A 72089-nucleotide genomic window follows, 5' to 3' on the forward strand; every position below is an offset into this window, starting at 1 on the left:
TTTCCTTGCATAGCCCAAGGATGAGTGCCAGTCGCCTTAGCTAGCCAGCTAGCCCCATCCGAAGAAAACACAGATACTCGCCGACTCCATTGTCGAGAAGAGATTCTATATCAGGCAATTTCTTCTCATGATCACTCTCTTAGGAAGATGAGATGGAGAGAAAACTCCAGGAGATGCAGCATTGGATTGATGTACTACAGAACCAAGCCCCACGACAGCAGGATATGGAGCTCGACTTCAACACCGACCCTCTATTTACTCAGAGGATTATGGAGGAACTATTACCACCTCGGTTCAAAATGCCTCAACTAAAGCCTTATGATGAGACCGTCGATTCTGTTGATCACTTAAAGAGCCTTAAAACTCTGATGCTTCGTTATGGAGTGACTGATGCAATTATTTGCCGGCCATTTCCTTCAACCCTAAGGAAGGCTGCCTGCCACTGGTATTCGAGTCTTCAGTCGAACATGATCAGTTCCTTCAATCAGGTTGGTCAGATATTTGTTGCGTACTTCATCAGCAGTCGTCGATAGTGTTGGATTCAAATTTTCTTGTCAATATTAAGCAACGAGAAAATGAGTCTCTTCGAAACTATATCAATTGCTTTAATGCAGTGACCTTGGAGGTGCGGAACTTAGATTAATCAGTGGCTATGATTGCACTCAAGGCTCGGCTCCTCCAAAATGATCTATTTTTCTCATTTGAAAAGAAATATCCAAAAGACTTCATCGAGATGCTTGAACGAGCTGAGAAGTATGCCCATGCAGAAGAGGCCTAGGACCAATATGACAGATCATAAGCAATGAATGATCAAGGAAGAAGAAAAGATTACCAACGGATTGGATGATGCATTGAGCAAGGGTCCCATCGATCTCGAACTCCACCTTAGAAAGATTGAGCCGGATCCCCTCCTAGGCGATGTCGATCTAGGATCCCACCACAGAGGTTTCATAATTTCACTCCACAGGCATAGATATTAATGGAGATAGAACATTAGAAAGAACTCCCAAGGCTGAAGAAGATGATTATGCCGACATGTGTGAGAGATACAAGAAAGTATTGTAGGTACCATTGGGACCATGGCCACGACACAGAGGAGTATTGGCAGCTTAAGAAAAAAATAAAGACACTCATTCGGTGGGGACGACTGTGATGTTATGTTGATGCCTAATCAAATTGAGAAGAGGCCCCAGATGAGCCACCACATTGTGAAGGCCCCCAGAGGGATCAATCGATAGTAGAAGAAATCTACACCATCTCTAGTGGGCAGTTCGACCACACTTTCTCTGGACCAAGCTGAGCAGAAGAAGAGGGGCCAAAGAAAAGAAAGGTCGAAGATAAGATTATCTTCTCTGAAGCCAATCTAGAAGGAATAAAATATCCACACGATAATCCTATTGTTGTGATTTTAAATATTTTAGATTATGATGTACACCAAGTTTTGGTTGATAATGAAAGTTTGGTAGATATTTTGTTTTACGATGTTTTTGTGTGGATGGGCTTAATTCCTGAGTAGCTAGCAAAAAAAACTCTCCTCTAGTCCGGTTCTTCGGCAATATGGTGCTTGCAAAGGGAGCTATTTCTCTCCCTGTGATGGCATGATGAGCTTCGAAGCAGTCTGCCATCGAAGTGAATTTTTTGATTGTAAAACTTTCATCTACCTATAATGCTATCGGCCCGGGCTGAAATCTCTTTGAGCCATGATGTCAACCTATTATCTAATGGTGAAATTTCCAACTCCTCACAGGATTGACGAGCTCTGAGGGGCCCAACAGCTGATCAGGAAATGCTATATAGAAACTTTATAAGGAGAAATACTTGAAGAGCACCAACGTACAAATGAAGTCGATATTCAAGACAAGCTAACAGAGCAATGAGGTTAGCCAATAGAGGACCTCATTTCCATACCAGTGGATGAGGTTGATCCAACCAAGATCATCAAGGTTGGCTCCAACTTGTGTGAAGAGGACCATCAGCACCTTGCCTCATTCCTCCGATCCAATGCAGATGTGTTTGCTTGGTTGGCCTTTGATATGTTGGACATAGATTCAGAGGTTATTGTTCATCACCTAAATGTGGACTTGAAGCATCATTCGGTTAGGCAGAAGAAGTGAAGTTTTACCTCCAAGCGATAAAAGGCCATACAAAAAGTCGACAAGCTCCTGAAGGTCAAGTTCATTGGAGAAGTTTATTAGCTTGAGTAGTTGGCCAATATAGTGCTAGTAAGGCAAATGGGAAGTGGCGCATGCATCGATTGCATCAACCTCAATAAGGTATGCCCTAAGGATAGCTATCCTCTACTTTGAATCACCAACTAATGGATGCAACCTTAGGCCATCAACTCTTTTCTTTTGTAGGCACCTTCTCTGGCTACAACCAAATTTACATAGGCTCCGAGGACAAGGAGAAAACATCTTTTATTACTGACCAAGATCTTTTTTGCTGTAGGATCATGCCGTTCATCTTAAGAAATATAGGAGTAACTTACCAAAGACTCATCGACAAGATCTTTGAGTAGATCAGAAGGAATATAGAGGTGTACATGGATGACATATTTGTTTAAAAAAGTAGGGTTGTGGAGCACCATATCATCAATCTTGAGGAGACTTTTGCAACATTGCGATGCTTTCATATGAAGCTCAACCCCAGTAAATATACTTTTGGAGTAACATCTAGCAAGTTTCTCAACTTCATGGTATTGTAACATGGGATTGAGTCCAACCTCAAGAAGATTTGAGCACTTTAGGAGATGAAGCCCTCAAAGACTGTTAAAGATGTACAACATCTGATGAGAAGGATTACTACCCTCAGTAGGTTTCTCTCAAGGTTGGCTAAGAAAAGCCTCTCATTTTTTAAGGCTCTTTAGCAGACAAAAAACTTTCAGTGGACAAAGGAATGTTAGACTGCATTCGACGAACAGAAGAAGTACCTCGACTTGCCGCCCCTTCTAAGCAAGCCAGAACTTAAAGAGGTTCTATACCTATATCTCATAGTCTCCCTCCTAGCAATTAGCTCAGTCATCGTTCGACAAGAGGCCAATGTGTAGAAGTCTGTCTACTATATAGGCCGAGTTCTCAATAATGCTGAGGTCAGATGCATGAAGTTGGAAAAGATAGTTTATGCCCTCATAATATCTTCGAAGAGACTACACCCATATTTCTGGACGCATACTATCATCGTCCTTATTGACTAGCCAATTAGGTCGGTACTATACTGACCCAAAATTTTTGATTGACTAGACATGTGGGCCATTAAGCTAGAGGAGTTTAACATAAAATACCCCTCCAAACTATCTATCAAAGCTCAAGCGCTGGTCGATTTTGTTTTAGAATGCGTAATCTCAAAAGAAGGGCTGAACAATAAATCAGAAGTTGAAGTACCCAAGGAATGTTGGGTCCTCCATATAGACGGCTCATCCAATATGGCAGGCTCAGGAGCTGGGCTGATCTTAACCAGCCTGGATGGAGTGGACGTTGAGTACGCCTTGCGTTTTGAATTTCAAGCTTCAAATAAGAAGACCAAGTATGAAACCTTGTTCATCAGCTTCAAAATAGCAATGAAAATAAGAGTTCAGCCCCTGAGGGTTCATAATGACCCCTAGCTTGTGGTTGGTCAGGTGCAAGGTGAGTACAAAGCATGGGAGCCTCATATGATAAAGTACCTATAGAAAGTAAAAGACCTCACTTTTAGCTTCGCCATACTAAATTTTCAGCAAGTTTTGAGTTTCGAAAACACGAGGGCAGACCTCTTGTTAAAGCTTGCCACCCTTGGAGTCGCCAACCTGAGGAGAAGCTCATATGTGTAGACCTTAGAGTGCCCAAGCATTGAGGAGGCCCCGGTGATGCAAACAGATCCAGAGCAAGCTGGATGGATCCAATTGTCTAGTTTCTGCAAGACAGAGTGCTACCTACCAATCGAGAGGAAGTCAGAAAACTGAGGCACCTTGTGTTAGGATTCACTATCACATGGTGATAGATATGCATACAGAAATTTCAAAAATTCAAATACAACAGAAGAAAAATTTTAAAATAATTTTAAAACAATCAACATCATTCTAGAACAATCAGCAACATAACATTTCACCATTATGTCAGGACAATCTTGTGTCAGAATGATGTTCATTAGATCTAATCTAATCAAGAATACATAAAGATCATATCTCAGTTAAATTCAGGAATCATCATAACATACAAGACTAAAATTTATGCTAAAGTAGAGATCTGATTTTTACCTTTGTGCGGATAGATCTTCATCGTGATCTGATGATCTGTAGATATCTTCAAGATCCATTGAAATCATAATTCGATGATCTACAAATATCTCCAAGATCTATTGAAGCTGCACAAGCATCCAACTTCTACAGATATCCACATGAGGTAGATCTGATAAAGAGATCCCGATCTCACTGGAATGCTAGCTCTTTTGCAGAGATCGCTGCCTGGATTGTCGAATCAATTCCTCTTTTGATTCTCTTCTTAAGAGAACCAAATATATCTATTGTAGGAGAAAGAAATGGATCTAATCTGATTTTTTCTTCCCTATTTCTCTTCTCAAAAGAAACAGAAGAAGATCTAGCAAAGGAGGAATATGAGAGATCAAATCTCTTTTCTTTCCTTTCATCCAACTCTTGGATTAATCTGAAGCAGAAGAAGATGGAGAAGACTTCCAACTCTTGGATCAAGAGAAAAAGAGGCAAGGTGTCCATCATATGGATATTGAAAGAGCAAAAAGGAAAAAGAACAAGGCCTCCATCCCATGGAGGTTAGGAAGAAGAATAGATGAAGGGGGAGGCGTACAACCCTTGGAGCGCCCCTTCCTCCTTTTGCCCCTTCAAACCTTTCTCACATCCCCTCTTTTTCTTTTGTTTCTCACACCAAAAATTAGATAGGAGGTGTCCCTTATTTCTTATCTTATACCTAGGATAGATAAGATTAGATAAGAGTCTATACTTGCTTGGACTCCTTAAGTTAATCCCATGCTTCATCACATGAGGCGCCCATTTATTTCTCCATGCAAAAACAAAACACTGTAGCTCCTTTTGTACGTGAGACCTTGAGTGTGAGATCTGGAAAGAGTCCTTCTGTTAGTTAAAAATCTCTTACATTTAAAATCCCAGTTTAGCTTGAATCCAAATCCAAATTAGTTTAGGTTTCACAATAAATCAAGTACTTATTGAGTTAGTCTAAACCCTTTAGATCGATGAAATTCAATTTGATTTAAACTCAAATTAAATTTAAATTTAATTTGACTAAGACTCAACCCTATTATTTGATCAAATCAAATAATTAGCAACAATTACAATTAAGTCCTCTTATAACTCACTAATTCTTAGCAAGTCCTCCATATAACTTTTACATATAAGTCCAATCATCAATCAAATGATAATTGAATCCCTTTTACAATTCAAAATCATTATTTGACAATCTGATCAATCAGGACTTCTTTTATGTATGATCCCATAGATTTTATTCTATCTGGTAGTGAGATATATTTTGATCTCCATTAAAATATCATTGAAATTTTTTTCAATGGATTGGAATAATTCTAACTCACTCATCGAGAATTATTAATCATCAAAATAATTCTCGTTGGTTCTATAATCTATCAGTGACGTCTAGCAGTATGTAGTGATAATTCAGCAAAATAGAATGAATGAACCTTTACGTATAGTTACTGTATAATTCAATTCTTCTATCATGAGTCTCGACAAGATGGAGATTATAGAGAACTCATCAAATTTCTTTGTCTGTCATATATAAGATTTATTCGACTCGAGTTCATTTATGAAATCTCATAAAAATTTCATTCTATAATTCACTCTGCTTTGATCAAGATCTTCTGAACTTAGTCTCATAAATCACATAAAACTTTTCTTATCTACTAAGATCGATAGATCCCATCTAGGTGCACACCCCATTCCAACAATGAATCTACTGCAGCTAACATACATCTTAAGACTTTATATGGCTAGGAGATCAAGTTATGGTGTAGTCAAACTATAACAACCTTATTATGAACAGCCGAGACACTATAGGTCAAAAAACTACTTATACTACTACAACATCTAGAATGTCATTGACGAGTGAGCAGATATCCAAGTAACTTCTCGTATTGATTATGCTTAGTATCTTTATTCTTTAATAAATACCTGCACTCTCTCTTCAATATCTCCATACTGTAGACTCGAGACTCATCCACTCCTAAGAAAAGTAATCCGTGCACCAATCTATCTGGATCATTCATCATCCCCATGATGATCTTACGATCAGAAGTAATTTAAAAATTAATCATCAATGATATTTATCTCAAATTCTCAACTCTTGAGAATATATATTATCATCTTATTAATTTTTTAAATAATTCATGGATACATATCCTACATGAATGAAAATTAACTATCCTAATAATTAGGTCAAGTATGAAATTATATCCTAGAAAGAATTAATATGTCAATCTGATTGACTTCTAGGACATATATCTAACAATCTTCCACTTACACTGAAATCAATCTGCCATATACCTAAGCCCCATCTTCTCAAGATGTACTTTTGGTTCTTTGCTGGCAAGATGTCTAGTCAATAGGCCTGCCATATTTTCATGGGATCTACCTCTTGAGATAGTCATGAATAATTATCACTCTTATCTACTAGAAATTCTGGTGAGACCTAGGCTCCCTAGCTGAAACAATAGTGCCTATATTGTCGTAGTACAGTGTTATGGCATCTCATGATATTACATCCAATTCTACAACAAATCTTTTTTAATCAAAAAGCTTCCTTAGTTACCTTATAAGCAGTGACATTCTTTAGCTTCTGTAAAATCTACAATAATCGGTTCTTTGAAAACTTTTCAATTTATCGAATCGTCATTGCATAAGGAAACATCTTTTTAGATGTAGACTCTCTATCATCAATATTAGACATAAAGGCTGATATAGTGTATCCTTCTACCCTCAACTTTGATTCTTCTTAAAGATCTAGAAAAAATCTTTAGTCTTTCTCAAGTAGCTTAGGATGTTCTTCATAGCTATCCAATGATCTTAGTCTGGACTGAACCAATATTTGCTCGTGACACACACAACAAAGATATATCAGCTCATGTACATAGTATAGCATACATGAGGCTCTCATTAGCTGAAGCATAAAGGATCTAGCTTACTTTCTATATCTCCATAGATATAACCTACAGATTTTCTTAGAGAGATTAATCCAAAATTTCTTTTGGATTTTTCATACTGAACCTCTTCAGCACATTCTCTATATATATTTTTGTGAAGCTAGCATCCTGTTTAGATCTATCTCATAGACCTATATAAGATATTTCCTAAAGGTCTCTTATAGAGAATTTCTTTAGACAACTATATTCTAACCAAAAGTAGTATGGGAATAACATTCCCAATCAGAAGAATGTCACTACATACAATACAATGATAATAACAATACTCTTACTGACTTTCTTATAAACATATATTTTCTCCTCTTCCTTGATGATATCAAATGATTTGATACATCAAGTGTTTCAATTCTGAGATGTTTGCTTTAAAGATCTCTATCTTTACATTTCTTCTTTTTGTAAATTCATTTGAATCCATAGATACTATACCTATTGGTGGATCCACTAAGGTTCAGACTTGGATAGAATGCATCGAGTCAACTTTTGACTCCATTGCATTTAATCATTTCTTGAAATTGATATCTAATATTACCTCATTTTAAGTTTGGGATCATCTCCATATTTTCTATCTCCTATGAGGCACATTTCCTCAAAATCCTCTATTAGTATACACAAGTATCTATCAAAGGATGGGACACTCCATGAGGTGAAAGAGGAACTACATGTATTGACTTAATATGAATAGGTTCTATGACTCATTGCTCTTCATAGACTTTCTCTTTGAGCTCAATTTTTCTCTTACTATTTTTATCTTGGGTAAACTATTTGTCCAAGAACATAGCATATTGGGTTATAATCACATTGTGATCCTCTAGAAAGTAAAAGTAGTATTCCTAAACTCTTTAGGATACCTTAGAAATGAGCTTTCATAGACCTATCCTTTAATCTGTCTGCTTGCTATCGCTTGACAGGGGCCGAACATTCTCATCATGCCACATCTCATACGGCATGATAAGATAAACTTAGAGGAAACTATTCAGTATGTAAATTATAAAAGTTAAGCTTATCCCCAAAGAAATAAGGGAAGACTCAGTGATGCTCATAATGGATTGGACCATATCAAATAGGATCTCTTTCCTTCTCTCTGACATCTCATTGAATTGAGGTACATCAAGAAGATTCTATTATGAAACTATATCATTTTTCTTGAAATGGGTTAGAAACTCACACTAAGGTATACACCTCCTCGATCTCATCGAAGAACCTTAAAGATTTTCTAGTTCACTTCTTTACCTCCTATCTGAATTCTTTGAACTTTTCAAAGATTTTGGATTTGTGTCTTACACATATACCTATACCAAGAATAATTATCGATAAAAATAATAAAGTAAAGGTAACCACCTCTGGTTTGCACATCAAATGTGCTACACACATTATTGTATACCAGGATAAGTATCTCAGTGGTCTTCATCCCGTATCCTACAAAGAATAGTTTAGCCATTTTTTCTTGAAGGCAGAATCTACAAATCAAAAATGACTCGAGAGTTGATGAGTCTAAAAGCTTATATTATTTCAATTTGTTTATTCTGTTCTCTCCAATATGATCAAACCTGATGTAGCACATATACTTTAATTTTATATCATTTCTGAATCTCTCAAATCCTACAGCACTCACTATTTGCTGAGATATCAATATCGAGCAGACCCAACATACCTTATAAAGGCATGTTCTCTTTCTTTTCTTTAGGTTCACCAGGTATACAGGAAGTTCTTCTTAATGGCTGTCAATATTACAAAAGTCACCAGTCTTCTTAGGAGCTTCCTTTTTGAATTGCTCTCGGACTTATATTTCTTCACGGACTTCTACTTCTTTCAAGTAGACCTTCTCTTGAAAGTAGAAGCATGCTCCATAGTGAAAACCTTATCCCTTGAACTTTTTAAGGTTCCATCGGTAGTCACCAATATGTTCAACAATTTAACCAAGATGCAATCAATTTAATTCATGTAGTAGTTTATTATAAACTATCCATATAAATTAATAAGAGATTGTAGGATCAAATTCATTCACAATTTCTTATGCATGGTCAAGCTTCTCAAGCTCATCCAAGTCCTTTATCATTGTCAAACAATGATCATGAACTGATTGCTCTTTGATCAATTGTTGAATGATTTGGTAACATACATGTATCCTAGTCGTGAATTAGCTTCACCTTTCAGAACCTAAAATTATTTTAGATTCTTGAGTCAGTCTTTATAAGTTGTTCGGTTAGTCAATTGGTTTCTAATATATGAGCTAAAAAATTTGAAGCTAATTTTTATTATATTAAAGAGCAGATATTCTAGTTAGATATTTATACTTGATTGATAAATTTATTCTAGGATCTTTAAAAATAAATTTATCTTTCACTATTTTATTGAATCTCTTATACTCTTCAGATAGAGAAATGGAAGCCCTTCGCGACTAGAGTTTCAAATGGATACTGCGATCCCATTGATATACGTGCACCTTATCTGATAGATAGTGAGCCCAACCCCATCTCTATCTCGGAGTAATCATTTACTAATAGAGTGATTGCATGTTTCTGGTACAACTGAACCACTATGACTAATCGAGAATAATCAATACTAGTAGCACGCCCGCACATCTATAATGGTGGAAGACCATTAGACTTAATATTATGTGAGAAAATTTTAATTTAGATCTCATCGATCTAATTGTCTATGTGCATCCAATGTAAATCCACTATTACCATGGATCTACTCGAGAGATCTTGACTTGGTTCACCCTAAGATCCAAATCAAGATATAATTGCAACATGTGTAGTGAACTCACCACTAGGCATCCAAAAAAAATTTAATCGACTAAGTTGGCCGGTAAGTTCAAGATTGATGGAGGGCTCTCCGTGTATAAGCAATAGTCCTAATTAAATAACCACCAATCTATCACTTGTCTTAGACACGAATCGATCAATTGGTTTCAAATTGGTTCAGTCCATTGGTTTCCAATACCATAAATTATAAAATTGCAAGTCAATTCAGTGTGTATTTATGATATAATTCTACACTAAGGGTTTGTAGTGATTCATGGTAATCACTATATATATTCATGAAAAATATACCCATGACTATCGTATAGTCCTTATGTTCATGCTAGATGTCTTATGATTTTTACATCATCAATCTCTTTTCATCCTAGGACAATCTTGCAACATAAGGGCTTTCATCCTTATGTCAAGACAACCTTATTTCAGGATAATCTAAGATTGACATATAAAATTTTATTTTATGTTCAATCAAATTTTTAAAATTTGAAAAGTATCCATACATCATTGATTACATCAAGATTAATCTCTATCTATTAATATCATCTCATGCATAAGTATATAATAAAGATAAAATTCAGATCTAATTAAATTCAGATCACATAAAAATTAGATATAAAATTTTAGATGCATGAACATAAGAAATCAGATTTTTTAGATCTAAAAATAAAATTTCAAATCTTGAAAATCATCGCATGAATATCAACCAATCTGAAATTCAGATCTGAAAATAGATTTTCAGATCACAAAATTCATCACATGGATTTCAACTATTCAGATTTTCAGATTTGAAAATAGATTTTCAGATCTTGAAATTTATTTTCTTTTCATAATCATCCATAATTTCAGATCTAAAATAAATTTTTAGATCTGAAATCTTTTTCCTGAATGATTAAAATTTAAATTTTTCAGATTCAAAAATAATTTTCAGATCTAAAATCTAGATCTTAATCTTGCAATTATGAGATGACTCTGATACCACTGTTAGAATTCATTATCACATGACGACAGATATGCATGTAAAAATTTTAAAAACTAAAATACAGTAGAAGAAAAATTTTAAAATAATTTTAAAACAATCAACATCATTCTAAGACAATCATGCAACATAATGTTTCACCATTATACCAAGACAATCTTATGTTAAAATGATATTCATTAGATTTAATATAATCAAGCATACATAAAAATCATATCTCAATTAAATTAAGGCATCATCATAATATACAAGACTAAAATCTATGCTAAAGTAGAGATTTAATCTTTATTTTTGCATGGATAGATCTTCACTGTAATCTGATGATCCGTGGATATCTTCAAGATCTATTGAAGCTATGATCCGATGATCTATAGATGTCTCTAAGATCCATTGAAACCGAACAAGCATTCGGCCTCTACAAATATCCACCGAGGTAGATCTGATCAGGAGATCCTGATCTCACTGGGGTGTTAGCTTCCTTGCAGAGATTACTCCTTAGATTATCGAATCAATCCCTCTTTTAATTCTCTTCTTAAGAGAACCAAATAGATCTATCGTAGGAGGAAGAAATCAAATTTAATCTAATTTTTTCTTCCCTATTTCTCTCCTTAAGAGAAATAGAAGAAGATCTAGAGGAGGAATATGAGAGATCAAATCTCTCTTCTTTCCTTTCATCCAACTCTTGGATTAATCTAAAAAAGAAGGAGATGGAGAAGACATCCAACTCTTGGATCAAGAGAAAGAGAGGCAAGGTGTCCATCCTATGGATATTGGAAGAGAGAAAAGGGAGAGGAACAAGACCTCCATCCCATGGAGGTTAGGAAGAAGAATAGAGGAAGGGGGAGGCATACAACCCTTGGAGTGCCCCTTCCTCTTTTTTCCCCTTCAAACCTTTCTCACGTCCCCTCTTTTTCTTTTGTTTCTCATGGCAAAAATCAAATAGGAGGCATCCCTCATGTCTTATCTCATGCCTAGGATAGATAAGATTAGGTAAAAGTCCATACTTGCTTGGACTCCCAGAGTTAATCCCACGCCTCATCACATGAGGCGCCATTTATTTCTCCATGCAAAAATAAAATACTGTAGCTTCTTTTGTGTTGGGCGTGAGATCTGGAAGAGACCTTCTGTTAGTTAAAAATCTCTAATAGATAAAATACCAATTTGGTTTGAATCCAAATCCAAATTAGTTTAGGTTTTACAATAAGTCAAGTACTTATTGAGTTAGTCTGAACCCTTTAGACTAATAAAATTCAATTTGATTTAAACTCAAACCAAATCTAATCAAATCTAATCTAAATTTAATTTGACTAAGACTCAATCTTATTATTTGATCAAATCAAATAATTAGCAATAATTATAATTAAGTCCTCCTACAACTCATTTACTCTCAGCAAGTTCTTCATGTAACTTTTATATATAAGTCTAATTATCAATCTAACTAATAATTAAATCTTTTTTATGATTTAAAATTGCTATTTGATAATCTGATCAGTCATGACCTTTTTTGTTTGTGACCTCATAGGTTCTATTCTGTCTAGTAGTGAGATATATTTTGATCTCCATAAAAATATCATTAAAACTCCTTTCAATGAATTAAAATAATTCTAACTTACCAATCGAGAATTATTAATCATCAAAATAATTCTCATTAGTCCCACAATCCATCAGTAATACCTAGCAGCCTATAGTGGTAACCCAACAGAACAGAAAAAATAAATTTTTAGGTGTGGTTACCGTGTGATTCAGTTCTTCTATCATGAGTCTCAATAAGATAGAGTTTATGAAAAACTCATCAAACTTCTTCATCTATCATATATAAGATTTATCAACTCGAGTTCATTTGTGAAACTTCATGAAAACTCCTTTTTATGATTCACTCTGTCCTGACCAAGGTCTTCTGAACTCTGCCTCATAAATCACAAAAGATTTCTCCTTATCTACTAAGGTCGATAGATCCTATCTAGATATACACCCTATTCCTACAATAAATCTACTACAGTCAACATACACCTCAAGACTCCATATAACTAGGAGATCGAGTTATGGTGTAGTCAAACTACAGCAACCTCATTATGAATAGTCGAGACACCGAAGGTCAAAAAATCACTCACACTATTACAGTATCGAGAATGTCACTGATGAGTGGTAGACAACCAAGTGACTTCTTATTTTGGTCACGTTTAGTATATTTATTCTCTAACAAATATCTACACTCTTACTCCAGTATCTTCACACTGTAGTCTCGAGACTCGTCTACCCCTAAGAAAAGCTATCTGTGCATCAATCTATCTGGATCATTCATCGTTTTCGTGATACGATTAGAAATAATTTAAAAATTAACCATCATTGACACATGCCTCAAATTTTTGACTTTTAAGAATATGTGTCATCATCTTATTAATTTTCTGGATGATTCATGGATACATATCCTATATGAATAAAAATTAACAGTCTTAATTAATTAGGTCAAGTATAAAATTATATCCTAAAAAAAATTAATGTATCAGCTCAATTGACTTTTAGAGCATACATCTAACACCTTGCACCCCAATACTTGATATATAATGGAAAGTTGTATAAAAGATCATTCTTGTTGTCATTACTTTGGTGCCTCTGTCCCTTAAAGACGGACTATGCCCTCCATGAGGTCCATGAAAGAATTTGTGACAATCATCTGGGGAGCAAGGCACTTGCCTATAAAGTGCTCTGATAAGGTTATTTCTAGCCAAGCATGTAGAATGATACGTTCGATCTAGTGAGCAAGTATGACCAGTGCCAGAGGGACTCCAATATCCAACGTCGGCCATCAACCCCTCTAGCACCGATCTCAGTGCCTTAGCTTTTTATCTAATGGGGAATGGACATCTTCAGATCTTTTCCTATCGCAGCTGTACAGAAGAAGTTCTTTCTCGTTGCGATTGATTACTTCATAAATTGGGTGGAAGCAGAAGCACTAGCAACCATCATTAAAGCTAAAGTCCATGACTTTATGTGGAAATCTATCATTTGTCAGTTTGGCCTACCCTGAGCTATTGTCACAGATAACAGACGTCAATTTGATAATCTAAAGTTCACGAAATTCTGCAAGGACCTTAAAATCTTCCACTGCATGACTTTTGTAGCTCACCCTCAGACTAATGGTAAAGTCGAAGTGACCAACTGAACTCTATTACAAGGATTGAAAGTGAGGCTAGGTCAAGCTAAAGGGTATGGGTTAAAGAGCTTTACAACATGCTTTAGGCCTATCACACCATGCAATGGGTCCCTAATAGGAAAATACCTTTCAATCTAGCCTTCGAAACTGAGGCCATAATACCCCTTGAAATTGGCCTGCCCTCACTTCAGGTGGAGAAATTTGACAATGAAAGCAACTTGACCAGTCTAAGGGTAAATTTGGACCTACTGAAAGAAATTCGAGAATGAGCTCAAGTTCGGCTGGCAAGTTACTAGTAAAAGATAGCTCGGAACTATAACTCAAGAGTCAAGGGTAAAGCCTTCTGGTAGGAGACCTCGTCCTATGAAAAGCTGAAGTTTCTCGTCCGATAGAGCAGAAAAAACGTGCATCAAACTAGGAAGGCCCATGCTACATCGATGAAGTGGGGTGATCAAGGACATATTGACTTCGTCGACTAGATGGAGCTTCAATTGTCCGAACCTGGAACTCCAACAATCTACATATTTATTATCCTTAGATTATAATTTTTATGAAATGGTGAAAAAAATTCTTATTTTGTAGATCTCAACACCTTCCCAAAGTTTGCTAAGTGGTGCTCCTCACCCATGGACTAGTGAGCATAATCCATATCTCTAAAGTATGTCAAATAGTGCTCTTCATCCACGAACGAGTTGAGCATAACTTATGTCTTCGACGATTCACCAAGCGGTGCTCCTCATCCATGGATGAGCTGAGCATAACCTGCGACTCTGATGATTTGCCAAGCGACTCTTTTCATCCACGGATGAGCTGAATATAACTCATGACTCTGATGATTCATCAAGCAGCACTTCTCGTCTACGGACAAGCTGAGCATAACCCACAACTCCGATGATTCACTAAGCTGAGCATAACCTGTGACTCCAATGATTCACCAAGCGGCGCTCCTTGTCCACGAATGAGCTGAGTGTAACTTGTGACTCCGATAATTTGCCAAGCAGTGCTCCTCATCTACGGACAAGCTGAGTATAACCCATGACATCAGTATCTGCCAAACGGTCCATCTCGTCCGTGGATGAGCTGAGTGGAGTCCGTGTCTCCAATATTCTCCAAAGAACATTCCTTGCCTACAAATGGACTGAACGACAACCATGACTATGACCCAACTCCTAGTCCTTGTACAGCTCAACCAGATGCTGAGCCCCAAGGTTAATAGTTCAATATTAGTAACTTTTACTTCATCTTCGGATAAAAATCTACCTAGGCCAGAAGATTTGTTTGGTAATCCTAAAGATCCAATCTCTAGAACTCGAGGTTCATTACTAGAAACAAAAAGAGAAAAGAATGTGATATGAAAGGTAAGTTTGCATTAAAAATAAAATTCTATACAACTTTTAGATCGGCCTTAGATAAAAATGCCTAAGTTGAAGCCGAAGAAGACAAAATAGGTCGACCACCAAGTTAGCTCGGACACAACCGAGCTTGAGTACAGAAGAAAAAGAAGAGGTCTCAAGCATTGGCGGGTGCTTCAAGCTCTAGAAGCATGATCACCATGAGAGGATGGGTGGACGCCATGTCTTCGGCCACCTAGCCTTCATCGCACCCTAGATCGGTCTCTGCCTTAGCTTGTGCCTCCTCCTCCATGATGACCTTGGCCAGCTCTTTCTCCTCATCATTCGACTCTAGTGGCCCAAGGTCAAGATCAGAGAAGTGACTCTAGACTTTCAGCTTGAAGTTTGTGAGTCCCTGTAGGTAGGACTCCAAGGCAAACTCTAGTTTGATCATCCAAAATTCATCTGTAAAGAGAAATACCTCGACCGCGGTAGCCTTCTCAGAAACCAACTTCTTCTCCCATTGGCTCACCGTGATGCTTAGACCCTTTGAAAGATGGGCCTCAACGTTACTTTGAGCCTTTGTAACCATGGCTTCCAAGGTTTTGATCTTGGCATTCAAGGAGCGGACCTCCTCCTCAACCACTACCTTTGCAGCCAAAGCCTCATCTGGTCTCTTGGAAGACTGAGAAGCCTTGGCCTCAGCCTCGGCCGCCTACTCCTCGGCCTCTTTAGAATCTGGCCGAGCTTCTTTCGGAACATTGATGAAATGATCTACAAGGTGGACGAGCTAAGGACAAGAAGAGATCAATAAAGAAGAAGAAGAAAGCTCGAGGGAGAAGAAACACCGACTCGAAGGAGAGAATCATATGAATCTTTGATGTGGAAATCAGGACCTGCACCAAGAATCTTGACGTCGGCCAGCATTATCACGGCCCAAAGAAGGTCATGGGCAATGCGGTTGTCTCTAGATCCCAACCTCTGCTCTCAAACTTCTTGCCCCGATCAAGCTGACGGCCTTGAAGACACTTCGATGGGGAAGTCGGCATGTTGTGAGGACATGTGCACCTAAATCCTTGGAGTTGTAGCGCCTTGGTGCGATGATGAGGCCGAGAACCAAGCAATTGACTCCCCCAGAGCAACTGACTTGAGGGGTTGGATGAGTTGAATGCTAGATGAGGCCCCCTTCCTTGGAGGACCTCGAGCTAGAGTTTGCGAACCACCACCACTTCAGTTCGGCCCCGTTTTGGAGCGGGGGCCATAGCCGAAGACTTCTTCCTCTTTGTAGTGCAGTGGAGGGCTTCGATGTCCTTGGGCCTTATCTCTAAAAAATGCAAGAGTTAGCCAAGAGAAAGTAGAGGAGGAACACTCGAGTGTACAACCAACTTACTTTGAAGATCGATCGAACTCAACCCAACTTTGTGCAAAGTCTCCTTGGAAAGGAGCCTAGGAAGCAAGAGAGTGAAGCAGCTGAAGATGAGCTTCAATGCCTCCTCCTCAATATCAAAGAGAATTGAAGTCTTAATCACCGACCTTCGAGGTCGATCCCATGATGTATCAAAGTCTCAGGATTACTCGATCAAGACAAAAAAGTATCACTCCTTCCAGCTGTGTATCGAGGAAGGAGCACCTCGAAAAAGGTATCGCCTCTTCTGAGGAGAGGCATACTACCATCCGACCTCTTTAAGGTGCTTTTTTAATGTGAAGCACGCCTTGAAGAGGCAAAATGTCTACTCTATCCTGAGGAGAAAACAGTTAGTTAAAAAGACTATAATCGAACACCATGAGTTCGGCACCACGTAGCATGAGGTTATTTGCTATCTGTTAAGTAATTCTACATTAAAGAGGTAACCTAAGTCCCGCCTTAAGGGACTCTTCATAGAGCCCAATCCGACCTCATGTAGGAAGAGCTATCCAATCTTCAAAATCGACAACCTCCCCAGTCCGAACCCCAGAGTGATTTGGTACCTAAGCTGTAAAACATCTAAATCCTCTTAGGTAAAGGTAGAGGCCATTCAAAAGAGGCCGAAATTGGGTAATTCTCTTACCTCGGACTCATCCGAGGAATGACTGACATCAGATGTAGGATCCACACCCTCCAGGTTATCATCCGAAGTCCAAGTGGACAAAGATGAACTCGACATACTCATTCCTAGGACTGAGAAGAGAACGGAAGACTAACCTAAAGAAAGGAGGTGGCCGAGTAGACTCAAGGATCGAAGTACGGGGTTGACTGATGGAGCTCGATTACGATCGAGGAAGATTACAGACGCTGGTAGTGATCATTGAAGTTAGCTGGAAATCACCCAAGCAACCCTCTCGTCTTCCTTAGAGTAGTAAAACAATAAAAATAAGATGACCTAGGGCTAGCAATGCCTACTTATAGGAGCTCGGACGGCTTCGATCTAATGACAGTTCACCTCCTGCCGTTGATGTGCGCCAAATGGCAGCTCCCTATTGGCCAGAGCAAAGTCCACACGGATCCAAAAATTCAATGATTTAGATGGAAAAACCAACCTACCAATGACGTCGATCCTCGACATGTGTTGATAAATAAAGATAGCTTCGTGCAACAACTTGACAAAATCGACCTCGATCTCAAATTTATACTCTCTTCGATCAATCTCATGAGAGCTCATACTCGAAAATAGAAACATCTATTGTGAATCTCTACCTCAGCTTTGACCAATTATATCTTTGACACCAACCCAAGATCAGACTTTATCGAGTACGAAAACCGTTTCTAGCCAGCCTGACGCCAGATATGCACCTAAAAACTAAAACAAGTCCGCAAGAGACACTTGAGATATTTTAGATCAGCCCAAGCTAACCTCCAGCTAAAATATGCAATTCTCTTTATTCACAGAATACATTCTATTTTGAACTCTGAAACCTTTAGATAAGGAAGAATATCTTTGATTAAATCATACCCCGCATAAAAATAACTATCACCAACTTAATACATAATAATCGAAAATCAACTAAACTCCAAGACGTACTACTCTAATTCCTTCTCTATTTCCAAAACATACTACTCTAATTCCTCCTCTATAAATAGAGAGACATAGAAACCCCCAAGATAAACTTTCACAAATCATCCTCTCCTTTTTGTTCTCTATCTCCTAATTTGAGTATTGAAAAATCCTCACTTGAAAATCCTCCGATGAGACTTTTTTATAGATTTTGGGCCAGACCTCAAAAGTCACCCCTGCATCGCTTCTTCACCTCGGCCATCTGATCTCAAGCATAGAAATTGACAGCAACAATATGCATGGCAGAAAATGTGAATTACTCAAACTGAATCCACAACACGTATCATCCAAAGGTAGAGCATCGACTTAGCTATCATATTGAGCAACGTAAATTGTATAGGCACGAGAAGCAAATGAAAAACTGAGCTTTACATGCCCATTATCGTACAGCGATTGAGAGTTAACGATAGGGCACCGGAAGGACAAGCAAATGCTTCTGACGTAGAAATGCATGAGGCTATGTAATTATTTTTGTTTTACAAAAATTATGTCTCAAATTTTGAAAATGAAACAACTGACAAAAATGATAATTTCCCAGAATGGTATTAGGCATCGAAACAGAGTCTTGCATTTTTACAACTCAACCCTTCTCCAGGTCAGAGATCCTCGAATTTAAGCAAGAAATAAACCACTTACCTGAGAATTTACAAAGAAAAGATCATATTGGAAAGGTTTACTCATTAGAAATCATTTATAACATGGTAACCTGATACAGCAGCTGACAAACCAAATATTTACCTTCAAGATGAACTGAGTATTTTCCTTGGCTTGACATTGTTGGATGTGAGCTTCTAGTTTAACAGTCCATGTAAACAGAAAAAGATATTTGTAATATGACCCATAAGAATGTAGCTGAGTTCTACCACAGAATTATGAGAAGACAGCCTGCAAGCAGAGGTGATCAACAGACCTGATGTAAGCAATACCTACATCAACACCTATTCACCAGCAAAACTCATACACAAGAGTTAAGTGCAGAAATTACTAGTAAATCTCAAGTCAATACTCATTTTTGAATGTAAAAAAAGATATAAGTGCAGAAATTAGTAATAAATGATGTTCCCAATTAAGTGCAGCAGAAGTCAAATTGATGTGTACATGTTGACAATCAGAAATGGAACAAATATTTGATGATAATATGTCAACAAAATGTCCGTTGGAAAACAAATACCAATTTGAGATGTAAGGAACCCCATGATCATAATCAGAGATGTTTCAACTGAACTAAATATATACCTCCATCCTGACATCCTCTCTGGAATTGCTGTGAGGATCTGAGCAATGAGGCAAGATTGGGCAGCCTGAAATGTAATTCAGATGATTGCCAGTCATCATTGAATATTCAGTCCAACCATTCTGCAAGGGGATTTGAATTCATCAACAAGTTCTACAACCTGATATGCAAGCACGCCATGAAGGATTAATGTCAGGTGGCGTAATCGTCAGTTCCTCAAATCTGATGCTACAGTCAACTCCAATAACATGTCATTATGATAGAAATGTATTTTGGAATCTCAAAATTAAGTTTACTTCACATACATTTCATACAATGGAAAAAAAAATTAACAAGAAAAAAAGTAGATACCAACATATCAATTCATTCTGTCTTCATGACAACGAATCAATTTTGGTATCCTAATCTACGTTCTCTCACTCATCTTGCTACTAACCTCAGCTTTTGCAATGTGTATCAAAAACATGATTGCTAGAGAAGTTGACAGAATTAGCATCAAGAAAACACTGTTCCATCCCCTAGTTGAAATATACCCTGTAAGTAAAGGTCCCAAAGCTGCCCCAACAGAACCTGTACCATCAATAATGGCTGTTACAGTAGCTAATGCTCGTGAATTGCCTTTAATCATGTCCTGAGTACCCAAATCAGCTGCAACAGCTGTGGTAATAAGCGAATATGGGCCATTCACAAAATAGCCGGAAAGAAACATTAATCCGATGTTGAGGTGCATTGATATGCTTCCGTACATTCGATAAAGAATAAGTGATGGAATTGAAAACAAAAGGAATAGAACTGAAGTCAGAGCACGAACACCAAGACTATCCGAAATGAATCCTGCTGAAATGCCACCAAAAACCCCTCCAATGTCAAATATTGTTGAAAGGATTCCCGCAGTTTTGTGTGATAAGTGCTTGCCAGCAACAGCTACAACACCAACAAGCAGTTCAACATAAATTACCATTATAATATTCTGTAAATAGTTTTGTCATATGATTTTAGGAGCCGTGCAAAGTAATATTTTGTTCTAGCTGCTTGTCAATAGCACTTTCAAAATCATTAAAGCATGTAAGGTGGTGAGATTCCAGCACATTTGAGTATGGTGAATGCATACATGCAGCAAATCTGAAAGGATATCTAAGCAGCAGAGGTCGAAGTAGAGAATCCTTTCATTCAAAAGATTGAAGCCAGTCAAACCAGTTATATTAGCATTTAATGAAAGATTAGGATAAAATTGACATTATTTCTTTTGACTTACTACAAAGTATTATATTGCTTGCAACTTCATCTAGTACTCTTATATGCAGCACAAAACAATCATAAACTATTTTTGATTCCAGAATTCCATAAACATAACCAAAATTTCTTATTCCTTTTAATCTCTTCATTTCATATTATTTCAAGTTGCTATAAATTTAATCCTGTAAAGCAGAGGGAATTACACTTAGTTACTCCTTAATTAACAAGTAATACTGGAAAACTTTTAATTCTTAAGTAGAAACTTGACCTATCCTCACCTCCTGATAGTCTCCATTCCTTGCCATCCTATTTTAAGGGCCAGTTTGGCAACATTCCTCCAGATCCATCGGGTCCAACAAGCTCCTCTCTGAATCCAGAGAGGCAAAGTATCTAGCCTGAACCTAACTAGAAAGGCTTAGCTGACCCGAAGTCAACCAATGGGACTTTTTTTTTTTCAAAAAAAAAAAGGTAGAAACTATCCAACTAGCTCACTTTGCCTTCAGCTCTGTACCATGCCCCAAACAATCTGATCGACACCGTGTACAGAAGTCATTGCCTAGTATCCATGTATCTTAAGACCAATCACTTTTGTTGCTTGTGAATCTATCTCACATCACCGTCATCCGTAGTCCTACATTACACAGCCTTGAGAAAGTTACATTAAGGCTCAGCTAGGTTCTTTGTTCCATAGTGCATATTCATATCTTGTCTCATTTTGACTTTTCATAACTTAAGGACCACTAGCAATCCGCATTGTGGTTAATTATCTGCTGGTGGTCATCTCCAATCACCCACCTGCAAATATGGAACATGAGCTGTTTGTCTCGTTGTAACACCACATCATGCCACTTTCCATATCCCCACTTAACATTCTTAGCAAACTTACTTTAGTACCAGGCAACCTTGTTGGCTAGCTCACCTGACAGTCAGCTTGCAATTGTTAGCTTATTCAATGTAGGATCCTGCATGGTTGATGGAACCATCACTCTAGAGATCTCTAGACCACCAACATTGTAGCTCATAGTTCCTAGCCTTGATTGTACACCACTTGTTGCAGCATGTACTTTTGTTTTAGCAGTCACCTTTACAGTCCATGATTGCCTCCAAGACAGCTAATCGAGGTTCAAATAGATTCATGTAATGCCAGTGTCAGTCAGTGATACCTTGATATCAGCATTGCAGAACTTTGTTGCTCCAACTCATGATAACACTTGTCCTTTCATATGTTCATGGCTCCTCACTTTCTTGATTGTTCTGAGTCCCTTGAGCCTATTGTATGATTTTACACATGAACAACCCTTAATTAGTCATGTTAATAATTTGGCTACCATGCTGAGCGCTCTGCATCTCTTTCCTTCCTGTCACCAAAAACACAAGTACATATGCATGCATGGCCACTCTTAACTAGTTATTACATAATTTGCTTAGTATACTGACGATTCTCTGTTTCTCCTTTTCTAGCAGCAGATAACCCACTTAATTCATGATTGATTTATTTTTAACAGCAAACTCCAAATGTATAATTTACCTTGAGTATTGAGGACTATGATTCTCAAACATATGTTTAGTAACTAGATATTGATATAATACTTCATTTTAACTACAAACATGGAATATATGTACATAATCCAAATACACTGCAACCTTAAGTCATTGACATACTCATTCTGGGATGAGCTTTGCAGGTGTATATATATGCACAGCCAAATAAGAAATTACAATCGCCCAAACTTGCTCCTCCGGTTGCAAATAACATAAAAGAATTAAATGAATTTGAACAAATCCAAAAACTTGTGCATGACATCTAAGGGATTCTAAAAATCAAGCTAAAAGGTCAAACCTGTTGCACTACATAATAAGATCAACTTCCACTCACTAAGCCCATGTTGTTACATAGCACCCAAAAAATAAAATAAAACAAAAAGCCCAGCATAATCAACCTTTTCGCATAAAGCTTGTGAAAGCATGCTTCAGATGCATTCACTTCCCTAGGGTGATTCAGTCATAGTTGGGTGAACATGTACAACCATGTCACATATATCAAAATCTTATGACCATAGAAATAACTATAACCATCCAGTCTTGTTGGGTTTGGCTTGATAAGCAAAAACACATCTGATATTAAATATTGATTTGTTACAACTGCGTCTCTAACAAAGACTACATAGTAACTTGAATATTGCATACCTTTTCCTATCCCATCTTATCTATGGTTTTAAACTTTGTTTTTTGTTGAGGTCTATTAGATGATGCAAGATGCAGGCAGTATTCATGATGACTTGATGAATAGTGTTAATTCTAATCATTATACCTGTTATAATTATTATACCTTCATCTTTACTTTGTAAGAAAGAAATTCTCAGCTGCAACATTAAAGATCCTAATCTAAGCTAGTAGGTCTAGATTCTGATATGTTCCATTGAAATTAAAGAATTTTGCTCACAAAGGAGTTGAAGGGGGACATAGGATTAAGGGTATCCAGGCTAAAAGCATGAAACGGCACCACACAAAATGTGTCCCACTTTGCTTTATCAAGATTCTAATTGGCAAAGTTTGTGGCATGTGGATTTTCTAGACATCTGAATGTTGGATTGACTCGATTGATAGAAAGTCAAGGGGGTGATGGACAGAAAACCAAGGGGTGAGGTAGTATGAGAATGATGCAAGACAGTACCATGCCATTACACTTATCTCTTAATTAAGAGTCCAGCAGATTGTAAAAGTTATTGAGGTCAAGTTTTAAAAACTATGTTGCAGTTTTGCCCAAACTCAATCAGTTTCAAATTTGATAACTTAATTTAAAATTATAAAAATTCTAAAAGACTCAATTAGAGAAGAAAAATCTGAGAAAACCAAAAAAAAGGGAAATTTATCTAAAAATAAACTATACGACTTCTTTTGAAAATATACAATATTGTTTAGGAACATTATGAGTACACTAAAGTTGTTTCAGAAAATGAATAAAACTCATCTTTTGTCTGAAAATAGGATGTTAATAGATCATGTTTAGAGAGTACTATATTATATTCCTATTCGATGACATCCAACATATAACAACCTAATGTCTATGAGGTTCGAGTTCTAGGACAACCGAACCTCTATAAAAATTTTGCTTGTCCTCTGAATCTCTTTGAAACCTAACATCATGGTCCTTCCAGATCTTCTAAAGACCCACAAAATCTAAATTTTCAGTTCAGAGAAAATTCAATCTAACATTCAAACAAATGAATAAAATGGCAAAAGTTGACATAAATAGCCACTATGTATAAATTTGGTCCTGTAAGTTTGGCTGAGAATTTGAAACCAACCCAAGATTTGGATTAGTTCCAAAAGGAAATAAAAATCTTCTGCTCTTGGATTCCAGCTTTACAGTGCTCATTTTTGAGAAACAAATAACAATTTTTTCAAAATCATAATTCATTTGACATTTACAAAGAATCAATAGAATCACTAGAAAGGTGTAAGCGACAAGGTTAAGTGCTAGGGTCAATGATAATATCTTGGAAAACAAAAGTGCCATGTTATAGGAAAATGAATAACTGAGGTATTTCAACAGCTCAAAAGTCTATCTTCACTGAATATAAACAGGAAGCAAAGTAGATTTATGTATTCAAAGGATCCACAAATAGCTAATGACATCAATAATTGGAATTTCTTCTAATCCGTTCTAAATTGATAAAATTTAGTAGAATATGACCATGTTAGCCATGATGATATGAAAATTTTTATCCATATAAATGATCTCCTATTGCCTACTTTGATTTGCTCAGCATTTGCACAAGAAGAACCTACATTCCCCTCTCTACTTTCTTTGGGGACAGTTATTTTTCCTACAGATCCTGTAGTGGAAGAACAAAAGGGAAGGACCAGCTGCAGATTTAGATGCAAGAGAGGCATATTGATAAAAAAAGTCATCTTTAACATTTTATGACAGTATCCTTTTTTTTTTTTTTTTATCATGAAGGTATCCTATTTTTTGGTCAAAAGTTGGGAACATATAAGAAACTCTATGGTCATCATCCTTAGATATTTTAAGTGTATCTCTGATTTGAAGGTAAACTCAGAAATGACCGTTTGGTGGGTATTATTAGGTTGGACTAGAATCCATTGAGGATAGGGGATTGAGACTCACCCAAAACCAAGATATGCTTCTTAATTTATTTCTTTATAAAAATAAACTAGTTTTAGATTTTAGAGATACAGATGCCTTGAATAATAATCATAGACTTCTTTCTAGAAATCTAGAATTATAGATCATCACTGACAATATGTTGATTGCAATTGATATATATTTTGCATGGATTCTAGTAATTTTCCATGAAAATCAAATTTACATAACCCATTTATACATTAAAAAAATAAGTTCCAAATTCACACTAAAAATTGGGTTTGATCAACTTCCAATTTATTTTTGGAATGAAGTTTGAGATCAATCACAGCTTGTTCCTTATTTGATTAATCCTAATTGAACCTATTTTTGAAGTGAGCCAATTATCTTAATAACCTTAAATCAAGCCAAAATCAGTCCAAGCTTGATTCACACTTGGTTCAAGCTTGATAAAATTGAACATGATTTTAACAATGTAAATAATCAAGCAATTGATCTTAGTCACAGATCATAAATTTAGAAAAAGAAAATATTGAGTGTACTATCAAATGTATTATGAAACATATATTATAACCCCAATGTCGAGCCTTGTCCGGCCAGCTTGACTAAGCTGGGTTTTTAGAGGCTTGGCTTAAAATTACTTCAGAGTCTAAGGACAATGGACTGTCGGACTTATATTGGGACTCATACCGGCCGGCGATCAGTTGGGTATGATACGTGTATGTATCATGCCATACGGGGACATAACAAACTAATGAGAGGGAGGGAGAGCGGGAGAACGAAAGAGAGGAAGGGAGGGACGAGGAGAGGGAGAGGGGGAGGGGCTTACCTAGGCATCGGTTGGCATCGAAAAGTGAGAAAGATGAGCGATCAAGCAAATGAAACAAGTGACTAAGTGAGCAAGATGAGCAACCAATGCACACAGTGGAGCTTCGAAAGTCCAATCATGGTGGAGGAAGAGGGTAAGAATTAAAGGTCGGAGGGCATTGAAGGTGGCTTTAAAGGACCGAACCATCCCGACCACCCGAATGGTTTTGGTTATTGACTAGTTCAGTTTGGTACAACATTAACCATCCGATACAGGACAATTCGGCATACCTTACTGAGGACCAAGGTCAAGCCCACCCACTTCATTTGAAGCAAGCCTAACTGAGCCTTGTATGTGAGCAAAGCTCAAGCCAAACTCGAGCTATACAGCCCTAGTGGGCCTTATATACTATAGATTGTCTTGATTTTAACTTTGTATCAGATATCGCATAAAATAAGTATTTATCTTTGTTATGTCTAAATCCAACGAAAAAGAATGTATGGGACATAGTTATAGATACATAATACAGAGAATCAAGGAATATTCAAGATGGTCTAGAGTAGAATATAAAAATGGGAAAGCAAGGTCAGCCTGCATGGCTGCATATCAAGGCATTTGGTAATGTATCAAAGGATGCACATCGGTAAAGGCCAAGACTCCTTTATGGTGCCAATAACCTACTGGCATGCTATTTACCATAAAATTTGATACTAAAGGAGGATATAATCTTAGATGGTAGGATCATTGGAGGTTGGTTGATTTACATAATAAACTTCAACATCATCTTGGTGGTAGAACAAACCCATAAGCACCTTATTATTCAACTTTCTTACATGCAAAATTTATGTATGTAAAATGCCTGACAATGTGCATTAAAAACTTAACAAAAATGCAACAAGAATATCTTTAGGGTCCGTTTTTAGGAGGGTAAATAACTTACCTAGGAATCTCTATTTTCTTGGATGAGTGTTTCCTAGGCACCATTTAGACAAGAAAATAGTTTACCCATATTCTTTTATATATCGAAAAATGACTCTGGAATATATTATTTATATTCTTTCGCATTACTACTTTCTTGGGGTAAGTTGCTAAATTCTATCTATATTTTTCATAATACTCTTTATTATATAAATATATCTATTATATATTATAATATATATAAATTATATATAATTTAATATATTATAATATAATATTTTTTACTATAATATTATATATTATTATATTATATTATATTATGATAGATTATCTTATAATAATAGATTAATTATAGTAAAATAATAATATATTATATTAGAAAAATAATACAATTATATTATATTATTATATAATATTATATTATCATAATAATATAATATATTATAATATTATAATAACATACTATATTGTTATAAAAATATACCATATTAGTCGTTTAATACATCATAGTATATAATATAATATAAATAATATAGTTCATTTTACTATAATATTATGTATTATAATATACTATATTATATTATATTATATAGCATATATAAAGGCCAGCTATTGAATGAGGTATTTTCACTCGTAATATATTATATAATATTATCATATATTATATTATAATAGAAGGTTATATTATAATAATAGATTAATTATAATAAAATAATAATATATTATATTAGAATAATAATATAGTGTATAATATTATATAATAATATAAAATTATATTAGTTTATCAAAATAATATAATATAATACAATATTATAATAACATAATATTATTATAAATGAATATTGTATTTGTATAATAACATATGATTTTATGATAATATATATTATATTATATATCAATACTATATTATTATATTATTATTATATAGTTAGGAATATTTTAAGAATGAAATGAAAAACTTATTTTTTTAGTTGATGGAAAAATGACTTACCCACCTTCTAAATGGATAAGACTTTTTTTCCAGTAAATAAATGCTATCTATGGAAAAATAACTTACCCATCTAGAGAAGCATAAGAATATGGATAAGTTAGTCAATGAAAAAGTTGACGAACTTTCCTATGATATTTACCACCAAAGAGTAGAACCTTACAGAGAGATGAGAGACAAAAGGATTCCAGCTTCCATGAGGAAAATTATCTTGTTAATGAGAATATAGATTGTTCAAAATAAGATAACTAAGATAAAGGAGATTTAAGAGTTATAACCTTGAAAACCAACATAAAGTAGAGCTTCAGAAATAATGGTGGGAAGTACCAAACATTTTAAAGAAATGATGCAAGAATTACATGCATTCAACATCATGCAAACACCTCAAGACATTCCAACACATAACCTCCTCTGTTTGGATGAAGGGTGCAATTCACAAGCAATAACCCAGTTTGCAACAATAATATAAAGCTTAAAACATGGGTAATGAGTAAAATTTATGTCTAGTATAAAAGGAAGAGAGTGGGAGTTTGCTTACAATTGATCCAAAAAGAGTTAATGAAATTGCTCATTTGCATTGCCTCCAATTGTATTTCAGAAACGATGGGGGTTGGTAAAACATGAACTTATTCCAAGTTTTAACTCACAGTATTTTTGGTTGCATGAAAACTACCTAGAGAGCTAATGTTGCCTGGAAAATTAATTTTTTGATTTGTTTGCTTCGACAGAAAATTGAAAAATTTGGAAAGCTTAAATCTAGATTTTAGATGACCTTTCCTCTTCCATGAAAAGTATTTACTTTTCTTTTCCTTTCAATCATTTTCCTTGCACCTTATTAATCAGAACAGCCTATCTTCCTTCTTAACTACTTGACAACAAACATTTTCAGCATACCATGTCATGAGGGAAAAATATAAGAGTCAACTGGAAGTTCTAACTACAACTACTAAGAATCATGAACAATGTAGCTAATTGTTCAAACAGCTCAGATTAATCTCAAAAAAAAATTATAAGAAGAGTTAGGCATTTTGACATACCATTTTGCCGAATGTAAAATGGCAACCAATAGAGGAAAGTGTATGCCACAAGCTTGGAGAAGAAAAGGCAGAAAGCGTAGGGCGCCACGCTGGGCAGCCTCCATGCCTCCAAGAAACCAATGGCTGCTTTTGAGTCCAAATCAGCTTCTTTTGAGTCCAGACCGGAATTTTCCTCTGATTCAAGAAGACCAACATCTTCCCCATCTGTCTCATCGGCGCTTTCCACCACTCCATTACCGGCATCATTCATCTCAATATCCATGGCCGGAGATTCAAAACCCAGATCTCTTGGATCCACCACCAAGAACGCAAAAACAAATGCGCCGACGACGATGATGAGAACACCTGGCAGCACGAACGACCACCCCCACCCGAACTCGAGGACCGAGGAAGCCACCACGGAGCCGAGGATGTTCCCCACCGACGTGTTGGAGGTCCAAACCCCCATGATAAGCCCCCGCTTCGACTTCCCAAACCAATTCCCGACCACAGCGACGACGCAGGGCCACCCGATCGACTGGAAGAGGCCGCTGACGATCTGGACGGCGAGGAAGAAGGCAAGTCGGTGGATGCCCCACCAGTAGCCCATTCCGAAGGCGGCAGTAGAGACGCCGCTGCCGAGCATGCCAAAGGCGAGGAAGCGGCGGAGGTCGATCCGGTCGCCGACGTGGCCGGCGAGGAACATGCCGGCGGAGTAGGAGGAGAGGAAGGCGAGGTCGAGCTCGCCCAGGCGATGGGGGCCGTGGGGACCGTCGAAGGGAGGCCATCCGGCATCGGCGGCGGCAGCGGAGGAGTTGGAGGCGGCGACCTCGGGGCCGAGGACGGATTTGACGATGGAGGGGGGCTTGCGGGAGGCGTGGAAGGTGGCGTAGGCGGAGAAGGTGAGGAGTAGGACGGAGATCTGGTGGCAGAGAAGGCTACGCCGCCGCGTGGACTGTGGCACTGGTGTTAGGGTTTCCATTGGAGAAACCCTAGATCCGGCGGTGGCTCTTCGGGCATGGAGGGAAGGACGAAGACTTTTCCTGTCAACCGCGAGAAGAAGCGGAATTAATTAATCGACCGAAAGAATCTTGTCGTCGATTCGAACAGCGGTCAATTTGGGTTAAGCGGTACTTTGATACTGGTATTAGTAGCTCCTTAATTTCAGACGATACACATCAGTACCCATACCCGTATTTAATTACCCGCCGCGCTCATGCACGACTGCAAGCGGACGAGGCGGGGTTCAAATCGCCTAAATATTTTCTTCGAGGACGAGTTAAATCAACCACGCATGTGGGAGCAGTTGGTCGCGCATCGTTAATCCCATCTTCTACATCCGCAATTTGAATCCGTGGAAGTCGATTAAATGAGAGGGTTAATTTTTTCGATATCTGAATATCTAGATGGTGGGTGGTATGCGGACGTTCTGAATATGAATGATATTAGAATGATATACTCATCTGATCCACTTAGATATGATGCGGATTGAGAGCTTTCGTAATCACATTCAGAGGGGTAGTTACATCGGACGTCCTCCCTCGGCTCATTTTCTGTATCAAAAAAAAAAGAATGAGTTAAATCATGGATTTTTTTTTTCAATACTTTTTGAGAGGAGAAAGTGCAAACAAACCAAACAACTCATGAGCTCGGCTTGTTCCAATTATTGCTGAGTTCGAATAGCAATCATTATAGGATCATACTATCTCGATCTTTATCTTCGATCCTAGTCATCAGATGCATCCATCGATCAAAAACTAAGGTATCAAAATGAACATTGGATATGAAAAATGAATCATGGTAGCAAGCATCATATGGATGTCCTACTCCTACACCGAGATGAACTTCGGCTTTGAGAATCATCTGTATATCCTACTCCTTGTGCATGAGAGCCCTCGTCGGCCTCAGCTTGGATCCCTTGGAGCCGAGAGAAAGCAGACATCCCATCGGACTTTACCTCTAGACAACGTCTTCGACCAACTGCCAACCACCTCATGATACTGTGGCCGATCCCTTGCTCGGATCTAAGCCAATGACTTCCAAAGATCTAGAGATACTAAACCATTATAAGAAAAATGTGGACTAGCCTCATGTCCCTCAAATATCAGACGGTTACAACGAAACTCTCGATGGTTATAGCAAAATATGGTACATAATTTAATGCCATTAATCATCCATTACCCATGATACGTCATGGACCATGATTCTCTATGATGGTTACTGATATGGCATATAAATCACCTCCCTATTATTGATTGACACGTAGCAAGTAATTTTATAAAGATTTGAATTTCGGACAGTTGTATCTTTGCTATTTAAGAAAAATCCAGAAACAGAATGATTATTATGGCAGATTTAATCCAAAATAAAGAAAGAAATTGATTGCTCATAAGGGGAAGGTTATGTCTCAATCCTTGATTTCTACAACAGATCCTTCCTCCACACCTATATAAACATGGCCAAGGGACCCCAAAGAAGAGAGATTTTGAAGGGGAAACACTCCCACAACTCAAAGCTTTCATGGTGAGAAGCTCATAAGTCCTCATCTATCATATTCTTTTCTATCTTTAGTGCAGGTCCACAGGTCATTAAAAATTTGAGGAGGCTGACAAAGTCGAAAAAGAAAGCTGAGGAGAAAATTCGAAGAGGCTGACAAGGCCGAGAAGGAAGATCGAGGAGAAAATCTGAGAAGGCAGACAAAGCCGAGAATGAAGGCCCAGAAGAAAATCCGAGAAGGTTAACAAAGCCGAGAAAGAAGGTCGAGGAGAAAATTCGAGAAGATTGATAATGCCGAGAAGAAAATTCGAAAAGACTGACAAAGCCAAGAAGGAAGGCCGAGGAGAAAATCTAAGAAGGCTGATAATATTGAGGAGAAAATTCAAGAAGACTGACAAAGCCAAGAAGGAGGGCCGATGAGAAAATTTGAGGAGGCTAACAAAGTCGAGAAGGAAGGTCGAGGAGGCTGACAAAGCTGAGAAGGAAGGCCGACGAGAAAATCCAATAAGGCTGACAAAATCGAGAAGGAAGGTCGAGGAAGAAATTCGAGAAGGCTGATAAGGTCGAAAAAGAAGGTCGAAGAGGAAATTCGAGAAGGTTGACAAGATTGAGAAAGAAGACTAAGGAAGTTGAGAAGGTCGAGAAAGCTGAAAAGGCCGAGGAAGCTGAGAAGGTTGAGAAAGTCGAGGAAGCTGATAAGATCAAGAAAAAAGATTGAGGAAGCTAACAAGATCGAGAAAGAAGGCCAAAGAAGCTAAGGAAGTTGAGAAGGCCATAGAAGCTGAGAAGACTGAGAAAGCAGAGAAGCTGACAAGATCGAGAAAAGAAGGCCGAGGAAGCTGAGAAGGCTAAGAAAGTCGAGGAAGCTGACAAAGTCAAAAAAGAAGATCGAGTAAGTCGATTTCATCAGATTCTGAAAAGATCCAAATGAACTGACTAGAACATACTTTGTTATATTCTCTTTATTTTTATTCTTTCAAAGTCTGATCTGACTTAAGCATCAGAGGGTTCGGTCAGAGTCAATCTGTCGAGCTTTTTCACTTTTTTGATGTGCAGATCTGTGACTCCAAAGCAAATCGTATTTCACTATTGCGGATCACACAATGCCCTCCAGATGGTCCTAACTAGATCAAATTTTGGCAACAACAATTTAGCACGCTAGAAAAGGGCTTGAACCTTCAGCCCTCCAACTTTCGACATATATTCCATTCTCTTTGTCTTCCTATTATAGGAATGACATTTCATATAAAGCAACAAAAGATCCATCCTGGACCACATTGAGCTACAACGAACTTGGAGCTACTTAAAGTCGATCACGGCCAACTAACAAGGACTTCTATGAATTGCTATTTGACTTGGTCAGATGAGAACTGACTAATGACATATACGAGCCCCAACTCAGATGATTCGACTGGGTTGGCTGAACACCAACCTAATGAAAGATACGAGCTCTGGCTCGGGATAATTCAATTTGATCGAATGAGACTCGACTTAATGAAAGGTATGAGCTCCAGCTCTGGCTCTAGCTAATCGACTATAAAGAGGCTAACCTTTCAGGAACCCCACATGGCCGGATGGCCGGCAAAAAATGATGATGATATTGATTTGGAAAGATTTGCTACCAAGGTTCAACTTATGATCGACTTTAGATATTTTGACTTCGGGTACTTCAATTTTCGATCTACTTCGAATATTTTGACTTCGGATATTTTGACTTCTAATCTACTTCAGATATTCTTCAAATATTTTGATTTTCGATTTACTTTGGATGTTTCGACTTTCGATCTACTTTGAATGTTTTGACTTTTGATCTACTTCAGATGTTTCGACTTTCAATCTACTTCGGATACTTCGATTTTCGATCTACTTTGGATATTTTGACTCGAATACTTTGACTTTCGATCTACTTTGGATATTTTAACTTTCAATCTACTTCAGATATTCTTCAGATACTTTGACTTTCGATCTACTTTAGATATTTCGACTTCGGATACTTCGACTTTTGATCTACTTCGAATATTTCGACTTTGGATCTACTTCGATATTCTTCAGATACTTCAACTTTTGATCTACTCTAGATATTTTGAATATTTTGACTTCTTATTGACTACTTCCTTTGTCCAAAGCAGTGAAATTGCTTCGAACTCGAAAGTAGGGACATATGATATGGCATATAAATCACCTCTCTATCATTGATTAACACGTGGCAAGCAATTTTATAAAGATTTGAATTCTGGACAATTATATCTTTGCTATTAAGAAAAATCTAGTAACAGAAAGATTATTATGGTAGATTTAATCCAAAATAAAGAAAAAATTTGATTGTTCATAAGGGGGAGGTTATGTCTCAATCCTTGATTTGTACAATAAATTTTTTCTCCACACCTAAATAAACATGGCCCAAGGACCCCAAAGAAGAGAGACTCTGATGAGGAAAGACTCCCACAACTTAAAGCTTTCATGGTGAGAGGCTCATAAGCCCTCGTCTATCATATTCTTTTCTATCTTTAGTATAAGTCCATAGGTCATTAAAAATTTGAGGAGGCTAACAACGCAGAGAAAGAAAGTCAAGAAGAAAATCTGAGGAGGCTGACAAGGTCGAGAAGGAAGGTCAAGAAAAAAATTCGGAAGGCTGACAAAGTCGAGAAGGAAGGTCGAGGAAGTCTGAGAAGGCTGACAAAGTCAAGAAGAAAAATCGAGGAGAAAATCTGAAAAGGCTGACAATGCCGAGGAGAAAATCCAAGAAGGCTGACAAACCAAGAAGGAAGGTCGAGGAAAAAATTCGAGGAGGCTGACAAAGCCGAGAAGGAAGGGCAAGGAGGAAATCTGAGAAGGCTGACAATACCCAGGAGAAAATTCGAGAAGATTGGCAAAATCGAGAAGGAAGGTTGAGGAGGAAATCCGAGGAGGTTGACAAAGTCGAGAAGAAAGATCGAGGAGAAATTATTTACTTTTACAACATCCATCAGATCTTATCAAAGGCTCACTATTTACTTTTACCATCTCAACATAAATCTCCCAAAATTGAGCCCCAAGTGCATTCTTTTCCATAATTTTGTTGAGGTCCTTACTTATAAGAGTTCCTACGGCAACATCAAGATGTGCTATTTTGGAACTCTTTATCACAACTTTATCGCCTTCCTACAAATAGAAATTCATATATGATAATATAAAATATCAAAAAAATCTTGAGTAGTAAATTTGCAAGATAAATCATTTAAAGCAAGATCCATTTACCTTCAGTGAAGAAGCATGCTGTAACTTTATCTTTTTTACTCTATTTCTCTGTAATATAAAAATATTATTTTTAGCTTTTATTGTAGCATAACTATTAGATGATTTTAGATATATCATTAGTTTATGTAATTTCTGACCTATCATCTTTAAGATAAAAAAAAAGAAAGAAACATATTGATATTGATATATATATATGGTTCTAGTGGGTGATGCATTTGTTAAACAAATGAAGAGTATAATATGTAATATTAGGTGAGGTTTCAAATGTGAAGTAATAAATAATAAAATAAATTATTACAAGTTTAAAATTGTTTGTTGATGACTTGGAGCAACATGACTTGAGGATGTCGAGCCGAGAGGATGTAATGGTGAATCCTCATGATCACTAGATGCATCAATTGGCTACATGAAATGATAAAAGAATTAAATAAAATATCATTAATTCTATATTACATAAAATATTTTTATGTAAAATTTAGAAGGACTATCTATCTATTGTATGAGGGGGCACACATAAGTTATCAATTTTATGCTCTGCAGCTATCGGATTATGTAGTTCTTGTACAATCTGCATGAGAGAAGAAAGCTGAGCCTGCACCTTTGAGTATTTTTGCTTCATATGCGTATACTTTTGTTGTACATCTGTGCACTTTTCTTGTAGTTCTTCCTTCTTTTGCCAATATACTTGGAGTTCTTGCTTCAAAATGCGGACCTCCTCTGTGGTTTCAGTCACCTTCTTTATGGTCTCAGCACGATTTTTATTCTTACCCCAATAGTTCTTAGGTGAGGGACCCAATCCTACTATTCGAATATGCCTATTTTTCTCTTATCCCATGACTATTGCATATAGGTCATCAGGAGCGACACATTTTTCTATTAATTCAAGATTATGGATAGCTGCCTCACATAGCTCATCCTAAAATAGAAAATCAATAATTTAGATGATTATAGATAATAATATACAAATTAATTAAAAAGAAATAGATAAGTGGTTAAAGCACTAGACAGACAATTCTTTGTGCTGCTGCATCATTTATAGGAGTCTTATCTTTATGTTGATGAGTAAGAATGAAAAGCTCTGCTCATGTAGGTGGTCTACCATCAATTGACTTTGAAGCCTGCAATCATAGAATTCTCAATAATAAGGTATGCATTTATTAGTAAATAAATTAATATGTAGCAATATATTTTTGTCCATGGAGTAGGAGATTGTGGGTATTTACCTACTCATCACTAATGGCTGCAAAGCTTTTTGTACCTCCTGTATGACTAAACTCTTGCTTTTCTCGACTAGATTTATTTTTAGCACTACGATTCTAATATAGTAAAAAAAATTCTGAATAGCTTAGTATATTTAAAAATTCAAATTACATATTTATGATTTTAAGGATGAATAGTAAAAGTAAGCTATGCATGTTACCTTCGCTTCATCACTATTCCAAAATAACACTAGAACTTCATATTGTTCAAGAATGACTCTCTCATCAGGCACGGCATCACGCTGCTGGACAGCAGATAGAGATGGATCATAAAACTTAGCTTGGAAATGACATTTCCAATCCTTTCATTTCTATGAAAGTGACTTCATAACCCAATCACAAGAAAATGGGTTGATGTCATATTTGCTCTGTAATGCATTGAGTAGATAAGTGCTATATAAATAAAAAATAATCATTGTATGTTAAATTTCTAATATATGGAACCGTTTAATACCAGGATTATTTTCCACATATGGTCATTCTTCTCATCTGGCATGGTCCTCCAATCTAAATGGTTTATAGGTGCCAAATCACCCCTTCGAGCAGTTGTTCCAAGAAAGTTAGAAAATTTAAATACATTATTTCCTACTGGCTGTCCTAAGTCATTTACTTTGATTGGCAAATGCACACCCTGTGGTAAACTCCAAATATCTTTACATTTCAAAGGGCCTCGAACATTCTTATTGGTACATGCAGAGTCTATATGACATAAAATAGAAATGCAAAGTGAGCAATTATCACAAGAATATCTTTCAAATATGGAGAGTGCTTCTCCTAAGCTATTGAAATGTTATTGTTAAATTTAAAAGTTTACAAATATGGAGAGTGCTTCTCCTAAGCTATTGAAATGTTTATTGTTAAATTTAAAAGTAGAGGCCAATGTCATGTCATGCCATGCCGTGCCGTGCCGTGCCAATGCAAAATATATGTACCATGCTAATGCAAAATATGCCATGATATTTTACTCTTAATACTACTCATATGGAATGGTGAAATTTAGGTTTAGTAAGTCATAATATGCATATATAGGAAAAGCCCTATGAATTGGTTGTATTCCGAGCCACTTGGAGCACAAGACTAGATATGAAGTCAAATAAATATTAGTAATTAAAATGATAAAGATATTAAACTAAGAGATGAACCATCTCATTCATCAGTTGTATCCATGGATTCTTGTTCAAACATTTAGCAGCAAATTGATATGGAGGACGGATGCCCAGGCTCTCACCTAATCAGATGGACTCTCTAAACCTGGCAGGAATACTCTCCTAAGTCGAGTTGTGCCACATCGGGATCCAAAAGAAAAAAGTACCAGTTAAAAAAACTTCAAGGAAAAGGATTTGTGGCCATGTAAAAAGGAAAAGAAATATGGGAGTTTTAGCCATCAGCCATAAAAGACAAGCTCACTGTCCCCCCCTTACTCTGAAAATGATAAAATGGAGTTTTAGTACCTAGACAATTTTGGTTACACATGTCAATAGACCTGAGGGTCACAGGCCAAGCAAGTGAATTGATGAGTCATTGTGCTTCCTTCAATATGCATGAGTATTGAAACATTGATATTACACATCTTACATCTCAGCAAGTTCAAAATTAGTGAACAAAAAGTTGGTAGATTTCAAAATTTGAAAAAAAAATCACTTGGATGCCCAAACCAACATATACGGAATATAAACAAAATATGTATTTTATACCTGTAAGTGCCTTGACCAGAGGAGTGCAACAAGGCCGATGAGGCTTGATGCTGATTGAAGTTAGTAGGCTCTATGATAGATTTATAAAATAAATTAGCTTAGTAAATGCAACATTACTTAGAAATAATATTCAATAAATATTAGATACCTATATGAGCATGTGAAACCAAAGAAGTAGAGCTTGATTGGGGTGGCCGACTTGATGAGGCTTGACGATGATTCAAGTTAGTGGGCTCTATAATAAAGTTACAAAATAAATTAGCTCACTAAAGTATCATTTCTGAGAAATGATATTCAATATAAATTAGGTATATGTAAGATCATATGAGGCCAAAGGAATTGAGCTTGACTGGTGCTGCTGACTCAAAGAGACTTGATGCCGATTCAAGTTAATGGGCTCTATCATGATGTTATAAAATAAATCAACTCACTAAATACCATTTAAAAATCATATTCATTAAAAATCACAAATTTGCACAAGCATGCGAAGTCAAAGAAGTGGAGCTTAATGGGGGCAGCTCACTTGATGAGGGCAACTGATGATGGTGGGGCCTCACACATGTAGAATTATGTTATTGTTGGAAGTATCTATCAAGTGCCGAACCTGCTACTACTGCTTCATTCCAACTTTTGCATGCCATAGCAACTATATGTGCAGTCCTAAAATGGACAAAACAAATCAAAGTTTATCAACATTGTATTAGAAATTAAACATGTATCACATATGTAAATTATAGTTGGACAATTAAGAATATAATGCAACTGTAGTATAAAAGCCACTTGCATTATCATATAAAGAAAAATACTCTTGCAATATGAAAACTACTTGCATACATAATTATATCTTACACGTATCATCTGATATGACACACATAAAATAAACTGTTTTACAAATAGAACTAGAAGTCAAAAAGTAAACATCCAATCATCGTCTTCAATATCATCATAGTCATCTTTATCTCTGGGCTCTGTTTGTTGAGTATCTACTAAGTTCGCTTCAATAGTAGTTCCATCAGCATCCGATCTATCCCAATTTAATTGCATATCAAATGTGGTTAAGCGATCTTCTATTCTTTCACCATTATATAGGTCACTCTCATAGTAAGCCTCTAAATCATCGGGAAGAATATCATCGCTCATTTCATACAAATCCCGTGGCTTTGTCCTGATAACCACCTGCCAATCTTTGTCCATAGGGTCCTCTACATAGAAAACTTGTTCTGCTTGGGATGCAAGGATAAAAGGTTCAGCTGATACATTTTGTCCAGTACTTATTAACCTATTAAAGTTAACAAGAGTAAATCCAAAGTCATCTTTGATTCTCCTACCTTGTGATATCACATCTACCCAATCACATTTAAATAATACAACCTTAAAGTGCCCATAATAATTGAGTTCGATTATATCCTTTAGGGCACCATAGTAAGTAACATCTCCTACAACATGATTATTATCCCTAGCACTTGCAGAGCTTGATATCTTCACCGTAACAACAACTCCGCTATTTTGACATTTCTTGCTTCTTTCACGGTCTTTAGTATGAAATCGAAAGTCATTTATGATGAATCCTGAAAATCTTCTTGCCACTTCATTAGGCCCTTGAGACAGCCATCTAATTTCATTAGATACTTGAACATCGCCTTCCTTAAGGAGTTGGTCAATCTGTTTACATATGAGAAATTTTATTATAAAGATTAAATTATAATCACCAATCTTAAAAAATAAAGATATGCCCATTAGATTTTATCTAACTCGATATAATATAAAACTTACATGATCTGCAAATCATTCATAGAATGTATTATTGTGCAAACGTTCTATATCTCTTCGTCTTGCATTGGGATTTTGCATCTCAAGTATAGCAATATGCTTCCTATCACACAAGATTATTTAATATGAGATCGAAGAAGTTGCACTTAATTGTACATAAGGACTTTAGCTATTGAGAAATTTATCTTACTCAAGATACATGCTGATTGCAGGATAGTTAAACAGAACATAGCGATGTGCTTGTATCTTTGTTACATGATCAAGATCACAAGGCTCAATTTTTCCTATAGCATGACCAGTTTGTGAAAAAATTCCACCTTGCAGCTCACTAGTAGCATCATCATAGTTCCTTGATAACTTGTGAAACTTCGTTTCTATGCCATGCAAGTACCATGAGCAAAATGTAACACATTCATCTGCTATATATCCTTCTGCAATTGAACCCTTTGGATGACTTCTATTATGCACATAATTTTTTAATTTAAGCAAGTACCTAGGCAGAAAAAGAGAGAGGTTTCAGAATAACATAGAAAAAAAAATTACAATGTATAGGAACTTTAATAATACTAATGCATACCTCTCGATCGGATACATCCAACGATATTGTACTAGTCCAGCAAGTCTAACCTCACTTACTAAATGTATGGGCAAGTGAATCATAATATCAAAGAAAGATGGAGAAAAATTCTCTCCATATTACAAAGTATAAATGCAATCTGATCCTTCAATTGCTGAATATCTACCACTTGAATAATTTTGGAGCATATTTCTTTAAAAAAAATACATAACTCTATTACGATAGAACTGACATTTCTAGGCAATACTTTCCTTATAGCTAATGGAAGCAATTATTGCATCAAAATATGGTTGTCATGGCTCTTTAGCCCCATCATTTTGCGCTCTCTAATATTAACACGTCGTGATATGTTAGATGCATAACCATTTGGCACTTTTATCCTCTTTAACAATTTAAAAATAGTATTTTTCTCCTTTGGTGTCAATGAAAAACATGCTGGGGGCAAGTATGCTTTCTTACCCCCTTCAATCTGCTTCGGATGTAGTGCATGCCTTATATTCAAAAGTTCAAGATCGAGATGAGATTTCATATTATCTTTTATTTTTCCATCGATATTGAGCAATGTATTAAGCACACTGTCATATACATTTTTTTTAATATGTATGACATCAAGATTATGACGTAATAGAAGGTCCTTCCAATAAGGTAATGAGAAAAATATACTTTTTTTCTTCCACCCTTTTGGCTTGTCAGCATTTTCATCCATTTTTCTTTTTTCAGATATACCTTCAAGTTTCTTTCCAAATGTGATAACATAATCCTCTAATTGCTTTAGAACATCAGCCAGTGGAGTAGGTACTGTAGAATCAAATTCTTCGGTGTTGTCAAATGAATAACTTTTATAATGAAATTTATGATCAGACTCTAAAAATTTGCGATGGCCCATGTAACAATACTTCCATCCAAACTTCAAATAGTGAGAGTGAGTATCAATATGGCATGAAGGGCAAGCATATTGCCCTTTAGTGCTCCATCCTGATAGCACAGCATAGCCAGGAAAGTCACTAATTATCCATGATATACTGCTGCATGCGTTTGAAAATTTTGCTTGCAAGAAGCATCATATGTCTCAACCCCAACTTTCCATAATTTTTTCAACTCTTCTACAAGAGGTTGTAGATATACATCAATATTATTTTCAGGTGCAGATGGTCCCTCAATTAGTAAAGATAGCAAAAGATATGGTTACTTCATGCAAAGCCATGGAGGCAAGTTATATGGTATTAAAATAACTGGCCATGTGCTATGAGGAATGTTCATCATTCGAAAGGGGTTAAAACCATCACTTGCTAATCCAAATCTAATATTTCGAGATTCAATGGAGAAAGATGAATGCAAGTAATCAAATGCTTTCCAAGCTGGAGAGTCTACTGGGTGCCTCAACCTCCCATCATGTGATCTACCTTCTTAATGCTATGTCATTAATGAGGCTGTCTTTGATGACATGAATAGTCTCTCAAGCTTTAGTTTTAAGGGAAAGTGGCATAGAACTTTTACAGGAATTTGACCTTTATTTTTGGATGATGACGATACATAATCATCCAAGGACTTGTCAGATGCTCTCCACCTTTTTTGCTTCATAATATGTATGCGGCAATGTCTCACCATCTGGAAGTATTTTTTTCAGTAACTGAAGTAATAGGGTAAATATTTTGTTACTCCAACCATTCGAACACTTTATATGAAGTAATTGAACTATAAATTTCAACTTACTAAATTTCTTGCAACTTGGATACAATTCTTGGTTGGCCTCTTCAACCAACTTATAAAATTTTCTGGCTTCAACATTAGGCTCATATATATACTCATTAGTTGAATTTTCTATCACATTATTTGCATTTAGAACTGAAAATGTATCTTGCAACATCTCATATATGCCATCAGGTTGATCTGATTCATCCTGATCATAACAAGCATGAGCAGATGTAAAAGAAGGTGTGGCTTCCCCATGGAATATCCAAGTAGTATATCCTTTAAGAAATCCATTGCATACGAGATGGTCATATACATCTTCTTGAATCTTCCATATATTGTTATTACAATTTTTGCATGGACATAGTATCTTTTTCTTGTGCAATGTCTCAAGAGATGCATTAGTAAATGCAAAATCTAAAAATTTGTTCAATCCTTCCAAGTATGCATTACTCACCCTAAATTAATAGATGATAAAAGAAGGATAAATTAAAGCAAAAAATTAAAATAAAAGAATTTGATATTCAATATCAGAATATATATATATATATATATATATATATATATATTTACCTAGGTTGATGGATCCACTGTTTGTTCATAACAATGTTGTATATTTGCTTTAGAAAGTCGATCGAGAAATAAGTTAACTTAACTGCAGGAACTGTCGGAAAAAAAAAATATAGAATTGAAACCATGAGTTTGAGTCAAAAACTTGTAGTTTTAAAAATAAAAAATTATATACTTTAGATCAAATCTACATAACTAATGCTATAGTATAAGTATCAAACTTGTACTATGACATTTTCTACAAAGAACATTATTTGGTGGTAGACAATTATTTTGCCTCGAAAAGCTTTAATTGACCAAGTCATCAATTTTTTCACCATAGAGAAATACCAAGTCATTATTTAATTTAGGCAAATTAAAGTATAAGAACCAGCATCTCAACTACTTATATATGAAGTGCTTCACTACCACAAGAAGCATGAGCAGAAATGACCAAGGAGATACCAAAATTTTGTTAATAACAGTAGCCAGGCTGCCCCAATTTTTAGTTCATTGGTGTAACCATTCAGGTGCTGCCTAGAAGTTGAAACTATTAAAAGCCACTGACGTGAGAATTGAGAAATGTAGTGATTATTGTCAGAACAATCTTGACTAGAATTAAGAATACAGCTTTAAGTTAAACATAAATGTTTCAAAAGTTTAACTATGTGGAATCAATAAATCATCAGTCATTTAATGCTATAAATGTAACCCACAAACCAACACAGGAACTATGAACTGCACAATTTCATTTTAAGCATTTTTATTTCAGATCCAACCATGTCAATTAATAAAATACCAAAAACAGAGGGAATCAACCATTCCATTACTAATTTTCTGTTTTTGTTTGTACTGTACCTATTACTTATAATGCTTGCAAACAGGACTTGTACCAGCCTTTTTTATTTTGCCTCCTAGCATATTTTATTTGTAAATTCTATCCTCTTAATGCTTATAATCTGGTACACAATTTTGTAATGCTGATTTTTATAGCATAAGCACTCAGTGCTACTAGAAAAAGGTGTACACCAACTAATTCAAACCGCTAGATTTTCTTCTTAATCTCTTTCTCCAGCATTCTTACTTCAAAATTTATATTTTTAAAATATATAAATAAAATTAAATATTATTAAAAAAATAAAAAATAAATATATAAATAAATTTGAAATATGTTTCAATCAAAATCAACTATGATACTTACCAAAAATAAAATCAACCGTCTCTTCTTTGGCCGATCCTAACAGACCTAGTAGAAAGTTTATTAAAAAAATATATATTTGAGAGGAAGATGGATGGAGATAAACTCATAAGGTGGATCAATTGAAATTTGAAGTGGTTGAGGATGGTAAAGATCGATGCGGGCGTGAAGCATTCACCGATCAACAAAGGAAGAAGGTGTTGGCTTCATATCTAAATTTTATACGGATGTAAGCGAGCCGGTCAAAAAGAGGAAGACCTTATATTGGTATAGAAAATTTAGGTGAGAAACATACATACCATGATTTTTTTGGAGTTTTGCGTGAATTCAAATCCTTCATGAAATTAAAATTTCTTACGCGGCTGCCATTGATATGTTTTCTACGAGCAGATTGTGCGCGATATGGTTTCCACGGCGCCCTTTTTTTTTTTTTCAAAAAAGAATAATGGTTATATGCCGCTGTGTAGATATATTTTGTGCAAACAGATCGCGCGCGCGATATGCTTTTCACGGCGCTTTTTTTTTTTTCACGGAAGAACAGTGGTTATATGCCGCTGCCGTTGATTGTTTTGTGCGAGCAAATCTCGCGTGTTACAGTTTCCACGATGTTTTTTTTTTTTTTTTTTTTCACGAAAGAGTAGTGGTTTAGGAGTTCACGATGTTTCCGTGGAAAACATCAGTTTGTTTTTTCCTTCAAGAGAGAGGTCTCCTTTTTTTAAGTACACCAACATCACGTTGCTCTTTTTGGGTAGTAGTCCCGACGATAGACATCAGTTTGTTTTTTCCTTCAAGAGCCATCAAGTCTCTTTTTTTTTTTTTTTTTTTTGAAGGACACCAACATCACATTAATGCTTCTTTTGGGCTGACGTGTGTATTTGGGAGGGTCTGCAGCATTTTATTTTCTTATTAATAATATAAATTTATTATATATTAATATAATAAATAAATATTTATGTATATCTGTACTATATATTACACTCAACTTCATTAAAAAATTATATAATACTGATGAAAATTTACATTAATAATATTTTTAATATATATCGATAAAAAATTATTATTATTTCTATAAATTATTATAATAAAGAAGAAAAATGAGTCAACTAATTGGTTTAATCCAATCTTTTTGGGTGTCCAATTAAGTGTCTCTCTAAATCTAAATCAAAGTGAATTTAGATTAAGAATAAAGCAAATGAATTGACTTGGTCTAAACCTTATCCAATAAGAAATCAAGTTCAAAGGAGAACTGGTTTTAACCATGCGCTAGTATGGTGCACCTAAATCCAATAGAATTTTATCAAATTCTAATTCAATTGTGACTTCATAAGCCTAATTGGTTAATCTAAGATTAAATTTTTTATTGTGTGATCCTATAGGTTCAATTTTGTCTGATAGTAAGATATACCATGATCTTCATCATAGTATCATTGAAACTCTTTTCAATAGGTTGAAACAATTTCAACTCACACCCATTAAAGATCATCGATCCAAAATGATCCTAATTAGCTCTCACAATTCATCAGTAATATCTAGCAATATGTAGTGGCAAACCATTAGAATTGAAGAGATGAACCTCTAGGTACAGTTACCGTGTGATTCGGTTCTTCTATCATAAGTCTCAATAGGATAGAGGTCAAGGATAACTCATCAAACCTCATCCCTGTCATATGTTAGAATCAATCGATCCAAGTCCGATGTGAAATTTATAGAAACACTTTTCTATCATTCGCACTATCATAACCATGGAATTTAGGACTCAATCTCTTGATCTACATGAGACTACTCTTCTATCGAGGTCGATAGATCTCATCTTGGTATAATCCAGTTTCTACGATAAATGTACTACAGCTAACATATACTTCAAGGCTCTATATGGTTAGAAAACTGAGTTATGATGTAGTCAAACTACAGCACCTTCAAGTTGAACGATCGATGCACCTCAAGTTAGAGAACTAAATACACTACCACAGCTATGAGTATGTCACCGATGAGAAGATAGATGTCCTAGTGACTACTCGTGATTGGTCATACTCAGTATCCTTATTCCTAACAAGCACTTACACTTTCGCTCTGGTGTCTCTACACCGTAGATTCAAGACTCATCTATCTTAAGAAAGCGATTATGCACCAATCTTTTCGAATCACTCGCCATTCCCATGATGATACTACGATCGGAAGCTATTTATGAGTTGACTAATAATAACATATGTCTCAAATTCTCAATTCTTGAAAATATGTGTTATCATACCCATTAACCCAATGGACAATTCACAGACATAATAAATCTAGATGTGAATGAATAAAAAAAATCTAAATTTTATTAATATAAAAGTCAATTATACAAATTAGATCCTAAGAAAATTTTACAAGTATCGGTCAATCTGAATTCTAGGACATACATCTAACACGATCCTCTCTCCTCCCTCCTTTCTTTTGATTGGCTTGGCTCCCCGTTGGAAAAGCCGATGGCCTCCCTTCTCTCTCTTTCCTTCTTCTTCGTGAGCTATCCTCCCTCATAGCATACTCTACTCTCGAAAAATTAGAATCGAAGAGAGAGGGCCATGCTCCCTCCTACAATGATGCCAATGTCAATGCACTAGTGGAAAAAGCAAAGGTTAGTACTCTCTTCTCTTTCATTCTTCTCCCCCCTTCTAGACAATGAATGGGACATTCGAAACATCATCAGCATTCCACAATAAAAAAAAATTAGTGCACGATCGGGATGGCTGTACTGCCACTGATCTGTTTGAAATGAAGATAGGATGGTTGGGACAGAGGTTGAAAATGCATTTTGAGATCCGACACCCATCCCTAGTGCCAGTCTCAAAGGAATGGGATGGAGCGGCCCTTATCCCATAGGGACTTAAATCATTGCTTGCAAGTTCACAGTAGTTGTTGTTGAGAACACTCTCAAAGGACTTATAATATATATAGCTATTGGCATATACATGTAGATTTTTGATATATATTAATGGCACATCTAAACAATAGAAAATTGTTCAATGTTTGTATTTAGTTTTCTCTCTCTCTCTCTCTCTTTTTTTTTTTGCTTTTCTTGAAAAATTTCTTGGCATATTAGATTAACTCAAATAAATCATAAATTTGCAGAATCCAAATAGTGTAGAAATGTGAATTCCTCCCTTACATCATATGATAGGAGCTCTAATGAGTAGTCTTGTACGATATTGACATTTATTATTGATAACATATTTGATTCAAGCTAGCTGCAATCATAAGATATTTCAACATGATCATCATTTCTGGTGTATTGTAATTTTAAATTTAAATTTCAAATATTAGCCATGAAATTATCTTCCTTCAATCTTAGGATATAAAAAATTACCATTATTGTATTTTATATTTGAATTTAGAATTTGTAATTTAAATCCAAATCAAATTTAAATCCAAATCAATTGGGACAAACTTTTCGTATATTCTTATGTAAATATGTATTTATAAATATAATACAATACAATAGTGGCAATGCATGACCACTGTTTTTATTTCTAAATTTTCTATTATTTCTCCAAAATCTTCTCTTCTTTCTTGGTGTCAGAACATTGGGTTGTTGTTAAATGCATTTTGTATTACTTAAAAGCTACTCCCAATCATAGGCTTTTTCTATGGCATAATACAATTAAACTTAAAGCTTATAGTAATGTTGATTGGGCTAGCTACCCCATTAATCATCCCTTAACAAGTAGATATTATGTTTATCTTGATCTTAATTCAGTCTTTTGGTCTACTAAGAAGCAAACTACTATTGGTTGATCATCTATGAAGACCAAATATAGAAGCTTGGCCTATATTGGTGCTAAAATTTCATGGATTTGCTCTCTTTTGTAAACTTTGACTTCTATTATAGACCACTCCTTTGATTTGGTATGATAATGTTTTTGCCATCTCCATCCTATTTGATCTAATTTTTCATGTTGACACTAATCATATTATGTTAAACTATCGCTTTATCTATGAAAACATGGCCAATAAAAATTTGGACTTCCGATTTATTTCTACCATCGATCAAATGGCTAACTTCTGCACCAAAGATCTACATCATAAATGCCTATGCTATTTGCAAGTCTAGCTCTATTTGAATTTGAAATTTGAAATTTAAACTCAAATCAACTGGGTCCAACTTGTCATGTATTCTTATATAAGCATGTGTCTATAAATACAATATAATTTAGTAGTGGCAATATGCGACCACCATTCTTATTCCCAAACCTTCTATTTATTCTTCAAAATTTAGAGGTGAAAGTGATATGAATATTATCCGTCCGGATCTATTTTTATATCTAAATCAATCCAGATATAGATAAAAATTTGAGGATCCGACTAATATCCATATCCATATTCATATCTATCAAAGAAAAATTGATATGGATATAGTAGACAACTACCCAATTTGTATCCGAATATCCAAATCTATATATAATCCTATAAAATTTTATATAGTATTTTTTTTAATGAAAATATATAATCATATAAACATGTTATTAGCTTAATTTATTATTTATTTAGTAATATCTTTGATTTATGTCAAAAAGTTTAATTATCTAAGTTATATTCATAATTATTTCATACTTCTAGTATCAGAATTATATTCGTATCCATTTAAAATAAATATGGATATAAATTTTTACATCTAAATAATATTTATGTCTGTATTTGCATTCATCAAATAAAATAAATATAGACATGCATATGGTGGTATCTGATCCGTATCCGATCTGCTTTCAGCCCTATTAAAATCTTCTCTTCTTTCTAATAGAAGCACGAGAGCATGATGGTACCAGAAAATTAGCCACATAAATTACAATGATGGAATAGGAACAAATAGTAGCATTATTATTTATAACTGGATATATCTTAATACGTTATATATAGGTGCTCGCACTTACACAAGCACTTACCCAAGAAAAAAAGGAGCATGGAGATCATTTCGGTTGTCTACAATTTTATCCAATACCAATATTGATGACTATCACATAGTTTTCCCATCAAAATTAGATCTTATTATTGAGAACTGTAAAATTGTTGCAGATGTCATAATCATGAAACCCCTTTTACTATCAGCATTTTGCATCACTTTTCCTATTAATTAACAAACCCTTTTTGGAATGAATTTGCATAGTGTAATCATTTTCACTACAAAAATTTTGTGAGCAAAACTAGGGATTCATGCTTTGTCTTCTTTTTCATTTCAGAGTCTAATTATTCTTGACTTTATGTAACAAAGACACTGCTGCAACAAGCTTTGCCGACAGTACTAGCTATGTTCGGAGACATATGGGATCTTTCGTAGTGGCATGTCAATGGATTGGGTGATGACTTGACCTGATCTAAGGCATGACCCAGTTTGATTTGACCCAATGACTCTATGAACATGGTTTGATCACAGTCACAAAAAGAAAGAAAGATGACATGGCTTGCTAATTTTATCTCTACTCTCCACATCATCCCAACTTCTGCCTCCTCCTACAAGCTCTCCTCCAATCACCTCTATATTCTTGACTACCCTGGCTTTCACACCCTCATTAATATCCATTCCATCTCCACCACCCTCCTGTTGGGATACGTAGGTGACTTCATACATATATTTCGAAATTTTTTTGAAAAAATTATAGCGGAAAATAATTAGATTAATCAAATTAATCTAATATGTATATGATCTAATCATCAAATTAACCTATTTTAGGATCTATGACATGATATGTTGCATATAAAATATGAAAAATACTGAAGATAAAATCAGCATGCATGTATGCGAGCAGTAGATCACATCTACTTCTAATATGAATTCAGAACTCGATATATGAGCATGGATCGATGATCACCACTGTTGAGAGACATGGTAGAGAGGATCTTTGCTAGTTGCTTACAGCCACACATACGTCCGGTCTCTACAGAAAATTCACTCGAAGCCCCAATCTGATCGATCTTCTCGAAAGTGCTAGCTCGCACAAAGATTTTTTTCTTGACTAATCTAGATCTTTTCTTCAAATTTTTGAAACCTTTGCAGAGATCGAAGATGGACTTCTGAAGGAGATAAAGAGGTAAAAGAAAGACAGAGAAGAAAATAATTTTTTTTTAATTTATTCTCTCTTTCTAAACTCTTAGAACCAAAAATCTATAATTCAGATTTTTACGCACACCCTGAGAGAGAGGACTCTCCTTGTGAACCATGCCCCAAACCTCTTCACATGAAGAACTCTTCTTCTAGTATCTTACACGCACAAAAAAAATTACAAAAGCTCCTTTTTTAGGCATATAAGGAGATAGGATGAAGAGTCCTAGTGATCATGGACTCTTACAAGATTCCACCTCTTTTCACAATTCCACATCCCAAAACATGTCAAAAAAATATGGGACACCCCTTCCCATATTTTTTCACAATAAATCAGTTCTCTAACTGACTCTCATGAAAAATATCCTCAAAATGTTGCACATATAAGGAGAAAAAAATTTATTGGCGTGGAGAGGTGATCTGGATAAAAACAGATTTTCTTGATAAAGAATATTTTGAAATTCAATTTTAGAACCTTCTTTTATCAAAACCAAATCAAATTTGGACATGAGATAGAAAATAGAAAGGACTCTTTAGTGTAAAAAAATCTCACACAAAATAATTTTGTATGTCGAGATATATGGCATACAAGCGGAGTTGGCGCAAGGGAGAAGTGTCCTATTTTAATAAAGACTCTTAATTTTCTTATTTGAATCCAAACCAAATCACATTTGGTTTAGCCCAAATAAAATATATAAAATTTAATCTAATTAGGTTCATAAATTTTTAATTAAATTTTAATGAAATTAAAAATTAATTGAACTAAAATTTTGATCAAATCAGAGATAATTCTTTCTTAGTGATTAGGTCATCTCATAACCTAATCGGATCAAATCTAATTGAATCTAATTCAATTAGATTTTATTTAATCTTCTTTGCTCAATCAAATTGAGCTAATCAACAATCTAATTACTAATTAATCTTTCATTAATTCACTAATATTTAGTGAATAAATTTATTACAACTTTTGCATAAGGTTAATCATCAATCAAATTGATGATTAAGCCCTTGAACGATTCTCAATCGTTGATCAGCCACATGATCAGTCAGAAATTTCTTTTGAGTGTGACTCCATAGGTTTGAACCTAAGTCGATAGTATAAGAATAATTTTTTAAATCAATCGATGTAACCATCTAGCAATGGTGACCCAACATCCGGATTGGTCGAATGAAGGCGAAGCAACATTCAAGAATCTATTGACGTATGGTTACCGTATAATTCATCCTTTTGACCCTAATGCTCGAGGATAACCTAAGATTTAACTGTCAATCCTAGATAAGTCATCTACATTATAGTTTAATCTTTTTCAAATCCATCACATAGATTATTCGGGCTCAGATTTTGCTAAATTGAAATACACTGATGCATATCTCCTACTAATTTGGAGGGGTCAATCCCATCTTGACTTATGCACCGACTTATCAAGTACTTGACTGTACTCAAAAAATTTTCATCACTGAATTAAAAACTCAGTTAGTTTAACATCAAAGTATAGTGAGTTGCTTGTAAGTCACCATGGTGATCTCAGATCGGAGGGACACTTATACCCATACCCTTCGTGAGCTACTCTTAACAGCAGAGTGCTCCGCAGTTATCACGTTCAGTGATGATGTACTCTTACATCTCACCTGTATGTCATACCAGTATCTCCACATCATTTGGTTACGAGGATAATCAATGCATATGACACACAACGACTTACACTTGATATCGCTATCATCTTAGTAATAGCATATCGTTTGATCGCGAACCAATTTAAGGACTACGTGATAAATCTTTCTTTATCAATCAAAATAGTCCTAAGGACTTTATCATAATATAGGAGTTCATTAGAAGATATAATCTTATGATAAAAATATCAAATAACTTTTATTATTTATCAATTCATATACATTTATAATTAGCGCAATCATCAAACGATTGGCTTTAGGACATAATTTCCAACAACTCTCACTTAGACTAAAGCCAATCAGTATAGTATCATATACCCATCTTCGATTTATCATCTCAGAACTCCTAGATATCGATGCTTTAGTAAATGGGTTGGTCAAGTTCTCCTTTTTGTTGATCTTCTAAAGATTGACGTCACCTTAACAGATTTTCTGAATAAGATGGTAGCAATACAGAATGCTTGGTAAGCTAATGAGACTTCAGCTCCTTGGTATGAGCTATGATTCCAGTGCTGTATAATACAGTAGGACCATCATCGAAAAATATCACTCTTAGCTTACCAGTAACCTGTACAATCATATAGCTTCCTTGCAAACATCAAATGCTGCAATGTATTCTGCCTCATAATTTGTATTTGGCTATATTGCTCTGTTTGAAATCTTTCCAGCAGATTACTCTATTATTTAGGATAAAGATGTATTCTGACACGTTCTTGCTATTATTATGTCCAACTAAAAATTAAAGTCATACTCCATAAGTTTTAAGTTAGATTCTCCATAACCGAGTCATCGATCCTTAGTATTTCTTAAATACTTAAGGATGACCTTCCAGTGATTCTTATCCGGATCTTACAAGTATCCACTCACTATCCTAGTGAGTATACCATATCCGATCTCATACATGGTGTAAGATAAAATAAATTTTACTCATAAACATCCTATGTATGTTGGACTGAAAAAATTCAAGCAGCCTTTTAGATCTATCTCTATAGATTTTCATCACTAGGATAAGAGATATTTTTCTCAAAGTCCTTTATGGAGAATAATAATAATAACAAAATCTTTATCTCCTGTAATGTAAGAAATATCATTTTCGATTAAGAGAATTTCATTCACATATAAAATAAGAAATACATTCACAGAACTATTAATCCATTTGTATTTACAGGGTTCTTCTTCATTCTCAATGAAGCCACGTATTTTGATCACTTATCAAAATACATATTTTAACTTCAAAATATTTAGCATTGTCACAAGAGAAAATATCTCATTATGATCAATACCATAATGTTGACAATATCCTTAGGCAATCAGACGAGCTTTGTAGGTCTCCATCTTCTCATCTGTGCTACTCTGATTCTATTGAAAATCCACATACATTCTATGAGCATTACCCCTTCTAGTGGATCAACGAGTGTCCATAGACCGTTGACCTTCATGGACTCCATTTCAGACCTATAGCTCCAAGCCATTAATCGAAGTCGAACCTCTGCATAGCATCCATGTAGGTGATCAAATCTTTGTTGTTCTTATCGAGTTCAACAGGATCACGTCTCGAATCTAGATACCGAAGTATCTATCCGACGGACATGGTAATTTATCGAATCTCCTTAATGGTGCCTCTACAACGGGTTCTAAGTTTGATATGATCAAATCTGATTTTATGGATTCACTAGTTTGTATCGGTTTTTCTATCTGTCAAACTTCATAAGTTCCACATTAAAGGCATCAGTACCTTCACCAAGGTACTCCTTTTCTAAAAAGAATGCCAAACAACATTTGTTCTTTAGTAAGGTAGAAGTTATATCCCCTAAATTCTTTGAGATTATCTTACAAAATAATATATATAGGATCAAGATCCAAGCTAATCTATCTACAAATGCTTGACATAAAACAAACACTCCCAAACCCTAAAGTAAGAAAGTATCGATTTATGCCTAGTCCATATCTCATATGGAGTCTTGGTAACTGATTAATTCAAAATTTAGTTCAAAACATTACAAGCAGTCTTAAGAGCATAACCTTAAGAGGAGACTGGCAGACTTGTAAATTCTATTATGAATCAAACTATGTTTAACAAAGTCGATTCTAATAAGAGAGAATCCTTATTCTCTTCTAGATATGTCAAAAAAAAAAACTCATCGAAAAGATATTCTTCTTTTTGGTTTGACCGAAGAGTTTCAATGCTCTTTTCAGTTCATTTCTCTACCTTATTATAGAATTATTTGAATATATTAAATAATTCAAATTTATGATAAATATGTTCGTAGATCCAATACATCAGTATGTATCAGATTCAGAACATCATTGGCTCGTTCACCTTTTTCAGCAAAAGGTGACTTAGTCATCTTACTAAAGAGATAGGATTAATAAGTTGACAATGGTTCACAATCATTGACTTTGAGAATTATCTCCTGTTGATCCTATTCTTGTTTAATGATCGAGCCCAAATTGCCAAAGGTAGACATTTGTGACATTTCTACTTTAAGGTTTATTTGTTGTATACATTACACTAACAGACTGTGACTATTCATAAATATCATTTTTTAGTTATCCACATGATTTTGACATCATTCATAATGAAATCATAAAATCATTAGATGATAGTGACAATCACTAAAATGATATTATTGGAATTGAAAATAAGCTCGATGATTTCTAAAACCAAGATTGGAATATGACTTCCAACTCCAATATTCAAAAATCTCTTGCTATTTTCAAACTTTCTACTAATCTGAAGTCATTGCAATAATTTGTATAGACTTTCGATATCCAATATCGAGGTAGTAGTGTCATGGATAGAGAAATCACAAGGTGTTATCATATAAGCACTTTGTTCAGCAACTCTTTGCTGATTTCTCTTCTTTAGCCTGTCAGATTAAGAGACTTTGCCAAACCAGATTAATCTTAGACTCTTTTATCAATTCGGGCTTATTAGTCCAAGCATGACTCTTTTGTACCTTCTTTTTTTTTTCTTTCTCAAAAAATTATTACCATACTAAAGACATATCTTCAGAGGTACGAAAGAACTCGTTCAATATTTGAAAATTTTTTTTCCACTAAGCATCATCAAATTTACAATTAAACTCATGTTCTTTGTGCTCTCAAAAAATACCACATGGTGATATGATCATTTGGCCACTTCTGATAAGTATTTTTGATTGCATCATGTGTGTTGGACGTAAGATCATCAAGTGCTGGATCTATAATCATATTTAGGATCTATTTATGCTCTAGAACTATTTACAACTTTTGATACTATTTATCGAAGTTGGATCCTATAAGTCACTGTCAAACAGTGAATAGAGCAATGTACATCTAGCCATAACTGAAAAGAAAATACATGATCTCTATGTTTATGAATTGATTAAGCCTAAAAACTTAGACTTTAGTCTAAAATTTTTTTTACTATTTTATTCGAATTGGTAGCTTCTACCTCCAATTCGAAGAATTACTCTAATTCCTTAGCGGATACTAGAATCCGCACAAACTGCATATGAGCCTGACTTTGACTAGCTTACCCATGTACATCTATGGGTAGGTTCTTAACCAATTATTTCATCAAACAATTTTTAGTAATTGATTTAGCCCTAGGTAACTTTTCAGTTGACTTTGGTCTTCTCTACAAGTCCTGATTAGGTCTAACCATTAACATGATCATACTTACGAATCCAACTACCAAATAATCAGGTTCGACTTTGATCGGCTAACCTGACCACTTGACAGAGAGACTCGACTAAGTCATCATATTATTGAATGATAATTTCAATAGCAGATGAACACCAGACCTTTGGACATCCAATGATCATCATACTAATGGACCCATTATCACCCAACTTAATGGGAGGCTATGATTTAGTTATCTCGATAACTAGCTCATTTTATGGACCTAGTAATTTAGAAGATTTAATTTATGAATCAAAAAAAGAGAAGAGATCAAGCAGTAAACCACAATCCTCCCACTGACTTCACCAAGTCATTGAATTAGACTAAGGTTATGCTGGTTGAACTGGCATCTAAATCAGTCACACTGATCAACCTTAATAACATGGGTCAATTTGAATCACTTAACGATCTAATCAAGACATAATTCATCAAATTAGTCAGATAAGTAAGATCGGAGAGAGGGTCTGCTAAGCTTGTTTTAAACACCATCAAAATGGCCAGATAAGCTACTCCCAATTAAAAATCATCGATCGAAATACCGAACTTACTTTAGACATTAATTGGTTAATTAGTTTCGATTTGACCAACCTAATGATTCGGGTTCAACCACTGAGCCATGATCAAGATCTATTTGGTCTAATTAAAGACATAGACTTGATTATCTACAACTATTGTATTGATTCTAGAAAAATCTTGATTTAATCTAATTCAATATTTGATTAGATTTAATCAAGTTCTCTAGTTAGTCTATTAACTCTTTGATTCTAACCTTAGGTCTACTCTAATTAAGAGGACCTGATTTGAGCTAACCCATAACTCCATATTTTATGCGAATGACATTAGATCTTTAATTCATAATTTTAGATCTAATCGATTCTATACTTAATTTTCAATTAAGTTTAGCATCAATATAGATTTAGGTTATAGTTATGGTTTGAAATAATTTTAATTTTTTATTTTATAAATAAGTTATAATAAATTTTATGCAAAGATTTTTTATTTTAAAACTGGATCGACTCAATCAACATTGAGCCGGCTACACAAGGAGACTGAGTCAACTTAGTTCAAAATTATGTTAGCTCAGTAATTATGGGAGCACGATTCAAAGAATTTCAGATCTTAAAATTCTTGCATAATACTAAAATAAAATCAATCATAATACTTTTAGATCACATCTAAAATTTTATTTTTTCATGATTAAAATAATTTTAATCATATAGATTAGATGTCTTATTTTTCATACAACTTTGTATCACATACAACAAACCTAGGGTTTCAAGATCTAGAATTTTACAGAAAATTAAGTTCTTCCTCTTGCATTCTTCTTCATGGAATCTAATCATATGGCACCCCTTCATGTCATAAGCACATCCCATCGAATGAGAAGAGAGGGCTTTTAAATCTTTTTTGCTCCTATAATCAGACGGTCTGGTGATCAACCCAATATAAGTACTTGCTAATCAGATCATCTAATTTAATCACATATCATATATGCATAAATTTAGATCTAATCTAAATTACATCAGATCTGATTATAATTTTAGATTATATTTAAATCAGATCATAAACATCACATGTATGATATAAAATTAGATTTTATCAAGGATCAGCATAAACTAGAACAATCTTTTTATTGTAAGGGATAAAACCTACAGCAAGATAATCTTATATCAGTTTGCACGATCTATCATTAATTAAATTTAAATCTAAATATCATATATCAGATCTAAATTAAATTAAATTTTAAATTTAATATGTACATAAACTATGTCATAATGAACCTAGGCTCTGATACCACTGTTGGGATGCGTAGGCGATTTCATGCATGTATTTCGAAATTTTTTCAAAAAAATTACAATGAAAGATAATTAGATTAATCAAATTAATCTAATATGAATATGATCTAATCATCAAATCAATACACTCTAAGATCTATGATATGATATATTGCATATAAAATCTAAAAAATACTGAAGATAAAATCAGCATGTATGCATATGAGCAGTAGATTGCATCTACTTCTAATCTGAGTTTAGAACTCGATACCTGAGCATGGATCGATGATCACCACTACTGAGAGACATGGTAGAAAAGATCTTTGCTGGTTGCTCATAGCCGTGCACATGTCCGATCTTTACAAAAAATTCACTCGAAGCTTCGATCTGATCGGTCTTCTCGGGAGTGCTAGCTCGCACGAAGATCTTCTTCTTGACTGATCTGCATCTTTTTTTCAAATCTCTGAAACCTTTTCAGAGGTTGAAGATGGACTTCTAAAGGAGATAAAGAGATAAAAGAAAGACAGAGAAGAAAATAATTTTTTTCTAATTTATTCTCTCTTTCCAAACCCTTAGAACCAAAAACTTGAAATTCAAATTTTTGAGCACATCCAAAGAGAGAGGACTCTCCTCTCTATTTTTTACATCATAAACCATGCCCCAAGCCTCTCCACATGAAGAACTCTTCTTTTGATATCTTACATGCACAAAAGAAACCACAAAAGTCCCTTTTATAGGTGTGTAAGTGTTGCTCCAAGAATTAATTTTGATAATCACAAACCATTTGAAGAGACTACTAATGAGTTTTTTATCCTTAAAAAATATTTTAGTGATATTTCTGGTAGTCTAAAATATTGAGTTTAATGAAAAGTTCCATCAAGTGTGCCAAAATTGATGTTTCTGTAAGTTAAAGAAATTTTTGAAGCCTTTTGAAAGTGTCAAACACATTTAAATTCATTTAAGAGCATTTGACAATATTCTGGTAAGTTTCAGACTTTAAATGTATGAAAAATCGGATTGGAATAAAATAAGGTAACCCAACTGGGTCATCTCCTTCCATTGGGTAGTCGGCACGCTCTGTTTTTCGCTTGTGGCATGTAATGGGATGACCCATGGGATGACCCCTAAGACTCTGAGATCAAAACAGAGAGTCTATTTTTTAGACTGACCAAATGAGGTGACCCATGGGACTTTCCAATCACAGTGGGATCACCCATGGGACGTTCCATTCTGGACGAACCTCGTAATGACTAGTTTTCAGTCTATTTTTGATGTATTTAATGCATATTAAACACACTCCAACAGCTCTTAACCGATACTAAAATACTCTAAAGTCCAAATAGAGACGATAAATGCTCTTTAGAGGTGGAAAATCAACCAAGATTCATACATTCAAGCTCACATTTATGACAGTGAAAGAAATCTTTAAAAAGAAAAGAAAGAAGCATTCAATCAGCTCACCAACCACTTTTCAGTTGCATTCAAGTGTGCTAATCAATTGAGGGTGTTCAGCAAAAGCTTCTTCTCCTTAAGTATTATATTTTTATTATATTTATTATGCTCATTTAAGGGGTCGTTGTGCTGAAATTTTTGTACACTGCGTTCTTACTATTGTATTTTGAAATTTGAGTTTTGGAGAGCTCCAAAATTTAGATAGGTTGATCCGAACCTGAAATCGGAGTATTGTAAATTGGCTTGTACCTGAAAAATAAGTGTTCTTGTTTGGATAGTAAGGGTCGGTATTATTCGATGAGTTGTATTTTGTAATTCTTTTAGTGGATTGAATTCTCAAATAGAAACTTGAGGAGTGGATGTAGGTGCAAGATTAGTACTGAACCACTATAAATCTCTTGTATTTATTGTGCTTGCATCCCTTCATTTATTCTTTATGCTTTATACTGGCTTACTTGTTATTTGAGATTGATTTCATTTTCTTAGCTAATCTATTCACTCCACTCAACATATATAGCACATTACTTGAGTTCACTAATCACACAAATTTTAAAAAAGACCTAATTCACCCCCTCTTGGGCTCCATATCTGGACAATAAGTGGTATCAGAGCCCGATGCTCTAGCCCTTACTTGATTTAACCATCAAGAGCTAAAGATCCATGATAGTCCAATTTGGTACATCTCTAGTCGAGGAGCAATCCACAAACTGACCTTTATTTTTTAATGGGTCAAACTACACCTATTGAAAAGCTCGGATGAAAATTTTCATTCAAGTACTTGACTATGATATGTAGAGTATCATAGTAAATAAACCCCACACACTCACTAAATTGATTGATGGTGTGTCTCTCCCTAAGTCGGAAGGTGAATGGGATAAATTTGATTAGAAGATAGCTCAGTTCAATGCTAAAGTCATGAATATCTTATATTATGCCTTAGATGCAAATGAATTTAATCATATTTTCACTTGTAATTCAGTCAAAAAAATTTGAGATAGGCTAGAAGTTACATATGAGGGCACAAATCAAGTAAAAAAGTCTAAAATTAATATATTTATGTACAACTATGAATTGTTTAAAATGAAACATGAAGAATCTCATGAAGAAGTCAACATGTGCCTTATAGCGTATGAAAATAAGATAACCTCTGAAACTCAAAATAAATTTTCTTATGATGAACTACAAGAAGTCTTCTATGAACTTTTGAATGATCTAAAAAAATTAGAATTAAAAAATAAAGATCTGAAATTGAAAAACCAAATACTAGCTAAAGAAAAGGAAAAAATAGCCAACAAAAATAAAGAACTAGAAATGAAATATCAAACTCTATTGAAAGAAAAAAAAATTCAAGCTTAAATAAAACTCTTGTAAAGAAAAATCAAAATCTCAAGGAAGAAATAATCAAATTGAAACCAATAGTTGATAAATTTATCCTAAGCTCAAATAAACTATAAATGATTATTGACAGTCAAAGAGCAGTGTATGATAAAGCCGGACTTGGCTATAATACTCTTAGAAAATAAAAATTTCTAAAAAATATTTTTTTAAATGCATCCATGAATAAATTATCAAATATTACTTATTTTAAATGTAGTAAAGTAGGATATAAAACTTATACATGCTTATCAAACAGATCTGCTAGTATAAATGTTAACAAAATATAAATTTCAAAAGGAACCATTGTGACTAACCCCAAAAGATCCAAGTTAGCTTGAGTACCTAAAGTTAAAACTTGAGTTTGTGTGTAGGTGTGTCTTGCATCTCAAACGATAAAATGAAAGTGGTATCTTGATAGTGGATGCTCATGACACATAACCGGTGATGAATCTCAATTCATCACATTAGAAGCTAAAAATGGAGGAATGGTCACCTTTGGAGATAATGGCAAAAAAAAAATCATCGGCATTGGTAATATTGGTATCACTTTCTCCACTTGTATTGAAAATATGTTACTTGTAGATGGTCTTAAGCATAACCTTTTAAGCATTAGTCAATTATATAATAAAGGTTACAAAGTAGTTTTTGAATCATCTATGTGCATTGTAACTAATCCTTTTGATGATAACACTAGATTCATTAGAAATAGGCATGGAAATATTTACATGGTTGATTTGGATAATCTTTTCATGTAAAACATGCAATGTCTTGTGGTCATGAATGCTGTTGGGTATAAAATACCCGCGGCCGAAATTCCCATCAGAAAGGCTCCGCCCGGACTCCTACGGGAGCCGGGCTCCACCGCCATCGGCAAGTGCAGCTCCGCCCGGACTCCTACGGGAGCCGGGCTCCACCGCCATCGGCAAGTGCAGCTCCGCCCGGACTCCTACGGGAGCCGGGCTCCACCGCCATCGGCAAGTGCAGCTCCGCCCGGACTCCTACGGGAGCCGGGCTCCACCGCCGTCAGCAAGTGCAGCTCCGCCCGGACTCCTACGGGAGCCGGGCTCCACCGCCATCAGCAAGTGCAGCTCCGCCCAGACTCCTACGGGAGCCGGGCTCCACCGCCATCGGCAAGTGCAGCTCCACCCGGACTCCTACGGGAGTCGGGCTCCGCTCTCGATATCAATCGCTGGTAAGCTCAATCCGGACTCCTATCAGAGCCGGACTTCACCCTTGACTTTATTTGCAGCGCGGCTCCGCCCGGACTCCTACGGGAGCTGGGCTCCACCTCCGACATCAGAACGGCTCCGCCTGGACTCCTACGGGAGCCGGGCTCCACCTTCGACATCAGAGCGGCTCCGCCCGGACTCCTACGGGAGCCGGGCTCCACCTTCGTCATCGGAGCGGTTCCGCCCGGGCTCCTACGGAGGCCGGACTCCAACCGCGGCCGAACCTCAATCGACAGATCCGCACCCCCTCGGCAGGTCGCGACAACAATCATGATCCTGTTCCAGGTCCTACAGCGGATTCTACGCGGCTCCAGCAGCGGACCCATTACTCCCTGACAGGCTGTAGCAAACGGCCACGATTCTGTCCCGCTCCCTGCGGCAGGTGCTGCACGATCCCACTACTCACTGACAGCTAGCGGCAACGGACGCCGCCCCACTATCCGCAACAGGCCATACGTGGCGGACTATGACAACAGCCACGAGTCTACCCCACCACTCTCCGCAATTAATTTCCCTGACCGTGGGCGGCCCACTACCAGACGGTTGCAGGTGTCACCATCAATCCGTTGCCCCCTCTGCCTATAAAAGGGGATCCAGATACGTTATTCTCTAAGCTCTTTTGCCTTATCTCAAAACTCTGCTAAATTCTCCGTTCGAGCACTCCATTCTTGTTGAGGCAGAGAACTGACTTGAGCGTCGGAGGGTCTTGCCGGAGCAACCCCACCTCCGGTTTAGACTTCCCTTGCAGGTCCCGGCGGCGACCGCGGCTTCCTCAATTCCAGCTTCTCCGGCGCAGGCGGATTTTTGCACCAACAAATGCTAAAATCAATGAGACTAGTTGGCTTTGACACCGTAGGCTTGCATATATTAGTATGCACACACTATCTAAAATTATTAAAAAAGATTTAATTTTTGATTTGTCAAAAATAAGTTTTGACAAAGATAAAATTTATGATGCATGTCAATTAGGTAAACAAACAAGAGTTTCTTTTAAATCTAAGAACATTGTTTCAACTTCTAAACCTTTAGAACTTTTACATATGGATTTGTTTGGTCCTATAAGAACAACTAGCCTAGGAGGTAAAAGATATAGTTTTATAATTATTGATGAGTTTTTGTATTTTACTTGGATTTTATTTTTAGCATCTAAAGATGAAATATTTTCAGTATTTTCTAAGTTTTGTTAAAAGATTTTAAATGAAAAAGATTTACCAATTGTTTCAATTCGTAGTGACTATGGCACTGAATTTGAAAATAAAAATTTTAAAAAATTTATAATAAAAAAGATATATATCATAATTTTTCAGCATCTAGAACACCACAATAAAATAGAGTAGTAGAGAAAAAAAATAAGATCTTTGAAGAAATGGTCCGTACCATGCTATGTGAGAGTAAGCTCCCAAAGTACTTTTGGATAGAAGTGATCAACACAGCATGTTATATTTTAAACCGTATTTTAATAAGATCAATTTTAAAGAAAATACCTTATGAATTATGAAAAGGTAAAAAATCTAATATAGGATATTTTCATATTTTTGGTTACTGCTGTTTTGTTTTAAATAATGACAAAGATAGCTTAGATAAATTTGATGCTAAATCTGATGAAGCTATCTTTTTTGGCTATTCCACTTTTAGCAAAACTTTTAAAGTATTTAATAAAAGAATACTAGTAGTGGAAGAGTCAATTTATGTAGTTTTTGATGAAGCTAATGATCTTCCAATAAGAAAGGGAGGGTGCTGAAGATGCAGGTATCATAGAAGATGGAATAAAAAAGCTCATCATCAATGACTAAAATGAGCAAAATAAAGAATAATTGAAATAAAAATATGAGGATGAAAGCATCAATGATCTAAACATTCAAGAACAATCTCAAGATACAAGTAATCTTGTAAAAAAATAGAGGTATATCCACAATCATCCCAAAAAATTAATCATTGGTGATCCGGCACAAGGGATAAAAACTAGATCCTCTCCTAAATATGTATGTAATTATGTAGCTTTTGTTTCACACCTAGAATCTAAAATAATAGAAAAAACTGAACAGGACCATAACTGGATAATTGCTATACAAAAAGAATTAAATCAGTTTGAAAGAAATAATGTATGGACTCTTATTGCTAGACCTAAAAATCATCCAATAATCAGAACAAAATGGGTATATAGGAATAAATTAGATGAATATGATAATGTAATCAGAAATAAAGCAAGATTAGTTGCTAAAAGATATAATCAATAAGAAAAAATTAATTTTGATAAAATATTTGCATCTGTTACTAGACTAGAAGTCATAAGAATGCTGCTTGCTTTTGCATGTTTTATGAACTTTAAATTATTTCAAATAGATGTTAAAAGTACTTTTCTAAATGGTTATATTGCTGAAGAAGTATATGTAGAGCAACCTCCAGACTTTAAAAATCATGAATATCCAGATCATGTATTTAAGTTAAACAAAATATTGTATGGTTTAAAACAAGCTCCTAGGGCTTGGTATGAAAGATTAAGTAAGTTCTTACTAGAAAATAGATTTTCAAGAGAAAAAATAGATACAACTCTCTTTATAAAAAAAAAGATAAAAAAATTTTAGTTATACAAATATATATTGATGATATTATATTTGGATCTACTAATGAAGCTTTGTGTCAAGAATTTGTCAAGCTCATGCAGGGGGAGTTCGAGATGAGCATGATGGGAGAACTCACTTTCTTCTTCGAACTCCAGATCAAGCAAATGAAAGAATGGATCTCCATCACCCAAAGTAAGTACACAAGAGAACTATTAAAAAAATTTAGAATGGAGAGCTCCAAAAATGTAAGTACACCTATGATCCCTTCTTGTAAATTAGATAAAGATGAACATGGCAAGAATATTGATTCAAAGTTTTATAGAGGCATGATAGGCTCTTTGTTATATCTTACTACTAGTAGATCTGATATAATGTTCAGTGTATATATGTATGCTAGATATCAGTCAAATCCTAAGGAATCTCACTTAAATGCTATTAAAAGAATTCTCAAATACTTAAAAAGAACACAAAACCTAGGATTTTAGTTTTCAAAGCAATCTTTTCTGGACTTAATAGGTTACTCAGATGCAGACTTTGCTGGATGTAGATTAGATAGAAAGAGTACTAGTAAAACTTGTTAATTTCTAGGAGTGAACTTAATCTCTTGGTTTAGCAAGAAGCAAAATTCGATAGCATTGTCCACGATCGAGGCTGAGTACATTGCAGCCGGAAGTTATTGTACTCAAATCTTGTAGATTAAGCAATAGCTCATAGATTTTGATATTAAATTTAAAAATATTCTCATAAGATGTGATAATACTAGTATAATTAATTTGACTAAAAATCTAATTTAACACTCTAGATCAAAATACATTAAAATTAGACATTATTTTATAAGAGAACATATTCAAAATAATGATATAGCACTTGAATACATAAATACTGAAAAGTAATTAACTTATATTTTTATCAAAGCACTAAATAAAAATAAATTTTATAAAATTAGAAGGAATTTGAGTATTTTAGATCATTCTGCTTGATCTCTAATCATAATTTCATTCTCAAAATCTACCCAAAATCTTATAACATCATCATCTAAATTTTGGGAGGCATCTATCTTTGGGATTATTTCAAATCAATTAAAAAATTATGTGTCATTCAAATATAATCTCAAATTTTTTTCGTTGAAATATTCCATCAAAAATCATATCAAAATTTATCTAGACTCTTCATGATCATCTCAAGTCGATATAAGTCTTTTTAAATTTTTTCTCTTGATTTTTCTCTTTTTTTTAAATTATTTTCACATCGCTTAATGTTTTTCTGGACGAGGCATCCCATGGGGCATCCCAATTGATCAGGCAAATGGATTTTGTGTGAGCTAACCTATTTATTCTCTCTTTTAAAACCTAAATGGAGAGACTCAATCACTATGCTTCTTCCTCTTCTTCTCATCCCAAATCGAAAATACTTCTTCTAGCTCTCTACCGGCCACAAATCCATCCAAAAATCTTAAATTTCTACTTCAAATTCTAGGGCAAACACATTCTCTCAGCATATCCTTGATCAAAACCATCTCTCTCTTGCTCTCCATCAAAATCTCAAGCCCTAATCTCCAAAATCCGAGACAATCACTCCAAAATCCTTTCTTCTCCTCATTTCCATCCATCCTTCACCTTTCTCTATTCTTTTGATCGGTTCTCCTACTCTCTTTGGGACAATGGCCCCCAAAATGAGGTTGCCACGGAGAAGGAAGTCAATGAGGTCCTTGGAGGCTGAGGAACGAAGGAAGAAGATTGCTCAAGCACCAGTTCATGCCTCTTCTCCGATCATCCCAAGTAAGATCCCTTTGTCTTCAAGGAAGGTAGCCCTGGGAAGGAATGTTGATTTTCATTTCTTGAAAAATGATAGATTTTCTATTTATGAAAAATTGATTAAACAAGGATGGAGATTTTTTTGTTATTTGTCTGAGCCCATATACATTGATCTTGTCAAAGAGTTTTATTCTAATCTAGTTTTCACTGATGGAGTTTTGAGGTCAATTGTCCAGGGTGTCCAAATTATACTTAATGCTCCTAGACGAGGTAGACTCCTTGAGATGCTTAGTAAAGGTAGCTTCCTAGATGAGCTTCCAAGAAAAGAAATCGGCCTTAAGACCATCTGAGGAAGAGAGGATGTGAAAGGGTTTATGAAAATTGAGGCCAAGGATTTGAGCATGGAGATGAGATTGCTCCACCACATGGTGTCCAGGATTTTCTCTCCAGAGGGAGAAGATATGACTTGATGACTGGTCGGAACATTTGTTTGATGCATCATGTAGTATCTGAGTCTCCATTGAATCTCTCATTCTTGATGATTGATGCCATGAGGGAGGTCTTGTATAGATCCAAGGCTCTCTTGCCTTATGGAATGGCCCTGATAGTGATATTTAGGGAGTCTGAAGTGAGCTTTGAGGGGGAGGTTGTCTGCAGATTATCGAACACTGACACCTACAACGATCACTCCCTTCGACGCATGAGATTTATCAGAGTGGATGATCGTTGGATCAAAGGCTGAGGGGCTGCAGTCAAGGAGGAGGATGAGGAGGAAGAGCCTGCTGAGGGGGAGGGTCCCTCTTCACCACCTGAGCCCAAGCAGAGCCCTGATATTCACTTTGTATTAGAGCCTGAGGCAGGACCCTCAGTCAGTATACCCCCATCTTCGAGCCGTACCATACCATCTTCATTTAGATTGGGAGAGGATGAGATGGGATTGTTGGCCGAGCGAGTTGCAGGTATTCTATCAGTCCAGCAGCAGCAGTTCTAGGAGCAGGTTCTTCAGCAGCTCCACCAGTTTCAGCAGTATCAGCAGTAGATCCTCCAACAGGTGCAGCAGCAATAGCAGTATCATCCATCTCAGTTGAGTTCTTTTTCTGTCTCTTCCTCAGATCTCTCAGTAGTGCCACATATTTTCTCATTGATACAGCTTTTATCTGATCTGAGCTCCAGACTGGAGAGTGTAGAGAGCTCCATGCTCAGATTTAGTGGCTGAATTTTTGATATTGAGAGGAAGATCAAACTGATACTAGATTCACTATCAGCAGGAGCGAGCACATCGAGCAGCTTTTCACCTTAGTTAGCTAATCTAGCTCGAGAGGTTGAGAGACTCCATAGCCTGCTTCGTCGACACTTGAGCTGATCTAGATTGATATCAGAGACTTGAGGGATTTTATTTCCTCTGATCTTAAGGGGCTCAGTGTTTCAGTGAGAGGAGTCCTGTCCCAGTTAGATGCCATTAGGACTCAGCTTCAGTTCAGACCTTCTGTATCCAGTGAGCCCACTTTTGTTCAGCCTATCGTCTTTCATCCTTCGACATCTTTTACTTAGACCAGACCATCCAGTCGAGGTCGAGGCTGATTCTATTTCAGTTATTTTGATCTTGAGCTCGATACCCATGCTCCCTGATCTGATCATTTTGTATTAGTAGTTTTAGGTTACATACTACTTAGTTGTTGTATTTTGTTTTAGTAGTTGAATGTATGAGAACCTTATGCTCATAGATATATATATTATGACTTGATCATTGTAATGAATGAATGTACTTGACTCTTGTAACTTTTTATTTTATTGTAATTAATGTATGAGGTTATCTATGATCATTACTTTATATGGCCAACCTCTGTTTATATGTGAATGAATGAATGTCTATTACATTTAAAATTACTCTGATACCTGATGTACCATCATAGCTCATTAAAAATCTTACTTTCTCTATTCTATTTTTGATGATGTCAAAATGGGGGAGAAGGTAGTCCATCTTAAATTTTTGTGAATTTTTTTGAATTTTGCTTTGATATGTCTATTTTTTGCTCTAATACATCTATCTTTACTTTCATTTTGATATTTTTGCAAAATATCCTGATACATCTATTTTTGATTCTTGCTCTAATACTTTCATCTTTACCTTGATATCAAAATGCTCTGATACATCTATTTTTGATTTTGCAAAATACTCTGATACATCTATTTTTTATTCTTGCTCTGATACTTTCATCTTTGCTTGGATACCAAAATAAGAAAGAGAAAAAGAAAGATTCTTTTTATATACATATTGCTCTGATACTAAAAATAAGAAAAAGAAAAAAAAAATTTATGAACCATTTTTGCTCTGATAATAAATATAAGAAAAGTTTTTATAACTTGACCACTTTTTATATAAGAAAGAGGGAGAATTTTTTCAAAATGGTCAAAATGATTACTTTCATCTTTTTCATATAAGAAAAGGAAGAATTTTGCTGATTAAAAATAATTTTTGAAAAATCCTAATACCTTCACAAATAATTTTTAGTAAAATGATTTAAAACATTACAACTTGCTGAAAATATGTGTCTCATGATATTCTATGCTTAATCTTTGGCATGTTTCTACAAGTGCTTCACAAACTCAATCTTTTGAGCTTTATGGATCTTTTTTTTATGAACACTTAAATATTTTATCATCATCAAAAAGAAGAAGATTATTGCTCTAAGAATTGATTTTAATGATCACAAACTATTTAAAGAGACTACTAACGAGTTTCTTGTTCTTGGAGAATATTTTAGTAATGTTTCAAGTAGTCCAAAATATTGAGTTTGAAAAGCTCCATCAATTATGTCAAAATTGATGTTTCTATAAGTTGGAGAAGTTTTTGAAGCCTTTTGAAAGTGTCAAACATATTTAAATTTATTTAAGAGCATTTGACAGTGTTCTGATAAGTTTCAAACCTTAAATGTATAAACAATTGGGTTGAAACAAAATAGAACGATCCAACTAGGTCATCCCCTTCTATTGGGTAGCCGGCATGCTCTATTTTTGACTTGTGGCATGCAGTGGAATGATCCATAGGATGATCCCTGAGATCTTGAGACCAAAACAGAAAGTCTATTTTTTAGACTAGCCAAATGAGGTGACCCATGAGACTTCCCAGTCGCAGTGGGATGACCTATGGGACATCTCATTCCAGATGAATTTTGTAATGGCTAGTTTTTAGCCTATTTTTGGTGCATTTAATACGTATTAAACACACTCCAATGGCTCTTAACCGACACTAAGACACTCTCAAATCCAAATGGAAGCTATAAATGCTCTCTAGAGGTAGAAAATCAATCAAGATTCATGCATTCAAGCTCACATTCATGAAAGTGAAAGAAATCCCTAAAAAGAGAGGAAAAAAGCATTCAATTAGCTCACCACTACTCTCCAGCTGCATTCAAGTGTGTCAATCAATTGAGAGTATTCAGCAAAAATTTTTTTTCTTTAAGTATTATATTTTTATTGCATTTATTATGCTCATTTAAGGGGCTGTTGTGCTGAAATTTCTGTACATTGTGTTCTTATTATTGTATTTTGGGTTTTGAGTTTTGGGAGGTTCCAAAACTTAGATAGATTGATCTGAACCTGAAATCAAAGTGTTGTGGGTTGGCTTGTATCTGAAAAATAAGTATTTTTGCTTGGATAGCAAGGGTCGGTATTATCCGATGAGTTACATCTTGTAATTCTTTTAGTAGATTGAATTCTCAAGTAAGAACTTGGAGAGTGGATATAGGTACAAGGTTAGCACTGAACTACTATAAATCTCTTATGTTTGTTGTGCTTGCATCTCTTCATTTATTCTTTATACTTTATACTTGCTTACTTATTATTTAAGGTTGATTTCATTCTCTTAGCTAATCTATTCACTCCACTCAACAAGTATAGCATATTACTTGAGTTCACTAATTACACAAATTTTAAAAAAGATTCAATTCACCCCTCCTCTTGGGCTCCATATCTGGCAATAGTAAGGAGGTGGGGTGAAGAGTCATAGTGATCATGGATTCTTACAAGATTCCGTCTCCTTTCACAATTTCACATCCCAAAATATGCCAAAAAAAATATGGGACGTTCCTTCCTATACTTTTTGATAGTAAATCAGTTCTCTAACTAATCTCTCATGAAAATTTTTTTCAAAATATCGCACATACAAGGAGAAAGAAATTTATTGATGTGGAGAGGTGATCTGGATAACAACAGATTCTCTTGATAAGGAATATTTTGAAATTCAATTTTAGATCCTTTATTTTATCAAAATCAAATCAGATTTGAATGTGAGATAGAGAAGGGAAAGAACTCTTTGGTGTGAAAAAATCTCATACAAAATAATTTTATGTGTGGAGATATATGACGTGCAAGCTGAGTTGGCGCAAGAGAGAAGAGTCCTATTCCAATAAGAACTCTTAATTTTCTCATTTGAATCCAAACCAAATCACATCTGATTTAGCCCTAATAAAATATATAAAATCCAATCTAATTAGGTTCATAAATTTATAATCAAATTTTAATTAAATTAAAAATTAATTGAATCAAAGTCCTGATCAAATCAGAGATAATTCTCCATTAGCGATTAGGTCATCTCATAACCTAATTGGGTCAAACCTAATTGAATCTAATTTAATTAGATTTTATTTAATTTTTTTGTTCAATTAAATTGAACTAATTAGCAATCTAATTATTAATTAATTCTTCATTAATTTATTAATACTTAGTGAATAAATTTATTACAACTTTTGCATAAAGTTAATCATCAATTGAATTGACGATTAAATCCTTGAACGATTCTTAATCGTTGATCAGCTACATGATCAGTCAAAACTTCTTTTAAGTATGACCCCATAGGTTCGAACCTAAGCCAGTAGTATAGGAATAACTTTCTAGATCAATTGATGTAACCATCTAGCAATGATGATCCAATGTTCGGATAGATCAAATAAAGGTGAAGCAACATTCAAAAACCTATTGGCGTATGGTTACCGTATAATTCATCCTTTGATTCTAATGCTCGAGGACGATCTAGGATTTAACTGTCAATTTTAGATAAGTCATCCACATTGTATTTCAATCTTTTTTAAATCCATCACATGGATTATTCGGGATCAAATTTTGCTAAATTGAAATACACTGATGCATATCTCCTACTAATTCGGAGGGGTCAATCCCATCTTGACTCACGCACCGACTTATCAAGTACTTGACTGCACTCAAAAATCTTTCATCACTGAATTAAAAACTTAGTTAGTCCGGTATCAAAGTACAGTGAGTTGCTTGCAAGTCACCGTGGTGATCTCAGGTCGGAGGGACACTTACACCCATACCTTTCGTGAGCTATCCTTGACAGCAGAGTGCTTCATAGTTGGTCACGTTCAATGACGATGTACTCCTATATCTCATCTACATGTCATACCAGTGTCTTCATACCATTTGGTTACGAGGACAACCAATGTATATGGCACACAATGACCTACACTTGATATCGCTATCATCCTAGTAATAGCATATCGTTTGATCGCGAATTAATTTAAGGACTACACGATAAATCTTCCTTTGTCGATCAAAATAGTCCTAAGGACTTCATCACAACATAAGAGTTCATTAGAAGATGTAATCTTGTGATGAAAAATGTCAAATAACTTTATTATTTATCAATTCATATATATTTATAATTAGTGCAATCGTCAAATGATTGACTTTAGGATATAATTTTCAACAACATCTTCCCCACTCTACTACCCCTCTCCCCCACACCTCCTCTTTCTTTGTCGCCACCTTAGTCGTCAACTTGGACCTCATGTTCAGGCATGCGGAAAGTAGACGAGAGTTGGTGAGCTTTAGGATGAAAGTTCCAGTAATCAAGCAGTAAATCTTGAGTTAGGTTAGCTAGATGATAAGCTGGGTTGGATCAGGTCAAACCTAACCCATCATAGGTCTAAATAAGATGTTTGCTAGTACGAAGGATGCAGAGATAGAGAGAAAAGACAACCATAATGCATGAAACTATAGTGGAACGAGGAGAATACTAGATATTGATATTGGATTTATTTATATACATATCTTTCCCATCTTAACTATCCATCTGGGGTTGATGTTTATCTTTTGCGAGAAAGATTCACCTTCCTTCGCTCAAGTCCACCATTGGATCATCCACAGATTGCTTTGATATCTGTGCAAATAGATGAATGATGGAGTTTGGATTGCTTTAAGATATGCACAGTGGCGCATGATCTAATGGTTAATGGGTACAAAGGAAGGTGAATCCTACTTGCGAAAGGTACAACACCAATCTATGCTGGAGTTGTGCGTTAACTAATGCAGGGTCTCGATTTTCAACTCTACTTGCAAGTAGTTCCAACCAAAATAGTTCATTAGGTCCTGGTTGTTTTTGAAGTAGTCTTAAAATAGTATATAAATTGGGATTTGGGTTTATTAATGGGCAATTCAAATTGAGGGGATTTCTCTTCTCCATCAATTCTGCTTCATTCCCTCTTCGCATGGATGGTATGTAAGTGCTGGTGCCCAGTCGGTGGACAGTTGAGCTACCCCTCTAAGCACTCACTCACTCTCTCTCTCTCTCTCTCACACACACACACTGATGCTGCAGCCTCCTTCGGCTTTCCCTTTCTCTCTCAGCCTCTGTCTTCTCCCTGCTATGGGAACGAGTTCTCTCATAAGTGAATTGGTTACTCTATAGATCTTCGATATCTGTTGCCTATTAATTTAGTGCACGCACATTCAATGAATCTAGTATCCTACTTTGCTATCAGATCCACCATGATTGTCTTAGAAAAGATGATGGGAGAGGGAGGAGAGGGAGCAGGGTTATGGGCTCAATTCCTCTGGATTAAAGGAAAATAATACCTCCCAGGATCTTTTTCCTAATCCCGCTAAAGTCATGCTATAACTACCACATGATCTCTTGCTTCCATCTCACTTTGTTCCCATCACCACCTTCCTCTGTACCAATCCAGCAGGATGTTGGCTAACACACCCTAACTATCATGTGTATGTTGACCATATATGACAAAGTAGGGCCTCCAAGATTCTACTGTTATACATAAACAAGTAGCTACTTATGTGTTACAACAACAACAACATACCATAACCATAATACATACTAAAGTCTAGAGGATACATAAATGAAGGAAAAAGAAGAAACATCCATGTAGACTAGCCATATATAGATATATATATATTAGACCAAGACAGATCTCTGGCTGGCTCCTTAGCTGAGTATCTTGAGACGCTTGACTGACTGGATGAAAGCCCTGCAAAAATCACCAGAAACAGCACAGATCAAAACAAGTA

At 35.4% G+C, this 72089-nt stretch overlaps 2 protein-coding genes across 9 annotated transcripts in view; both read right to left on the bottom strand.

Moving 5' to 3' along the window:
- Positions 1-18873: 18873 nt before the first annotated feature.
- On the bottom strand, positions 18874-29897 carry LOC105032277 (putative glycerol-3-phosphate transporter 5). 7 transcript variants are annotated; one of them, XM_010906679.4, is made up of 5 exons: positions 28761-29897; positions 20102-20589; positions 19668-19825; positions 19170-19231; positions 18874-19067 (listed from the first exon to the last, which is right to left on the bottom strand). In XM_010906679.4, the coding sequence occupies exons 1-3, from the start codon at positions 29719-29721 to the stop codon at positions 19763-19765; spliced, it is 1512 nt and encodes a 503-aa protein (XP_010904981.1). In that variant the 5' UTR covers positions 29722-29897; the 3' UTR covers positions 18874-19067; positions 19170-19231; positions 19668-19762. The 7 variants fall into 7 exon arrangements, with proteins under 7 accessions (XP_010904981.1, XP_010904978.1, XP_010904979.1 ...); XM_010906676.4 differs by having other exon boundaries at positions 19170-19316; XM_010906677.4 differs by having other exon boundaries at positions 19170-19341.
- A 41903-nt stretch (positions 29898-71800) lies between these two features.
- The window catches only part of LOC105032276 (auxin-responsive protein IAA20), a 2033-nt gene continuing 1744 nt past the window's right edge, over positions 71801-72089 (bottom strand). For both annotated transcript variants that reach the window (XM_019846232.3, XM_010906674.3), the window contains exon 4: positions 71801-72049. In XM_019846232.3, the coding sequence (XP_019701791.1) occupies positions 72007-72049 (43 nt within the window). In that variant the 3' untranslated portion in view covers positions 71801-72006. The remainder of the gene's footprint in view (positions 72050-72089) is intronic.

Source organism: Elaeis guineensis, chromosome 1 (genome assembly GCF_000442705.2).
Source record: "Elaeis guineensis isolate ETL-2024a chromosome 1, EG11, whole genome shotgun sequence".
NCBI lineage: Eukaryota > Viridiplantae > Streptophyta > Magnoliopsida > Arecales > Arecaceae > Elaeis > Elaeis guineensis.

Bases quoted from the DNA above. Each gene is read 5' to 3' on its own strand.
- LOC105032277 (XM_010906679.4), bottom strand. From the start codon at position 29,721: ATGGAAACCCTAACACCAGTGCCACAGTCCACGCGGCGGCGTAGCCTT. The intron at 20,590-28,760 runs GTATGTCAAAAT...TTGGTGTTGTAG, and splicing joins ATTTTACATTCGGCAAAATG to CTGTTGCTGGCAAGCACTTA. The intron at 19,826-20,101 runs GTTAGTAGCAAG...CTTGCATATCAG, and splicing joins TACACATTGCAAAAGCTGAG to GTTGTAGAACTTGTTGATGA.